At 35.5% G+C, this 57,427-nt stretch overlaps 6 protein-coding genes and 1 non-coding gene across 7 annotated transcripts; 4 read left to right on the top strand and 3 right to left on the bottom strand.

Moving 5' to 3' along the window:
* The first annotated feature begins 4,326 nt into the window (after window positions 1–4,326).
* Window positions 4,327–5,614, top strand: LOC132275141 (probable membrane-associated kinase regulator 1). Its single transcript, XM_059776550.1, has one exon. The coding sequence runs from the start codon at window positions 4,419–4,421 to the stop codon at window positions 5,355–5,357; it is 939 nt and encodes a 312-aa protein (XP_059632533.1). The 5' UTR covers window positions 4,327–4,418; the 3' UTR covers window positions 5,358–5,614.
* A 7,683-nt stretch (window positions 5,615–13,297) lies between these two features.
* Window positions 13,298–14,702, top strand: LOC132275144 (uncharacterized). The gene has a single exon (XM_059776552.1). The coding sequence runs from the start codon at window positions 13,650–13,652 to the stop codon at window positions 14,445–14,447; it is 798 nt and encodes a 265-aa protein (XP_059632535.1). The 5' UTR covers window positions 13,298–13,649; the 3' UTR covers window positions 14,448–14,702.
* Window positions 14,703–15,148: 446 nt separating this feature from the next.
* On the bottom strand, window positions 15,149–20,646 carry LOC132275142 (leucine-rich repeat receptor-like serine/threonine-protein kinase At2g14510). The gene is made up of 10 exons (XM_059776551.1): window positions 20,390–20,646; window positions 19,762–20,311; window positions 18,776–19,245; window positions 18,112–18,247; window positions 17,924–17,995; window positions 17,767–17,835; window positions 17,373–17,444; window positions 15,941–16,012; window positions 15,798–15,864; window positions 15,149–15,698 (listed from the first exon to the last, which is right to left on the bottom strand). Exons 1-9 carry the CDS (start codon window positions 20,466–20,468, stop codon window positions 15,822–15,824), a joined length of 1,563 nt encoding a protein of 520 aa, XP_059632534.1. The 5' UTR covers window positions 20,469–20,646; the 3' UTR covers window positions 15,149–15,698; window positions 15,798–15,821.
* A 2,019-nt stretch (window positions 20,647–22,665) lies between these two features.
* LOC132275145 (ARM REPEAT PROTEIN INTERACTING WITH ABF2) lies at window positions 22,666–32,110 on the top strand. Its single transcript, XM_059776553.1, has 19 exons — window positions 22,666–22,970; window positions 23,162–23,316; window positions 24,820–24,992; window positions 25,076–25,196; window positions 25,282–25,356; window positions 25,460–25,554; window positions 25,683–25,758; window positions 26,155–26,262; window positions 26,788–26,916; window positions 27,970–28,038; window positions 28,228–28,287; window positions 28,424–28,547; window positions 28,656–28,795; window positions 29,905–29,968; window positions 30,122–30,201; window positions 30,532–30,596; window positions 30,678–30,795; window positions 30,899–31,023; window positions 31,734–32,110. Exons 1-19 carry the CDS (start codon window positions 22,715–22,717, stop codon window positions 31,825–31,827), a joined length of 2,127 nt encoding a protein of 708 aa, XP_059632536.1. The 5' UTR covers window positions 22,666–22,714; the 3' UTR covers window positions 31,828–32,110.
* Window positions 31,831–36,027, top strand: LOC132275146 (2-hydroxyisoflavanone dehydratase-like). The gene is made up of 2 exons (XM_059776554.1): window positions 31,831–31,956; window positions 33,407–36,027. Exon 2 carries the CDS (start codon window positions 34,685–34,687, stop codon window positions 35,651–35,653), a length of 969 nt encoding a protein of 322 aa, XP_059632537.1. The 5' UTR covers window positions 31,831–31,956; window positions 33,407–34,684; the 3' UTR covers window positions 35,654–36,027.
* A 795-nt stretch (window positions 36,028–36,822) lies between these two features.
* Window positions 36,823–36,896, bottom strand: TRNAV-CAC (transfer RNA valine (anticodon CAC)). The gene has a single exon. It is a non-coding gene; the product is annotated as a tRNA-Val (tRNA).
* Window positions 36,897–40,267: 3,371 nt separating this feature from the next.
* On the bottom strand, window positions 40,268–54,215 carry LOC132275147 (probable ATP-dependent DNA helicase CHR12). The gene is made up of 12 exons (XM_059776556.1): window positions 53,799–54,215; window positions 52,842–52,998; window positions 52,133–52,197; window positions 51,387–51,575; window positions 50,596–50,745; window positions 49,294–49,692; window positions 46,933–47,192; window positions 46,599–46,817; window positions 43,590–43,797; window positions 43,360–43,513; window positions 41,694–42,296; window positions 40,268–41,294 (listed from the first exon to the last, which is right to left on the bottom strand). Exons 1-12 carry the CDS (start codon window positions 54,030–54,032, stop codon window positions 40,642–40,644), a joined length of 3,291 nt encoding a protein of 1,096 aa, XP_059632539.1. The 5' UTR covers window positions 54,033–54,215; the 3' UTR covers window positions 40,268–40,641.
* Window positions 54,216–57,427: the final 3,212 nt, after the last annotated feature.

The raw sequence follows: 57,427 nt of genomic DNA on the forward strand, positions 1-57,427 counted from the left end.
AAATAAATTACATCATTGAACTTTCAAACGGCTAAATCAAAGCCTTAATTACATTCATCCAAAGATAAAATTACATGTAATATTCCTATAAGCTTCATCCATGGCCCAACCACACATCATCATCCATTCACAATTATACATACATTAACATGTATTAATATATATCAACATAATAAATCATACATCAACATATATCAATAATTTTATATATGTATATATAATTTGGATCCATGAATATGATTTTTATAAACACATGTTCTCTAGTAATAAATCAAACCATGTGCTCTGATACCACTGTTGGGAAACGTGCTAGTTTTAAAAACTTTTCGAGGGATTTAAATTTATAGATCTTGATTCATCACATAGAGACAAGTTTTATGCAAAAAATAAAATAAAATATGATGTATTATTCAACTAAAAGATTGAATACTTACATCAAGGTTTGAGTAAACCTCAGATCTTTCCTCTAAAGTGAATGTTCTCACTTATTGTAGATCCCTTTTGCTAAACATCTTTTCCATGGATTTCCATCTTCTTGGTAATGGTCTTGCCTTTAGGAATCACTCATAAGCCTCCTTGAATGACTTTGGAAAACTAGGCTTGTGGGAGCCTCCATTAGATGAGAACATAAACCCTAATTTTCTAGAGAGAGAAAATTTATTCCTTTTTCCTTCTCAAAAAAATCAGCCCCTAAAATATACATAGACCATGTATATTTATAGGCAACATAAAAATAAAGAAAAGGAAACAACAAATCCTTCTCCATCTCTAATTCATATGTCTCAAATCTAATATGATTCCAATATCAAGTTGGGCTATGAGTGAGAATCCATTGGGCCTATTATTTTATTGGCTACAATGAATTAATAATTGGCCCGGTCCATGGACCCAATTCAATTAATTCATAAATTAATTTCTACTCCACTAAAAGAAATTAATTGAACTCCAATTAAATAATAAATAACCTCTAAGTCAATATTGCACTTTGACCCCTCTATGCATAATTAGTTATCAGATAAATATAGCCATCAATCCGACTACTTAATTAATATATTTATTTTGGTACCTTTGATTATTTCTGGCTCGATCACAATAAAACATTTGTTTGACAAAAATAATAATTTAAATAAATAAATATATAATAAATTATTTTGTCTAAAAACACACGAAGGCCTTCGAATTTACTTTGTGATCAACCATAATCAATACAAAATAAATACAAGTAGCAATGATGCAAATATTGAAAATATAACCCTCTAACTATTAATTACATAACTACCCAAAGTGTCGGTCTAAGGATCCCGAAGAATCCGCCGAACAAATCAAAGTAATTATTAATTAATAAAAGAGTCTATACTTTTCTCATGCTTAAGAGTCAAATGCCATGACGGTAATAGGGAGTAATTGCATACGACGGCTCTCGCAATATATCTCAACCTAACGCGGATCCAGTTCAAGTCTTAATTAATTATGAGTCCATCCATAATTACAGACTATGAACAATTTATAATTACTATTTATATATCATGCATTGATTGTCATCACATACATATATATAAATATTTCTTGTAATTAACTGGACACTATCAATTTCATAGTGAATTGAAACATAATACATTGAATTCACCAATTATATAAATCATAAATATTTCAGATATGTCAGGAACATATGTCAATACAATCCAGATAGGAATTTGTTATGCCAGGGCATATAAATCCCAACAAATGGGTGATAGCCTCTAATGCTTTGTAGATTGAAGAGTAAAAAGTGAAACTCTAAGGAGGGTTCATTACTAGTTAATGAAATCGTAGTTTACGAATACAACATTACTAACCTGTAATTGCACTAATCATATATATTTTTTCTCAATTTATGTTGAGAAGCAACCACGAGAAATATCAAAAGTTAGAGTTCTATTCGATGTATTCTCTTTGACAAGAATCACATTGAATGATGATTTCTACATAGGCTACATTAGTTGAAAAATAATTGCTCAAAGAGGTATTATCAAAACATACTACTAACAAAATTGACATTATTTGTGTGATAAAATTTGTCATATAAGAAAGATATCTTTCTAACACTGTCAAATTTTTTAATTTCGATTGTATATGATGAAAGAAATAGTACGGACAAGTCTGTCTTCTTTGCTTATACTGTAATACTACGTGGTTGCTCATTGCTTTCTCTAATTTCCATTAACAAGTTTGGAATTCCAAAACTTTTCCGTACGATGTGCCTTTAGTTCCTCGATGCGAACGTTATTCAGTTAAAATTTATACTACCTACCCATGTTATAGTTTATTGCAATATGAAACTTTCCAAGTAGCAATGAAATTTAAAACCAAATTGTTCCAAACTCCAATCATACATATACCATGACAACAAAGGTTTATTTATTTATTTATTATTATTATTATTATTATTATTACTACGACGATGATAAAAGCGTATTTTGAACAAGATTATGATAAGATTACTTATGCAGTATACTCATAATCTTTGAATAAAAAAATAAATGACCTATTGTATAAATAAAATATTCAAAATTCTGTTTTATTTAATTTTTTTAAAAAATATTTGTTTTTAGATAATAATTTTTTATTTAAAAATAATTTTCTTAATTTTTTTTTTTTTCAGAGTGACAAAATAAGCAACCCAATTTTATGGCGATGACACCAACTTTGTATAAGCCTACCTCTACATGTAATGTAGCTATTTCTTCCTAATATTTTGTGTGTGTGTGTGTGATTTTGAATAATTATAGAATCCCATCTCACTATTTATATTTTAACTTGATTACTGTGCCATACACACACACACACACACAGAGGGATAGAGAGAAGGGGAACCTTTCTTCGGGGAATGCAATTATCTTAATCCTGCTGCTCCCTTCTCACGTGATCACGTTTGAGTTTTCCGAAGCTTAAGATTGTCGATCATTATAATTATTTTAAGAAGATGGGATTTGAGAAACAATTCAAATTAATTATTCATCATGTGCTATACTGTACCATTGAGGAAGCTAGATTTGAGTGTTTGCATCTAATTAAGCATCCAATTTGTTTAATTTTCAGCCATTTAAGTATAATTTCATGTGACCATAAAAGTAGGGTATTGTTTTTATATTATAGCGTTAAAAGTTTGAATTAGAGTTAACAAGCTTACCTTTTTGTTGAGATGAAAAGGATAAATGGAGAACAAACTAAAAGCTAAATCGATCATATGATTTAGATTAGATAGATAGTTGGAGGCTAACTGTAAATTAGCTGTGTCAATCATTTATAACCATTGTCGTGCATGTGGGTGCATGGTGATAGAGTAATGATGCAGTGCATTATAAAATTCGTGTATGTATATATGTAATACAATACATTAAACCACTTATCTTTTCTAAGAGTAATGCTATTTAAACATAAATATGCTAAAGAATATATAAGAAATATGTCTAATTGATACCTTTATATATATGAATTGTGCATAATGCATTCTAATAATCTCCCCTTTTAGCTAAATGCTAATAATCCCCATTTGATTATTTATCGGATTTAAAAATTATTAATGGGGTGGGCTAGTATTTTGTTGGTGGGCTAATACTAGTAACTTTTTTTTTTTTTTTTTAATTTTATTTATAATGAGCTAAAATTGTCTATACTATTTTTTTTTTTTTGGTAGACTCAATCCCCCCATAACCCACCCCTCACCCCTACATCCGTCCAATATTGATCATTTTTCTTTGGTGGGTTTTTCAAGTTAGTTTTCCTTTTTGAAAAGAATTTACTAACAATAATAATAAATTAATCACAAGATTTTAAATAATGTAAAATGGGAAAATAAATAATAATTAACATTCTAGGGATAAGTTGTAATAATATTGTTTTTAGTACTACATTATTTAAGACATGATTCAAAATCCCTACTTGATTTTTCTATTGACTTCTCCCACACCTAAAAATAATCCAATTAATTAGGAAAAAAACGTTAATACAATGAACTAAAATTTTCACTCATTTCGTTAATTTTAATATCAATACTTCAATTTCATTCAGCAGGACATAGAATTTAAATAAGGAAAATAATTTTTTTTGAAATAAATTCAGCCATTTGATGTGTTTTCCTTATTTATTACTTTTTAAAATTTTTATAATTAAAGATAATGTGTGAATTAATAGAGATCACCTACCTAAATGATATTATCCGTAATTAAATTTTTTTATTCTTAATTAATTAAACGTAATTACATCACTCCCATTCAAGAGCATTTAATTGTAATAACATATTTATATTGAATCCAATTACTACCCTCATTCTCATTTCCTCTCTCTATCTCTAACTATCTTTGCTTCTCTCTCTCTGAGGTGTCGGTCAATTATAAGAAGCATTCACTTCTCTCAACCTCTCTTCTCCATGAACAAAAATGGGAAGGGGAGGAGAGAAAAGTCGTCACAGATCTCACACCCTCCCTTCATCCCCAGCCCACTCTCTCTCTTCTTCATCCTCCTCCTCAGACTTTGAATTCACCATCTCTCTCTCTCCTCGCAAATCCTCCACCAACCTCTGCCCGGCCGACGAGCTCTTCTACAAGGGCCAGCTCCTTCCCCTCCACCTCTCCCCCCGTCTCTCCATGGTCCGCACCCTCCTCCTCCGCACCTCCTCCACCACCTCCTCCTCCACAACAACCACCACCACCACCACCGCCTCCCGCCACTCCACCGGCAGCTCCACCGACTCCCGTTCCTCCTTCTCCGGCGACCTCATCTGCGACTCCTCTCGACCCAGCTCCGTCAGCACCGCTGAAGAAGACGAGCTCCGCCGCCTCAACCACCACCCCCACCACCACCACATCAAGAAAACTAAGTACTCATCGGCCTTCTCAAGATTCTCTTCCGTGTTCCGTAAGGAACCCAAGACCCACGACCCGGACATCCTATCCGGGTCGTCCATGAAACGAACGGCCAAGGAGGTGATATGCAAGTACTTTAAAAAAGTGAAGCCACTGTACGAAAAGTTATCTCAGAAAAACCAACAGAAGACGACAACAACAACAGATGCTTTTATAAAACATAGAGATACATCCATGCAGATCAATAGGAGGAAGGACGAAAATGGCAGCCTTTCTCACTCATTTTCCGGGAATTTGAGATACCCAAGAAGAAAAAGAAGCTGTGCTTCGAGTTGCCCGTCGTCTATGCGGTCGTCGCCGAGTCGGTCCGGCATTGCTTGCCGGAATGGGTTCCCGGCCAGGAGCATAAGCCACGTGGACACTTCTATAGAGGAGTTACAGAGTGCAATTCAAGGAGCAATAGCGCATTGCAAGAACTCAATGATTGAGAACAAGACCATGGTTGGTAATTAATTACTAATGACATTTGAGGATTAATTTTAGATGGATGATCATAAATATATATTTTTAAATTTTTTTGTCCACGATGGTGTGTATGTCCGGGCACATTCAGTTGTCCGTTCTACATGTATCGAATAATTATTGAAAAAATATTTATGTGTCCGTATTGTCTCTGGATTTGAGAGGGTGATGGTTAGTGCTGAAAACATTTAACTTTTTATTTTATGAGTTGCATGTGATGTTATAATTGAGTATTCATTTGGATTGTCTCTTAGTTTTGATGCTTTCAGATCTACTAATAAGTAGAGTGTGAGTTTGTCTTGGAATGTGAGATTGTTGTGTTTGGGTTTGGTTTTTGTTTGATCGATGATAGCAACTGGATGTTCATCTCTTCTGGTCTGAAACAGTGCATGTTAGTTAATTAATACTACTACTACTTGGAAACTTCATAAATGATTCACTTCCTGTCACGTTACAATCACTCATATGAATTTTCAAATTTTTAATAAATTTGACATTATAATATATAATTTTTTTTATAGTTTTTAAAAAACTTCAAGCTTCCGAGAATCTTCCATGTGCCCATTAATTAATTAAATTAGGTCTCGGTCGTTTTTGAGTGAATAATGTTCCATTCTAAAATATCTTCTCCCTTTTCTAAAATATCTTTTCTAAAATCTGGATTTCGTCATGAAGAACTTTTGACAGCACATTAATCTGGTTGTATTCTAAAGTCATTCCAATTTTGACTCAATCACCGTATAATTGGGAGCCTAGATATGTTATTTCGTAACGCAATATACTACTACACTAGCTGTTAAATCGAAGAACTCAAGAATTAAAGATCAACTGGAATAATGCTTGGAAAGATACTTATTGAGTAATAATATACCCTTTGAAATCATGAAAGTATGTGATAAAAAAGCTGTGTGAGTTGGTCGGACCCACACTTCACGTATGTGACACAATCGTATTCAAACTGTCCATGACCTCCCTTGATGACTCTTATTCTGACCGTAAATAATTAATTCCCAACCCAATTATAATGCAGGATGTGTGAGCAATTTTTGTGCCAAATTTTTTTTTTTTTTTTTTTATTGCGAAAGTTAAAGCAGTGTCAAAAATTTGTAAGAGAGAGATCAATTTAGTAGTAACTATGTCAGCCAATGAAATTACTTTTCAAAAAAAAAACATAAATAAAAAAAAAGAAATGAAATTACTCTTTCTCAAATTTTTGAGATAGCAAACAAAAGAGAGAAAAAAAAAAGAAGAAGAGAGAAACGGAGGAGAAAAAAAAAAGGGGGGGAAGAGAAGAGAAAACATAGTAAAAAAAAAAAAAAAAAGAAAAAAGAAAAAAAAAAAAAAAGGAGACAAAGACAAAAATGGAGGATAGAAATGAGGGTTTTGTTTGAGCGGGTTGAGATGGGCACCCACTATTCACCGCATTGTTTACCCATGAATATAATGAGTACCCATTTTTTTTACCGATTCATTTAAATTGATTACCCAAATGATTTAATTTTAGTGGGTGAGTTTGGACGGTTTAATGGGTTTGGGTATAAATTGCCACTCCTACAATAACCTCCCTTAATGTTTGACTTAATTACAAACAAACTTGAGGTTTGCCATTTTATTTCCAAGACCCCTTTTTCATAATTTGTTGTAAATTTACTTACTTACACTCATTTTTTTATTGTGAAAAGGATAAAATACAGCCACACCCTTTGAGATTTGGCAAAAGGACACTCAGATGAAATTTACCTATTTTTGGGACAAAGCCACCCCCTGAAGGTTCAAAAATGGACAAATACACCCCGGCCCTTTACATAAGAAATTGACCAAATTACCCTTTGACTGTTTAGGAGATTTTTTTAACTTTACAATTTAATAAATTTGACCAATCTACCCTCATGAACAATTTATGCATAAAAAAAAGTAACAAAAAAAAAAAAAAATTGTTATTTACTTTATAAATGTCCCAACTTCTTAAAAATGTAGATGATTTTTTGATCCAATACATATTTTCAAATAAATTATATTTTGTTATTACTTTTTTTCTTTTTCTTTTTTATTTTGAAATTAAGATGCTTAATTCTTTGATCTAAAAAAATTAAACCAATCTCTTTTCCTTAAAAATAAAAAATATGGTACCAGTATAACTTTATGCATCTTAAATTATATATCAAATATTATGCATTTCCCAACATAAAAGAGATTGGTTTAATTTTTTTAGATGAAAGAATTAAGCATCTTAATTTAAAAATAAAAAAGAAAAAGAAAAGAATTAATAATAAAGTATAATTTATTTGAAATATATGTATTGAATCAAAAAATTATTTTAGATATCTACATTTTTATGAAATTGGGACATTTATAAAGTAAATAACCAAAAAAGAAAAAAAAAAAAAAAAAAAAAAGCGAACAATATAAAGTTTTTTTTTTTTTAACTTTTTTTTTTTATGCATAAATTATTGGGTAGATTGGTCCAATTTATTAAATTGTAAAGTTAAAAAAAAATCTCATAAACGGTCAAATGGTAATTTAGACAAATTTTCATATAAAGAGGTGTCTTTGTCCATTTTTGAATCTTCAGGGAGTGTCTTTGTCCAAAAAACAGATAAGTTTTCTCTGAGTGTCCTTTTGCCAAACCTCGAGGGGTGTGATTGTACTTTATCCTTATGAAAAATAATTAAAATATATACAAATGTCAAACTACTATTTTGCCCCTATACTGTGGACCACACAATTCTTACCCAAATGGTAAAACCATAATCTCTCTCCTCTCTCTATGCTCCTTTCTTCTCCACCTCATCTATCTCTACCCATCATTACCGCCATTGCCGGAAGTACCCCTAAATCAAGCCAACCGCGACTCACTTGTCAAGGCCAACAAGTGCGACTCACTCATCGATGAAACCATCGCCGCCATCTCCAAACACATGCATGGATGTCGGAGACACCATCATTAATGGCGAGTGGTATAAACAACATCAAGGGACGGATCTGCGAAATCGCCAATAAGGGTATTCTTAATTGCGGCATGTGAGTTTTTCGTTGTGGGTTTTTGGGGTTAAACAGTGATCACTGCTATATTTGAACACCACTAGCCTTCTTCTCACGAATCAACATCATCATCATCACCACTTCTCCAAGAAAAACATTGGTGAATATATCTCAACAATATATTTAAGGTTAATTTCACTGACAGGTTTGACTAAATATCACTCTCAAATATCTTTCGAAAATAACTATCACTTAAGTCCATTTTTATTTTTTCTTTAAAATTTCCGTTAAAAATATGAGAAAAGATAACTTTGTCCTTAATTTTTTAATCCTATTTATTTCAAAATATCATATTACTTAACAATGGCCTCATATATATATATATGTCTGTGTGTGTGTATGTGTGTGTAACAATCGCAACTTGCGTACATAGGCGACGACGGCGAATGGCCGAACTAATAAATTGGCGGTGATGGGGTTGTGATGGATATTCACGATCCCGTGGAAGAAGGCAGATACAACAAACTAGGTGAATTCGCCACCGTGGAAGAAAACAATCACGGGTAGGAGGTTATCGAATGGTGATGGTTTGGTGGGAAGGAAGACGTGAACTAGAGATTACGGGTGGAGTCGATGGCGACGTCCGAGGTCTTGACGCCTTTGATGGGCTTGGAATTGGGTGAAGCTCCGATGTGGAGGAAACAGACCAAGTAAAAAACAACAGTGGCTGTGCAATTGGGGTAGGACGTCTTCTCCATTGCTTCTCTTCCCTTAATGTGTTTGGATGTTGAGCTCTTTAGTTTCACCGCTTTCTGGTAATTTCTGATTCCACTGCTTTAATCACTCCTCAATTGGGTTTAATGGTTTTTGTTTTTCTTAATCTTCAATACCCATTTCATAATTTCTATTTTTCACTTCAATTCTCTCTCTTTTGGTTGTTGTTCGATTGATTCTTAGGTGGATTGTAGAGTGATAAACTCTTGTATCTTCTACAGTATATATATGTATCAAACAAATGGGTATGTATATATATAATGTATAATATGTGTATATAGTTTTAGGGATATTTTAGTCTTTTTATTTGATTCTTTAGGCTAAAGAATTGTTTTGATAAAGTTAAAAGGTATTTAAGTCATTTTACATTGTATCATAACTGTGCAAGTAACGGTTGGGGTGTGAGTGAAAAACGGAACAGAAGTTTGTAATGTGAGTTGTAGTTATTTTCGAAAGATATTTGAGAGTGATATTTGGCTAAACCTAAAGTGATGTCAGTAAAATTAACCCATATATTTAATGATCTGCATTCTAATGGGTATGTTAATGATTTACCTCTTTGATTTTGTATTTTGTGTGTGTGTGTGTATATATATCTATATATATTGTATTTAAAAACATATTTTTCCTCAGACCTAAAATAGTTGTCTGCTTTGGCTACTTACAAAATTGTAAGTCACATTTACCAAAGCAGACAATTATATTTTGGAACAGAGAGAGTAATAAGTAAAGAGAAAAAAGAGAACAATGATAGGCTATGCATTGGACTTCGATTCGCATATGCAGTACACTAGTTAGTAAGTTTTGAGTTGCATTACCCAATCCAAAAAGAGCTTAATTGCTAGCAGCCTTCTACTTTTTTTTTTTTTAACAAAATTTTTTCTCCATTAAATTCAAAGAATTACATAGATATATATATATATTAAAATTTTGATCTACCTACCAAAAAATTTTCAGATCTATACAAATTCCATATATTTGTATAAATATATACATACACACACATATATCTATACATATGTGACAGTGGTGGTGGTGGAAAGAGAAAAATGGAGGAGAGAGAAAAGGGTATTTTCATCTCTTGAAATTTTTTTTGTTGTAATTTGATGGTACAAGGGTACGTAGTAGGGTTTTTTTGATTTAGTTAAAGGGTATTTTTGTCACTTCAAATTAAATTTATGGGGAGGTCTTTGCAAAATCGGGCAAACTTCAAGGGTACATGCTGTAACAATATGACAATTCTCAAATTTGTTTACAATTAGACTAAACTTTAGAGGAGATCAGTATTGCTTACCCTTAAAACTGTACTTATTGAGCAATGATGCACTCTTCTAATTCGAAGGATGTCAAATGAGTGGTGGATTTCACCGCATAATATCATGGTGTTGTGATGGGATTCTCGCATCCACCGTCATCCTATGCGTGGCACAATTTTATTCTAACACATCAAAAAAATCAAAAGAAAATAAATAATAATAATAGTAAGGTGGGTAACTTTGAATGACATTATTCTATTTTATTTTTTATTAATCATGATGTGTCGTACCACAATTACCTCACTTATGTGGTGAGATGGTGTAGCCGAGGACTGATTATTATCCTTAATGTATCTAACAAATTTTGAAGTGAATTAAGTGCATAAGTTCTCTGGTGTAGATTTGCGGGAGAGATGATATGCCTTGATTTTCATAGGGTTTTATTCTCCCCTGTATCCGTAGTTCATATTTCTGTGTATAAAGTAATGATAGGATCAGGATACGTTCGATTAAGACCATAAGAATATGTTCGTTTGATTAAGACCTAGTCGTACTACAGATTAGTTCTTTATCGCATTAAATAAGTGGCCCCTTGTGAGTGTCTGAATTAATCCAAATCCGATTGCAAATCAGCTTCTTTAATGCAGTACAAGGAGTTTTTGACATATTAGAGGCGAAAAAAAATTCTAAATACAACTCCTTAATTTAGTCTGGAAATAATCCTTCACTCATGTATACACATTCACGGATCTAATTAATTTAAAAAAAAATAAATAAATAAAGTTGAATAACAAGTGTCCAGTCAATCATAAGTAATGTTAGAACTTAGAACACCCTCATCTCTTATCTTAATATAACAGAAGATATTCGATGTATTCGGTGCACATAGACATTAGAGCCGTCTATGTACAATATGTCAGTGTGTACACAACACACGCGGGAACGGACGGATCAGATAGTCCGGTGCACCAGGCACACCGAATATATTCTCCTATTTCAGTTGCTTTAAATTTATAAATTTGATTCAAATAATAAATAAAAAAAATTCCCCGAGAATTTCACCTTTTTAGCGGATTCTGGTTTTTGAATTCTGAACGGATCCATATACCTATCCCAAAGATTAAAGAAGAAGAAAAGAAACTTTTTAGTATTAGTGGGTCTTGGTCTAAAAAATACTTAATTATGAAAATGTGACTAAATAAATCTGATTACCGGACTCTGAAGGGAGACCCAAATTTAGAACCATAAGGGCTCCAGTCACTACACCATAGGGATTGGTTGAACTAATGCCTAATGGTACTGCCTCATAGGCTCATAGCAAGACTCTCAGCTCACTTATTTGAGGCTGAGAGTTCGAATCTCTTCGGGACTACTTTGAAATGAAAAAATTATAGCACTAATAATAAATTATAATGTACTTTAAGAGATCCAACACCCAACACCGCGGTACTTCCACTTTCATAGGATGCCATGCACAATACTAGTTGAGAAAGAAGTATTCTGCGGCAACTCCATTGATGAGTCAAGGTCAAATCATCTGTCTGTCATATTAATAACAACAGCTATGCAGAACGAGTAATGAATTAACAACCAGGCTTTGCATGAAACCAGGCTCTCAACCCACTCTCTAATATAATGCAATATAAATAGGCTGGTCCCCTACTACCATTACAGTTTTAGCCATAATGCTTGCTTTTGAATCTTTCACGGGTCATCAATTGCTCCTCTTAAACCGTGCTCATTGCGCTCTTCTCCCTCTTCTTTCAAATTGCGAGTAACCGTCACAACATTGACATTGACAGAATCATATAGTCTCCGACTATATAATTCCAGACCATGTAATAATTTATCCTAATTCAACAGGTCACACGATTCACACCTAGGTTCAAAAATCAACCAGTCTGTTCATCACAACCATTGACATTGTTATATTCAATCAGTATTTGACTGTAAACTTTGATCTGTATAGAAAAACAATGTACAAAGCAGAAATCAGAAGAGGTAATTCTAATTTAGTTTTATTTGTATATCATTAGCAAAGTTTTGCTCATTCACTTGTTGCTTTAAGTAGTAGCCTGTAACCCTTGATTATTATGATTGATTGAACAAAAAAAACGTGTTTGTAACTTAATTTAATCACATAATCCCAAAGAGATTTACCCTAAGTTGATTAGCTGTCTGCATTAAATTAGGGTATTCAAATCTATACAAGGCTTTTCAAGAATTGGATATGATATCAACCACTTGTACAACTTTTCCAAGTTATAAAACAACCCATCCCAGGTAGGAAAAATAGCAGATAAACCAGCAAAGGATCAAACTATTCCAAGGGGTATTCTGGTCAGTATTGGTAAATATATGATTCTTAGATCTAGTTGGGGGAAAGGGTTGTAACATGGCAAGAGATTAGCCTCATGTGACCACATGCTTGGGGCTCCTCCCATGTTATAATGATCTCTATAAGCAATAGGGGTCAAACTACCAAAGCTTCTCTCTCTTTGACTAATCCATATTTAATAATCCATTTGCCCACTAAGCTAAAAGATAACTCTATTATAATATGAAATTCCTATCTTTCTCAATTCTCTCCCTTCCTGTGGAAAGCTAAATTTTCACTGGTAAAACTTTCAAGTAATGTATTTTTCTCTTTTATTTATTTATTATTATTATTTTAATCAGGTAAGTACTGACACACACTTTTGCTCATGTCTGGACTCTGGAACCCCTTCCCAGTCCTCACCTCTTTGCGGATGAGTGAGGTTGGGTTTAGTGGCCAAGTCTTTTGAGTTAAGTATCAAAAAGAGCTTGGGACCTCCATGAAATGCCATTCAAAATGATGCAACCTTCTTCACCAATTTAAAGGAAAAAGGCCACTGCTGGTCCTTAATCTTAGTAGCTAGAAGTATATACCACAACCTCAATCTATATAAAATTATATGTATAGGAACTAAGTAAGAACCTGAACTTTGCTACTTTCTTGTTTTAAATTTCATTTTTTTTAACCACAAAGCAGGCCAAGTTCAATACACAAGATTAAAACACTAGGAATCTCATCCAAAATCAGGATAGAAACCTTTTTGTCTTTTAGGTCCCAAGGTGTCCATGTGCTGTTCCCATATCCTACACAAACCTTAGCTCACTTGTTTCGGCTTCACCAGACCACTAGGTTTTAATAATCTCACCGTCCAAACATTTACTACCAATAACTAAACAAGAGATTGAAAATTCAAGGAGACAGTAAAGCATCTCCTTCACTTTATAAAGCTCATGCATGAGTTCAAACTTCAAGTACACCTCATTTGCCAACTCCACACCATCAATATTCCCCCTGCATCCAGAGACAACTATAGCCAACATGGTTTCTCTAGAAATTGTTCAGGCAACCTCTAATCCTATTGAGCCGACTGCAAGTCCCCGGATTTCTTTCTCCGCTGACTTCCTCGATGATAAAAACTTCATCTCCATAAGCCCAGACTCTAGGACCAAAAAAGATCGTGAAACAGAGCGAGAGAGAACTCGTAATGCAGATTTCGAGTTTCTCTCCAGCAGTTTGACTAGCCAAACCATGATAACTGCTGATGAGCTATTTTTTGAAGGAAAGCTACTTCCTTTCTGGGAGATACAACATTCCGAGAAACTCAACAATATCAATCTTAAAACAGAACATGCTGAGAATGGAGTGGAGGAGGAAGAGGTGAAAGAGGGGAGCAAAGTGAGTTGGTTTATGGACGAGGATCCATCTCCTAGGCCGCCTAAATGCACTGTTCTATGGAAAGAGTTACTAAGGTTGAAGAAACAACGCGCTTCTTCTTTGTCACCATCATCTTCTTCCTCTTCCTCGTCGTCTTCCTCGAGGAGCTCACTTGCCAATTTGGCTCCCATAGACGAAGGCAAGGAAGGATCAGGGAGCATAGAGAAGCATCTCAAGAGGATAAAAAAAGGGTTGGAGAGGACAAGATCAGCCGGGATAAGAATAAGGCCTGTTGTTAATGTGCCCATTTGCACACAAGCGAAGAGCAGTGCTCCGCCACCTCTGTTTTCCCTCAGGAAAGGAAGAGTGGAGAGGTGAACGGAAGTCATAACCGTTTGTTGTTTTGGTATGTAGGATTCATCAAGTTTGTCCATCTTCTTGTTTTTCTTTTAAATTTTCTTTCTTAGATTTTATGTCCAGATGAATATTGCTTGTAATGGATCTAATGAATTACAATGTAAATGTTCTTTTATATTTTTTGGATGCTATTAACAACCCTTTCATCTAGTTCTACTTGTATCATCTGCAGTGATTTTTTTCTAGCTTTTCTCAAGAGGAATTAGGAAGCAGTGACACAGGTGTGGGGCCTCTGATTCAACTGATCCGAGATAGATGATCAAAACTAATGGTGTCGTATTGTTTTTGGCACAATAATTGCCTGGCGATCACATAACCTGCTTACGTAGATATCATCAACTATGTCTGTATTACAGGGCCTATAGTGAAACTGGTCAAGCAGTTCTAGTCCTTTCAGATATCTGCCTTAGACGAGGACTATAACATCAGTCGCTAAAGATGCTTAAATTCTTAAGTTACAAGTATTAGAGAAAACTGGATCAAATTTCTAAAGTGAACACTATGAAGCAACAATATATCATAATAATCACAAAAGATGTCAGAAGGATGCTTTTTCTTTCCCTTATACATTACTTTCTCTGTCATAAGTTTAATTTTCCCTACCACTTGCTCACAAAGAGGAGGTCATGGAACCACAACATACTAATGTCACATGTTTTTTTAGCTTCCATGAAGGATGAAAAATAAGCCAAAGAAACCTTAACAATTGTTACTTAACCAAAGGAAAAAAAAAAAAAAACACTTGACAGTTGTTAATAGGAAAAGGCATGCTTTATAGAAATATGACAATCTTTGAGATAATGGTATCAAAATTCCCAATAACCAATAAAAATGAAACTTTGGATAGAAAGTTAACTGCCAATAGGAAAAGAATATACCTCATCTCTGCATTTGCTATCATATGTAAGAAAGAGTGGAACCATATTAAACAAAATCCAACCACAACATATTTCTTGTGTGTAAATTACAAATACAATATGACACACAAACAAAATCAGAAAAAGAAAAAAAATAAATAAAAATAAAATAAAATAAAAAATCTAATGGAACTAAAGAAATGATTATATGTGGACAACCACTGACATGTGATTTGAGAACATACTCCAATTTCGTTTGGCAAAGAAAGAATAAAATGTATATGGACACCAATTTCAAGTATCATGTTTTGAGTGAACCAGTAGAGCTGAAAAGGCTGTATGTACTTGTGGAGAACTGCAGAAAAACATTTGTCATCTTACACAATCTTGCAATAAATATATAAGAAATGATCGTAATCCAAGTTCTCATCAAATCAACTCATGTCACATTTACCTTTCGGTGTGTATATTAATTAACTCAAGAAGGTGGCGGTGAAAAAAATTGGTTCCCAGGAGATGTCCTAAGAATTAAAAAAATTGAATTAATTGCTTAAAATGGAAATAAATAAAATATGAATAATATATATTTCCACTTACTTAAGGTTTAGTCCAGGTTTTGTTACAAGGTTATTTGGAACTTGACCAGTCAGATTATTATTTTGCAAGAAGCTGAAAGTGAAAGGAAACTATGTCAGGTATGCAAAAAACCATTAAGTTTCTAAATTTGATATCTAATAAGAAAATACAACTGTAAAATAAAATGCAAAACATTAAGTTATTTTGTTTCAATGTTTGTGTCTTTGTGATAATAGCTGAAAGATTTCTGGTCCTTCAATAAAAATGACAAGTTGGTGTTGGTATGCAAGATTTCTGCATGAGCGCCGCACAGAGAGAGAGAGAGAGAGAGATGGCAACCCTGTGATGTTCATAGTGAATCGTAGCTCAGCAAAAATGTGTGCTTGTTTTGGTTGAGGCCATTTACAACCAGCATCAAAATACGATGACAAAATATGCATCAGAAAAGGGAATTTTGGTATGGTGAAACAATTGATATAACATATCACCATAGAAGGTATAAAACTAACAATTCAAAAGGCACACGAATGTCCTAATAGTCAAAATGCACCAAGGTGTGATGCAGAAAAGGAGCAATCAATTACTCTTTGTTACTTGTTCATTTCTCTGGTAAAATCCAAAAATACCAATGAAGTTTTTGGGTCATACTCAAACCAATTTTTAACAAACATTAGGAGTTGTTGCTTGGTGTAATGAGAAAAGCTTGGGTTGACAACCATTAAGATGCAGGTTCAAGTATGAGAGTAACCACTTTATTTTTTATTTTTGCTTAAAATAACCCAATGAATATCCTATGGAATCTTGCTAAGAATTTACATCTATGAAAAGAAGTATCTTTAATTTGCACTTAGAGATAACTAAACATGTTAATTGTCTTGAATTAGGATTGGTATAAGTTCTTGCTAGCCCAGCTCCCCAGTACAGCATGAAGTTCAAATTCACTACTAAGACAATAACAGCGGTATAAGAAAAATGCTGATGTGTGATGTGGGGGGCAGGGATGGGTGCCAGAGAAACCAGAACCAGTGCTGGGAAGCTTTTAGATAGATGCATAGGATAAAGCAAAGGTGCATGCTTGAGTTAAATATTCTAAATACAACACATCAGCTTCAGAACTTCAAACATACAACAAGTTTTTAGTGACCATCAAACTAGTGATTTTCATAATAAGAAGACTACAGTTTCAGGGCTTTCAACTATCTAAATTGGACGTATATAACATACCAAAAAATGGCCTTATATAGCTTTACACCTAGAACCATCATCTTATGGTTTCTGTAATTGTTGTCATAAAGCAGAATAAGTAAGAAGCATTTAGGACAAACTGCTGAGATGAAACATTGCAAATTGCAATATAATAGATCAAGAGTAAAAGCATAAACATCTGCATGCATTTGATGATAGAAGTCCAGGTCAAATAGTGTGTGAATTGGCTTGTGATAATAGAACTTACAGTTCATGCAAGCTGTCAATGTTTCCAAGCAATGGGGGAATCTCTCCGGTAAGCTGATTGTCTTCCATATGCCTGTGGTGTAAACCGTGTAATACAAAGCAAATCAGAGAAGAAGAACATCATATTTCATGCAAAATTTAGAAGTTCCTACAACTAGGATAATAAGATGCACACAAGGAGCAGTCATATGTAAACAACCTCCGAAAAACATAGAAGTTGCCTCATGACATTTCATGTAACAAGCATTAAATATTATAAGTTTCATGTTATTAGAGCTTATGGCCACTTTTCTCTATGGTGGTTCTTGAGCTACCCTTTCCTGTGCAATTGTGTTTCTCTTTTGAGCACAACGATAGAAGATAACAGAAAACAGAAGAGAGAACTCCTAACTTACAATATCTTTAATCTCTTTAATGGACTGAGATCAGGAATAGATCCTGACAAGCTGTTGTTTCCGAGCCAGCTGTCATTCGCATGATATTGTCAATAAACAGACTCTTATACCTTAATTTAATAAGCAATCCGAGGAAAAGAAAAAAATGAGAACATACATGTCAGTTAATGCAGTCAAATTGGCAATACTAGGCGAAAGCGATCCTGAAATACCCATACTTGTAAGGTTTCTGTTAACAACAAAAAATTAACTAATTGTTGAGTTAAAGACAGAGGAGTTAAAAAAAGAACAGTATGCAATGAAGCATAGTCAACAATTATTTTGTTATCACAAGTCTGAACTCACAAGGAAATCACACGAATACGCGGTCCTTCAGAGCATGTAACTCCAGTCCATGAGTACTCATGAGGTGAACAAGGATCACCATTCCAATCGATTGGAGGATTCTGGAAACTATTCTTTACTTTTTCCAAAGCAATTACTGAAACAGCAAATTCAAATTCCTTACAGGTTGTAGTACAGAGAAGGTGATTGATTTGCTCAAAATGAAGAAAAAGTGGAAACCCCAGAGAAAGAGGGCATGGCAGGAGACAACATAAACTTTGCACCTTTTCCTGGCTGAAAACAAGTTCCCTGTTTAACAGGATGTTGATGGCAGAACAAAAATTTGCTAACCTATGAATATTAACTTGATAGACCACTACTAGAATGAGCCATTGCCAATAATTAAGTGACGGATATACTATCCCATTCAGTGTAATGTAAAAAATAAAATTAAGCCATCATCAACCGGAAAGAACTTTACTTGGTATCATATACCACACTTCCCCCATCACTTTGTTTAAATATATATATATATATATATATTTTTTACCCCTAGATCAGACCGGCTCATCCTAGATGTGGCCCCATTCACAGTTAGAGGATCCAAGGAGAAGGCAGAGGGATTTTCTAGGAAAAGGCACAGGTTGGTTGCTTCAGTGAGAACATAGGTTGTCAGAAAACATACCATCTCGTGTAAGAGTTCCTCCTCCCAGGAGCAGCACATTGAAAACTTCCCCAGCATTGATCAAAGGACCAATGCTCGATCCAACTGCAGGACTCAAGGTTATCTTCGTATGGCCACCAAGAGGCCATGAATTTGCAAAGATGACAACACCATCTGGATTCACATTGAGATCACTATAATAAATTACATCATTTATAGTTATGTTAAACACTCTTGAGCTCGCTGAAGATGGATCATTATCATCAGCAAAGTACAGGGCAATGTAGTATGTCGAATTTGGAAGAGATGCCGGAGGCCAATGCAACTCCAAAGGTCTCGGTTCGCTGGTTGTCACTGCTGTCTGAAATATCTTCAAAGGGGGAAGATTCCAGAAACCAGAAACAGATACAGAAACATTTCTTGCCCTTGCTATGGTATGATTATCTTCTACAAATGACTCCCAGAAACGATCAAATATATCATCAGGATATCTGGTGTTTCAAAATATTTATAATTAGCCAACGTGTACATAAAAAACGACTTTGCTAACAAGATTATTAAGAGAATGAAACCCATGTAGTTACAGCCTAAAGAACATTCACTTCTCAATGTAAAGGATTTGTCACTTGCGCATACTTGCCTCCTTATAGTTGAGGTACCATTGTGTTATAATTTTGAAAGTATTTTCCTTTCTCTTGGTACCCAAAAATACAACTAGTCTGCAAAATCAAAATGTAGCCTAAATTTTCTCCTACATAACTGTGTGTATACATGTTGACTTCTTCATTACTGGCATTCACTTTGCCCGTGGTATGTTCTCATTTTCAAATTTTTATTTATTTATATTTAAACAATATAAACCAATGATTATACAATTGCAAATGTCAAATTCTAACATCAATAAATCAAATTTGGGGAAATTGCTTGATCACCGTTTCAGAAAGAAGCAAGGATAGTACAAAGCTAACAATGCTAACAAATTTATAGGCAAAGAATGAAGGACTCACTTAATAATCGGTCCATTGTAGCCAAAACTGTGTCTTGCAACCAAGCTCAAACCATATTTGCCAAAGTCCGTCGAATTGTACAGTGAACCACCCAAAAGCACAAACTCTAACGCCGATATGAAAGGGTCCGAATCAGTATAAGTATTTGCAGCAACGCATACACTCATCGTCTTCCCTCTGGCAACAAAAACCCCCTCGTAGTACGACGACATCCCCTGTAAATAATCCTCCGTGGTATTCACCACACTCCAAAATGTTCCATCGACGATTTGATCAAACACAGGAGGGGGCAAATCTTTGCCGTTTATTCCACCATAGAAGTACGTGGTCCGAATCAGGTACTTCCCGGTGCGATACACCGGAACCACGTAGCAGAATTTCCGGCGAACATTGCCTCGGAGAGGAAACGATCGAACGGTGGACAAAATCGGAACGAGAACTGAAGTTGTTAGGTTTTTGGGGGTCCCTGCGGAGACAAAACCGGCGTCGGGAAGCCATTCACGGCCTTCAATCAGCGAAGAGACGTTGGCTCCACAATCAATCAGGACACCTGAAAAATCAAGCAGATACAGAGTTAAAAAAAATTGAGATTGGGATTGAAAAGTAGAGAGAGAGTGAAGTTTGTTACCTCTGAGGGGTTGAGATTGAGAATGGGCGAGGGTGAGGATGGAGAAGAGGAAGAGAGAGAGTAGAGAGGGAAACGGCATGATGGAGGAGGATGAAAGAGCTACATATGAGAGCAGGGCAGAGATTTTAGAGAATGGAAATGGGTTTTGTGGGGTTAGAGGAAGTGGACTTCAACAGATCCTTGCAAGAAAGGAATAGATAATTGACATGTTGGAATGGACCGACCCGCAGAGGCGGGGATTTGATGGGGTTGGCGGTAGTGGAGTTGAATTAGTCGTTGATGAGACATGCAAGCAAAGCAACGAATACAATAGAGAAGTATATATATATTATTATATAATATAGAGAGAGAGGTGAAGTTAGAAAAGAGAAAAGAATCGGACGATGACGCGGGAAAACCAGGTCAGGGGCGGCAGCTTGGCTGTTATGGTTGGTGTGTTAGGACTTTTATTTGTTGGAGCCGTTAATCTGCGTTGAGTGGCTTTTTGGAAAATTCCATATTTTGGCACATTAGTTAAAACCGTGGTTGGTTTGAAATTATGGCATTGAAAAACCTATGCCATGATAAGCATTATATTCTCTCCAATGTGAGAAATGAGTTATTATATATATTTTTAATTCAATTTTTTTTTTTTTTTAACACACATTCACCATTTAAGAAATTGTTTGCACGAAGTTTACATCTCATACTTTCAGAGCCATCAGAGTCAAATTATTATCCACTTGAATCAATCCCTTGAAATTAAACTTTTTTTTTTTTTCCTTTCTAAAATTGACTTCATTAGATCTAATAATCGGTCAACTTTGGTTACCCTATTCACGTCCATATACAACTTGACTCATTTTTTAACAAAGATAGGCTAGTCAGAAATTGAATTCAAACAACTCCTAAAAATATTTGAAAAGTTGATATTAACCTTCTTGATTTAAAACGTAAAATATCATAATTCTTAAAAGAAGTTCTTGTTAGGTTTTGTAGTAAATTTTGCCAGTAGCCCCATGAAGAACTCATTATCTGTTGTCTATTATGCGTATTCTGACCATAGTAAGATACGTGCATTTATAATTAATAAACATAAAAATTGAATTTATTTTTTGAGAGCAGATTTGTTTCTTTGGGCCTTTCTAGGTTCCTACGGGAGAGCAATGTATTTCCCTTTGTACTAAGTACTGTCGTACTGACAAGTTATTGTGAAAATTTGTGGTCTCATTTCAACTTCAAGCAAGCTTAAAATTGGTTTGAAAACCCTACTTTACTATTTAGAAAAATGAAACCCAGTACAGAGCACTTGAAATACTGTTTAGCTGTTACTTACTTGGGATCAAAAGTTTAAAAGGCTATCAAAGGAAGCACCAACAAAAAAAATAAATCAATGAATAAATTGAGGAAAACCAAATTAGATAAAATTTCCAAAAGATCTAAAATTATGACAAAATCGATAGGCCACGCAACTGAGGATTGAATCCAATTTAGATTTTTTGTTCAACTGGCAAAAATTACAGGCCAACCCCGAATGTAAAAATGATGTTGATAATCAAATATCAATCATATTTGATACAGATAATGAGAGGTTCAATTGGCTCCCCCTAATAATTTTATTACAAAGGTTAAAAAGGTAATTCTATAATATAAATAGATCAATTCAAAGTCAAGGAGCAATAATATCATTTCACTGTGCATCATATGTGGGATGTCATTGATAAAAAATGGGGCAAACAGTGTCACTATAATTTACCCTTCTGTTTTTTTTCACACACCCAACCCCCCTTACACCAGATAGTCCAGGTACGAGGGTCAAGTTTTTAAACATTTTACCTCATGTGAGGGTAAAACTGTCATTATATCAGAAATACAAAGCATGTGAGTCCTACATGAAGAGAAAATCGTCAATTATTTACTTAATTTTTAATTCATAAAATTACATTGAGCTGAGCTATCCTTGTGTAATCCATGTGGGCCTGGAAAATTGCATGTGTAAAAAAAAAAGCCCCCTAGTGTAACCGGGCCATACCAACCCGGAATCGAGCATAGTCGCAAGCACGATGTTCACATAATAGTGGACCCATTCTCCCACCCACTCACCAGGCACGCGTACGTTAGCCTATTTATTTCATTTTTCATATTCCATTCCGCGGGAGCGCATGTTAGCAGATTTATCGTACAACTAGCATTAACTACAGTAGAAAAGAAAAGTAAAAGAAAAAAGAAAAAAGAAAAAAGGCAAACTTTTTTATTTTCCACAAATACCCCTCGATCTGGATTCTACTCAAAACCCAATCCTCCATCCCTGATTAAGGACTCTCTCTCTGTCCCCCTTTGTCTTCCATGGAGTTTCAGAAACGACGGGACAAGGAAAATTTACCGGAAAGAAAGGGGCAAAAGAGGAAACTGGAGGAGGAGTTCGACGACGAGCGAGAGATCTCTGTTCTATCGTCGTCCTCCTCCGGCGACGCCCGCCAGGCGCTACTCTGCGAGGTCAGTGTGCAGGTTAACGTCCTCAATACCACCTTCTCTTGGAAGGAAGCCGATCGAGCCGCTGCCAAGCGAGCCACTCACGTTCTCGCCGAGCTCTCAAAGAACGGTATTTCCAGAGCAAATCTCATTCGTTCTAGCAATTGATACGATTTTAAAGGTTTACTGTATATGCATGTGTATAATTGCAATTGATAGGTTTTTTACATTTTTACTGTATATGCATGTGTATGACTGTGTATATATATGTGTTTGTGTTTGAAATTAGAGATTATACTACTTGATTTGTGATGTTGGCAGAGGAAGTTGTGAATGTTATTGTGGATGGTGGTGCCGTACCAGCACTGGTAAAGCATCTTCAGGCACCGCCGAGCGAAGGAGATGGTGTTCCAAAGCCATTCGAGCATGAGGTTGAGAAAGGGAGTGCTTTCACTCTGGGCCTTCTTGCTGTAAAGGTAATTTAATTATGTTAATACCTAATATATCTATATCTATATATATATTAATTTATATCGTCATGTATAATTAAGCCTTGACTGTATTTGTGTTGGGTTGAAAGCATAGAAAATTGGATATAGATATAATATGAAATGTAGCATTAATGTAATTCTTGTGTAGTCTATAGATATTCATATGAAAATTTAGTCATTTTATTGATTACATACAAAGAAATACTATTAAAACCATATTTAATGTGAATACTTGAAGCTCTTTGAGTTGCACTGTGTTCTTAAACAGGTAGGAAGTTTCACGATACATTATTTTATTGGCCGCCAAAGGGAAAAGAAAAGTCACGCGGTTGTATCAGTAATTCATGATCCAGTTCATTAGCAGGATTGGCTTACTGGAGTTTGAAGGATGTATTATATTAACAATCAATAAATCTAGGACTTAACCGCCCGCCCCCCCCAAAAAAAAAAAAAAATCTCACAGTTCTTTTTTCAAGAACTTGTGAAGTACCAACCAGTATGCAAAGAGAAGTTATTATGAACATGTTAGAACTTGTTTGGCTTAATTTTCAAATCTGCAACTGATTTCAATTTTGTTTGACAGTCCTCAGAAGGAAATAGGAGAACATATGGTCATGTTTAGAGTAAAAACTGGAGAAGAGTTGAAACTACCTATTTTACACAAGAGTAAGATATATAGTTGTAATCAATTGAAGAAGATATATTGGAAATAAAAGGAAAAGGAATATTCTAATGTTTAGTAGTATAAGTACAATTCTGATAAACTGATCTCATAAATAGAAAGTAGGCGTTAGAGCAGTGCTGCCATTTATTTCATGTACTTGTTCGGAACCTAGAATTCAAGGACTTTGCTATTGTAGTTTTGTGCCAATTGTGAAAGTTACAGAAGGATGAAGGTTTTTTTCATGTACTGGCCCATGATATGGAGGATTCATGCGAGCTTGCCATTTGTGACGTGCTAACAGTGGCAGAAGTGAATAAAGTAAAGGTTTAACTATGGGTGTGTTTCTATTTTTTCACTTTGAATGTGAGAATTTGATAAATCATGCCCTATCTGAAGCCTTATTAATATCGTTGATGGATGATATGTGAAAAGGCTTATCATGATTGGTTTTCTACCCTCCTCTATGTTGGCCGTTTGGATGCACTTAACCTTCTTGTGTTTGGCACTTGTGTACGGGTAAGGGTACTTTGAGACTCATTAAATTGAGTCCAATTTGGCAGGAGCTGGATGGCTTCTGTGCACTTCCTTCTAATTGTCTACTGTCGACTAAGTTGTGCATGCAGAAGAACTTGCAACTATTGTAACCAATCTATTTAAATTTTATTTATTCTGCCCTTGTTTGACTTCTCTTGTTATGGTTGCATGACTATGAAGCACTAGATTCGAATCTCGCCCCCTCTCTCCCCTCTTCCTCCACCCCCTCTCATGGACCAATTATACTCTACAAATAGTTGCTGATCTTTTGGTGTTGTTTCTGTTTATAGCCAGAGCATCAAGAACTCATAGTCGACTCTGGTGCCTTGCCTCATCTCGTGGATCTATTAAAGAGGCACAGGGATGGTTCCAGTTCTCGGGCTATCAGCAGTGTCATTCGGAGGGCAGCTGATGCAATTACTAACCTTGCACATGAGAATAGCAGCATTAAAACCCGTGTCCGGTAAGCTTAGCTTTTCAGTATTTAACGACATGTTGCACCTTTAGTACCATTTTATTTTCTAATTGTCTGGACTGCATATTCAGATTGGAAGGTGGGATTCCTCCTCTTGTTGAGTTACTTGAATTCCTTGATCCAAAAGTACAAAGAGCAGCTGCTGGAGCGCTGCGAACTCTGGCATTCAAGAATGATGAAAATAAGAACCAGGTGATCTGCCTTCTGTGGAAAGATGATCTTATATCTAAAACTATTTTCAGCTTCAGTTTTTGATAGAGCTGTTACGACTTTTCAGATCGTGGAATGCAATGCTCTTCCTACCCTGATTCTTATGCTCCGATCCGAGGATGCAGCTATACATTACGAAGCGGTAGATTTTCTTTTCTATTTACATGCTTTTACTTTGAATGTGTGGAATCTGAGATTTATACTTCATGTTAGTAAGCTTCATATAATATTTTTATGGGTTTCAGGTTGGAGTAATTGGAAATTTGGTACACTCATCTCCAAACATCAAGAAGGAAGTTCTCCTTGCTGGGGCTTTGCAACCTGTTATTGGATTGCTCAGGTATTACTGATCATCGAAAGTTTTCATCCTTGCGAGTTTTTCTATTAGCATGATAGAGTCTTCTCTTTACTTGTTCCATGTTGCTTTATAAGGTTGCAATTGCTCAAGTTTATTGTTTTGGATGACAGTTCTTGCTGTTCTGAGAGCCAAAGGGAGGCAGCTTTGTTACTTGGACAATTTGCTGCTACTGATTCAGATTGCAAGGTAGATTAAGACACTTTATCTAATTTTATTTTATTTATTATTATTATTATTATTTTTGTTGTCACTGATTGGTAAATGGATCTTCTCCCCTTTGCTAATGTCACTTGTGGTTTCCTAAAAGATGGAGGGAACAAAGAGATAGCATTGCCTGTTAGAACTTTTTGGAAACTTTTTTCTAATTTTAGTTTTCTTCACTCTTTCGCTCCATCCTTTTGGCAGCTAAATTGAACTGGTGTATTTTTATGTTAACTTGTTAAGGACGAGTATGTCGCAGGCTCTGCTTCTTTGCTTCTGTCCTCTCGACTTTTTTGAACAATATTTTAATTGCCTCCGTCTATTTTTAGTTGTCTTTTCTGTTTTCTGGTTTCTTTTTTTTGAAAGGAGAGATTATTGCAGGTGCATATTGTTCAAAGAGGTGCTGTCCTGCCTTTAATCGAGATGCTTCAATCCCCAGATGTACAACTTAGAGAAATGTCAGCCTTTGCACTTGGGAGGTTGGCACAGGTTAGTGTTTCTTTTTTCTTTGCGTCCCTTATTAAAATAACAATCAGACCGGCAGATGTATTCTATTCTCGTACTTATAATTGCTACTTTGCTAGATGTCCACTGATAATTTGCTATATTGAATGTATTTCCATACTCACTTGGAGTATGAGTATTAGCTTATATAATTGAGGAGATGATGAAGTTTTAAAATTTAGTAATGGGCTAATCAAATTCCCAATGTATATAATTCCTGTCAGGTAGCAACCAAAGCAGAATAGAGAACGGGATTTGATTGAACGTATCAATATACATTTCCTTTCCGTCAACTATGTGTATTGTTTCTTTAGAATTACTATACCAAAGAGATCCAAATATATACACATACATAAATATTTTATTATTTCTATGTAATAAATTCCTATATAATTTTGATTCATTTTATCTTATCTTGCCAATTACTCATATTTCAGCGCAAATGTTCTGCATGTTGATTAGATTGTTATAGTTGTTTTCTTTGGCTTGAAAAGATTTTCTGTTGTTCAGGACACACATAACCAAGCTGGTATTGCTCATAATGGTGGTTTGGTGCCATTGTTAAAGCTTCTTGATTCCAAAAATGGGTCTCTGCAACATAATGCTGCATTTGCTCTTTATGGCCTTGCGGATAATGAGGTATAGTTTGATGAATCTACAAGGAGCTTTAATCAGGTTCAGGTTCAGGTTCTTGCTTTTATTTAATTGAATTTTATTTAACATATTTTTTTAATCTAAAATTAAGCAACCCAAGTAAATGGTATTAGTGATTAAGCTTCCACTTGGGCTCTTTTAAGGTTCCAATTGGTGGGTTGGGTTCCATGTTTTACTTGGACTCTTCTAAATTTGTGAAGTACCTGTGTCGGACACACTAAGTAATTGATGTGTCCAACACATTTGGTTGGGTAGGCATAGCAAGCATATATGATTCTTCAAAATTATTATGTAATTGTTGATAAATTTATCCTTTTATGTTCCTTTTGTTACATTTTACTTCAAAATGAATGAAACAGTTTCATGCTGAATACTCTATGCTACATTAATACATCTTTCTGGCAGAAAATTAAAGAAAAATATTGAAGATATGAATTTTTGTCATGTCACTGTGTCCTTGTTTTTGGGGATTCGGTAAAAAAGAGGAATCTTTCAAGTGGGAGATAAGAGAGAATGAGAAGAGGGGAGAGGTTCATCATATCTTACAAGCCTCCCCTTCACAAGTGAGTAATAGGGGGATTAAGAGAAGATAAGAATAAAGGGATGCATAACGGAGACTTTCATGCCTCTCAAATACAAAAATGTATGGATGGAGTTGAGACGAGGATAAGCGGGAGACTGGAGAGTAAAAGAAGGGGCTCAAAGCTCTTCTGATATTTTTATCCTTCAAATTTGTTCATCTCTAAGGAAAATCCGTTTCTATACAAATAGGGTATATTTGCAGGCTTCATAAAAACTTGAAAAAACTTAAGAAACCTTCTAAAATAATGCTACCCAGCAATTATAACTTAAAAATCAAAATACAATAATAGTACCTAAAAGGCTTCAGAAATTATTATCATAAAAAGTAAAACATATATTCTAATAGGTCGGGCATCAACTTAGGTGAATCAACTAAATCTTCAATCAGTTGGATTCATTTTTATCTTTTTGGTTAAAAATATTTATAATCACTGAATTTATTTTTCTCCTTTATAGGATAATGTGTCCGATTTTATCAAGGTGGGAGGTATTCTAAAGCTGCAGGATGGAGAATTTATTGTTCAAGTATGTTTGTTTTCATTTATTTCAAACAGTACTTATTACTTTGTGATTTTCTTGCACTGTTGAAGATAATTTCATATCACATATGCTTGAGCATATACTGTGGTTGTTTTAGCCTTCAAGAGTTTCCTGGTCAGAATTGTTTTGTGCACCTGCAGTTTACCCATATAGAAATAATAATTGTACTTGCAGGCAACGAAAGATTGTGTAGCCAAAACATTGAAAAGATTAGAGGAGAAGATTCATGGACGAGTGCGTATTTACTTTCTATAATTTTCTCCTTTTGATGCTGGCAGCATGCCAAGTACCCGTTATGTGGATACCATTTTGTTCTCCTGTTTTTTATATTTATTCTGGAAGTTACAATTCTTTATCTTCCGTCTTGTAGGTTTTGAACCATTTGTTATATTTGATGCGTGTATCAGAGAAGGCTGATCAAAGACGAGTTGGCTTGGCTCTTGCCCATCTTTGTTCCCCAGAAGATCAGAGAACTATATTCATTGATAACAATGGCATGCCATTTTCACCATATGACATCATTTGCTTACTTCTTTATCTTGCTTACTTCTTCATCTGGCCTGAATTTGATTATTAAGCTATTATATACAATATTTGTGTAGGATTGGAGTTACTCCTTGGCCTTCTCAGTTCTACGAGCCTGAAGCAGCAACTTGATGGTTCTTTAGCTCTTTTCAAATTGGCTAACAAAGCCATGACTCTGTCTCCTATCGACGCGGCTCCTCCATCTCCAACACCACAGGTGGGCATTCGTCTTGTATATATATATATATATATATTTTCTATGGTTAGTGTGGAAGTATATTATGGAACAAAGATTACAAGAAAGGAGTCAAACCACCCAACAGCAAGCAACAAGTCTTTTAGGAAATCCCCAGAGAGAACTGAAGTTGTGACAACATTAAAAGAATAAGCCCAAACCCCCAAAAGAAAATGCAGGAACCAGTACCAGAGCATGGAATATGTCTAGGTATGCTGGACAGGAACCAAATGGCATGAAACCAGCAATTAGGCTCTTTCTAGGCCTGAGAGTATCCCAGATGGATTGAATACCCTTTTTTTTAAAAAAAATTTAATTTCATGTTTTTTGCAAGTGGATTGAACACTCAAATTGCCTCTGAAAGAAAGGAAAACAATTCTGTCACTACTATCCCCATTTAATTTAAGTTTGGAGGCATTTCCTTCTCTAAATCAATCAATGCGTAACATGTCATTGCCAATTACCATTAGTTTAAAGGATCTTCATCTTTTCTTCCTGGTTGAAACCTGAGAAAAACAAGAACTTTTGAAATTTTTTATATTGTATATTTTTTAAAATTTAATGTATTCTAGCATGATTTGGAGTTGATTCAACTGTTTAACATGCATAAAGTTAAGCTAACTTTAGGGGCCACTGCTTGATGCAGTTGTAGATGTTTGGACTGTCAAGTGTGAGAAAACATGCTGTCGGTTTGAGGACAGCTGTTTTTTTTTTTATTTTTACGAACCATGCCAATTGTTATGCCTTTTGCCTAGTCTACTCTTTATAGTGACTCCCTGTAGCTGAGTGTTTGGAATTTCATAGCATCATTCACTTTTAATAGGTGAACCAAAAAGCTAAATACTTGATGGAAGCATTGTTTTATCATTAGGTGTTGTTTATAGGATGTCTAGTCCAATGCTCCCCTGAATGGTTGATGTTTTACACAGCTTACTTGAATCAAAATATATTTTCTTAAAATGACTACTTTTTGTTTCCTACCGTTATATTGTCTCTCCTGAATTGTACTTATATGTGAATAAATTATTATCTAAATGTGACATGTAGTACAATAATTAGGTGCCTATCATGACAGACATTTTTTACTGCAGGTGTATTTGGGGGAACAATTCGTAAACAATGCTACGTTGTCCGATGTTATCTTTCTAGTTGAAGGTTGTGAATCATAATTTCTCCTTTTCAATTTTTGGTTGTGTAAATCTGTTATATATGTACTTCAAAATATGTATATTATTTAACAGTCATGTACAAGTTATCTATCATTTTTCCTCTTTGGTCACTGAATTGCCTTCATGTTCCTCATATTAGGTAAACGTTTCTATGCCCATCGAATTTGCCTACTTGCTTCTTCAGATGCATTCCGTGCAATGTTTGATGGTGGTTATCGGGTGAGTCTGCATCTGAAGGTTTTTAGTAGCAACCTCTCTCTCTCTCACTGAGGCACGCTACCGTATGATTGAGTTATCCCTTTGTTCACAGTTGAGATCAGAATTATTTTTTGTTTTTGTTTTTTTTACGTCTAATGAATTGGAGTTTCTGTTATCTGTTTTTATTTTTCTTGTTAACTCCCAATTAAAAACATGACTGTTAATACACAGAGTATTGAAACTATTTGTTGAATATGTTTGAAAAACTATTAAGTACAGATACTAGTAGGAAAAGATGTAAATTTTTTATGTAGACATTCATTTTCTGTTTTCTGGTTACATGAATTGCAGGAGAAGGATGCAAGAGACATAGAGATTCCAAACATAAGATGGGAAGTCTTTGAACTGATGATGAGGTTGAAAAGCCTTTACAATTTCAGTTTAACTAAAATATGTCCAATGAGCTTGGTATTTTACTAGCCATTTGTTTATTGCAGATTCATATACACAGGATCCGTAGATGTTACATTGGATGTTGCACAAGATCTCCTCAGAGCTGCTGATCAGTATCTCTTGGAGGGACTCAAGCGTCTTTGTGAGTATACCATTGCACAGGTGAGCTAAGAAGTGGTGCGCGTGCACACTTATATGTTTCAAGTACCTTTATAGGTTTTTTGAATCTATGGATTTCTGATTATGCTTTTACTTTTCTATTCAGGATATATCGTTGGAAAATGTTTCAAGCATGTACGAGCTATCAGAAGCCTTCCACGCTATTTCATTGAGACACACATGCATCCTGTATATTTTGGAGCAGTTTGATAACCTAAGTGCTAGGCCCGGGTGTGTGCTCCCTCTCTAACTTGCCTGTATTGGAGCTTATCTCACTCTCTCTGTTTCTTCCATTTGAAAAAAAGAGAAGATTGAAAGTGTTATTAGTGACCGCATTGTCCCTATTTCATAGATATTATGACTGTAGGTCCGTAGCTCCCCTATTTTGTAGATGTTGTGACCATATTTCCCTATACTCATATTGCCTCCACATTGGACTGACTTGTCTTGTCAAAACACTTGATATGGACATGATATTGCTTCATGGTCAAGTGATGAACTTGTATCATCTATTATTGTTTTAGTTATATTATATGTATGAAATATGATCTGACAATATATGAAAATGGTTCTTGGAAAAAGCAAAGAAAATACTTTTTGAGTTTCTTTCATGACAATCAGATTGAGTAAGTACCAAATAAGTAATCATCTATAGTTTGGATTTTGTGTTCCATAATTTGCTTTAAATCTCATGAGCAGTGATAAAGCAAGCTTAATATTGTTAAAAATTAAAATGAATCAACAAAGGGACCTCTCTTGACTTTTGTTATGTCAAACACCATGAGAATCACCATCTTGCATTATTACCATCAATTTTGGAATCATTTTTAATAGTCTTAGATTTTATAATATAAAACTTAATATTGATAGTGACATGGACTATGGATTAGAATATTGTTTACTTTGCTTGCTAAAATTTTATCCACGTTAAAATTTTGCAGGTACTTTCAACTGGTCCAGCGCATAATACCAGAGATCCGCAATTACTTTATTAAAGCACTTACTAGGTCTAACCCATATAACTTGCGGCTGTAGATTGCTGCTCTTTGATTCTTGATTTCTAACGGAGTACGATGTACATAAAGTGGTAGATCTCGCTGTTGTCAAGCAAGTGAAGGATCTAAATTTTCTTCTTAAGCTAGAGTTCTGTTGCTTGTAAACACTGTGAGTTCCTCCTGTAGTTTCATATTTTTAGATATTGCTGGCTGCTAGGACCATCCATTGTAATTTTTACTCATTGTGACTATTATAGTGATCAAATGTATTATGGGTTCAAAATAAATGTTGATAACTGAAAACACATCTTTTTGTTGTTTTGCGTTGACATGTCTTCATATTGATTGTTTTGCAGCGATTTATTCTTTGGTATGGAAAAACATGGTTTCAAAAAGAAATTACGCTTTAAGCAAAACACATAATTATTATCTGGGCCACCTTTTCCTTTTCTTTTTCTTTTTCTTTTTTGCAACTTATTTGTTTAATCCACCCCCCCCCCCCCCCCCCCCCCCCCCCCCACCAATATATATATAAATAAAAAGAAAGAAAATAAAAGGCAAAAAGAAAAACTTAGTGTGTGTCAAAATTTATACCTAAAATATATACTCGTAAGGCTTACTCTCCATTCCTTTTTTTATACCTTAGTTTTCATTGCTAAAGACATGTTTATTACAAAGAGAACAATTACGAAGCCTTTTATTAGCAGGTTTTGTGGCTTGTTTATAAAATAAATAAATAAAAAGAAATTCTATTGCTAAGGGTATAAGTTAGTGTATAACTCTAATTTATCCATTCAATCTTGACCAATGACATTCATGGAGTTGGAGAATCATATGACTTGGATCAGTCAAATTTCAATGCTATTTTTCTTGGCTGGGCAGGTGTATCTCCTATCACATATGTTGATTTAATCTCGTGTTAATAGTTTACTGCTTTATGGATTGGGTGCTCGTTGCATCGATTGAGTATTAAAGGTTTATAAATTGCCTTAATTATGTCTTTGTTGATATCCAAGTAAAAGTAGTAAAGTCCATTTTCATTGTTGTTACTTTTGTGGATTTTTAGATTAGTGGATAAGGTTTCAATGGTGTCAGAACATCCCGTCCTGAGCCCTAGAAGGTGGTTGTAAGTTGCAAGTTGTGCTAGTATTATGCAGTGTACAGCGTGCTGAGGGGTGGAGACCTATTCCTGGTAGAGAATGTGAGACAACTTGTCATGATATGTACTTTGATGATTGCATGATGCTTAGTTTTGTCAGAAGGTGATGCAAGAGTCATCCTGGATGTCTGAAACTGGTAGGTGGAACTTCATATAGGATGAAATATAAAGTTGCAACTTTTTTGCTATGTAAAGTATGAAGAGTCCTGGATGGCTTGTTATGACATGATTTCGGAGACGAACCTTTTGAATGCTATTAGTGATTTAAATAAACCTGGAATGTGTATTGCTAAGGTGTGGGCTGTAGTTTCCTAACATGTTAAGATGACTGTTACTGAAGTAGTTGCTAATTGCTATTTGTCTAGTTATCATAGTACTTAATTTGTAATTGGGTTGGAAATTTGCGAGGCAGCTCTTCGATATAGATTTTTCATAATTTTGCTGCATTTTCCATGTACAGATATGTGAGAGTTCGTAAGTAGGCCTTTATGAGAGTCCTCAAGTAGGCCTCACTAGCAGGTTATTTGTTGGTCTATCTCGGTGGATCTCAGGTATTCACGCGCAAGGTCAGGTAGGATTGTTGTTGCTGTTGTCATATGTTCCTCATAGTTGAGTACTTGCAGTAGAGCCATTCATTTTAAATTTTGTCTTAAGTACCACAGGGAGTCATTGTAGTGAGTTCCATTATAATTATTTTTGAAAACCCTATTAGGATAGAAGACTCATTCATCACCATTAAACTGAATTGTAGTACAAGGTTAATACAGGACCATTATTATGTTTATTGCTTTATTCATAGGGTCATATTGTCTTGGGTGGGGGATGTCCAGGGCATGAACACCATTACCCCTTGGTGCTGTGATTGAGCTACATGTATCAGATTTTCGATATTTCTACCCCATCCAGTATGCGGTTTTCTCTAGATGTCTTCTAAAACAGTAGTCGCAGTTGAGCTTGTCATATTATGAGTCTGCAGAGATACTCAGTAGAACATCTTAAGCTCACGTCCCCATAATGTTCGATGACCCAAACATTATGCTGGATAACTCAAACTTTCATATCTGGAAGCTCTGTGAGAAGTTTGCGGTGTAGGTTTACTATCGTGGTGGTTCAATATTTGCGTTAGTCTGCCTTTTCCTCGTTCACCTTTGCATTTAGCTCATAAATTCTGCTGGTCCGGTCTTCCAAGGTTTCCATTTCACTTGGTTTGAGATGACATATACAAAGATCTATTGTTGATTGGCCATGATTTTAATCAACACCTTAGAAGAGATACATGTGCATATATATTATATTCCACCAATGTATATCACATTGCTTAGGAATGTCTGACTGTTATAATATGGTAAATAATAAAAGGATATCTAACAATGACGCTGCCTATTAAAATATTTGATGATGATGATAAGGAATTTTGTTGCATCTGAGGTTGATTATTTTTTTATAAGGAGTGGTTCAATAATGTTCTTGTAAGGTGATTATGTTGTGCAACTTGTGAATGGGGCTTGTCTGAAGCTGTTGTCACAAGGTGAAGAGCTGATGCAACAGCAATAGAAGACAAGCTCAAAGAAAATTGTATGTTTGGAATCTTTGATGAGGAATAATCCTAGCAAGCTTCATACCCATTCTTTTGCTTTGGTTGAGAGTATTCGGATCGCTCTCTCTCTCTCTCTCTCTCTCTCTCTCTCTCTCTCTCTCTATATATATATATATATATATATATGTCCGTGTGTGTGTAATGGCTTCAAACACTAAGGAGGTGGTCACTGAGTTTCTTCCGTTCTTCCGAGTCTACACAGATGGCACCGTTGAGCGACTTGTAGGTTCTCCATATGTCCCACCAACACTTGATGACCCAGGCACCGGTGTCTCATCCAAAGACATCTCCATCTCCCCGGATGTCTCAGCTCGGCTTTTCCTCCCAAAGCTTACAGACAGCCACCACGAAAAACTTCCCATATTGGTCTACTTCCATGGCGGTGGCTTTTTGGTTGAATCTGCCTTCTCTTTCCTTCACCACCGTTACATTAACCTTTTAGTCTCCCAAGCCAAAGTTCTTGCAGTATCAGTTGAATTTAGGTCAGCCCCAGAACACCTTCTCCCCGCAGCTTATGAAGACTCCTGGGCTACTCTCAAATGGGTCTCCTCACACAAGTGTGGAGAGAACATAGGTAAAGAGCAATGGCTAGTTAACCATGGCGATTTTGATCGAATCTTCATAGGCGGCGATGCTACAGGGGCTAACATTGCACATAATATAACCATGCGTGCAGGTGTTGAACGCTTGCACGGTGATGTGAAAGTTTTGGGCACTTTTATTTCTCTTCCTTTCTTCTGGGGATCAAAACCTATAGGGTCAGAGTCGAGCACGGGGCATCAGCAGAATATGATTTGCCGTGTTTGGAAATTTGTGTATCCATCAGCTCTTGATGGTATAGACAATCCGATGATTAATCCGTTTGCTCCTGGAGCACCGAGCTTGTCGGGGCTTGGGTGTTCTCGGCTTCTCGTGTGTGTAGGTGATAAAGACATTTCGAAAGACAGAGGAATTCATTATTATGATAGAGTGAGAGAGAGCGGATGGGGAGGAGAAGTGGAGCTGTATGAAGTGGAAGGAGGAGACCATGGGTTTCATATCCGCAATCCAGAAACTGAGATTGCAAAAAATATGATAAAGCGCTTGGCCTCTTTTCTCCACTTAAATTAGTGTGCGCGCTCTTCAGAATATCTTACATGTGCGTGTTCTATTTTCAATTTGTGTATTTGGCTTTTTTTTCCTTTCTTCCTTATCTTTTTTAATCAGGAGAACTTTAATTAAGAAGCAGCAGAAGTACGATCAGAGCACAAGACTTCACTAAACCAGGAAGGCCAAGCTAGTATCTGCAAAAGACGGAAGCCATGATCATTGTTGATCATTAAAATATTATTAAAAAAAAAAAAAACTGAAAATTAAAAGAAAAAAAAAAAGTGAGTGACAAAGTTGACATTTTACAGGTTAACTTTGGGGTGTTGGCACATTAATATAGTTTTCTTCGGTAACAAAATAAAAACTTCATTGAGTGTGTGTGCTTTTATCCTAATACTTTTCATATATGCACGTCATGAAATATATGTATATATATATATATATATTTCATGACGTGCATCTTGAAATATTTTATCAATTCAACCTGATTGCATCAAAGGCAGCTTGTTGGATGATGGTGGACTACAATCTCACAAGTTTTTAACTTTTAGCATATGCTTTGTGCATTAGAATTTTAGTTTTGATATTAAAATCGAAAACCTTTTCATTATAAAAGTTACGAGTTCTCTGAATTGATAGTTGATTGGCAGATTTAGCCTTTTCATTACTTTTCACAAATTTTAAAAATTATTTTAATATATTGATTAATAAATAAAGAGCTCATATTTATATCCATTGACAAATGGGCTGCTTGAAAAAAAAAAAAAACCTTGATTCCTAAAACCTTAATCTTCGAACCCTTCATTCAAGAATCAAGATGCAAAATCTTGTGGATATTTTCACCAATCATGATTATATTTCTATTTCCTTATTGTTTGTTCTATTTGGTAGATGTTTTAGGAGAGAATAAATACAGTCTAATCTAATTACCCCCCAACAAAAAAAAAATTAGTCTGCTCCAGTCAATTTGTGTATTTGGTTTGATTCGTATACGTGTTCGTATATTATGTATACATATTCTTTCCTAAGCAAAAACGCTACGATATGCTAATAATATACGTACATTCTTTCCTAAGCAAAAACACTTCCATCTGCTTCCAATTCTTTGAATATAATATTGGAGAAAAAGATTAAAAAAAAAAGTATTTCACGATTCATAATATATATATGAAAAATAAAGATACAAAAAATGTCTGAGCCCGGGTTCGAACCGGGGACCTCTAGTGTGTGAGACTAGCGTGATAACCGACTACACCACCCAGACAGTTGTTTGTTTTAATTGATGTTTATAGTCTAGTACTCATCTTCTCTTCCTGTCTACGCTAAGAAATTAGTAAAACATTTTTCCGATATATACACACATGTGCATCAACATTGCAATTATATTTAAACCTGATAGAATTAGAATAACAATCGCAAGTAAATTGAAGATTCTTTGGCATAGTACTGAATGATAGTAAAGTGTAATAATATCATCTTATGTGTATTTGAAGCAATAAAATATGATGGAATGATCTCTATAATTTGAAAGAGAATTTGAGAGTTTAAGTCCCGCTAAACCAATATATGATTGTGTACATTTGCTTTAATTTAAAAAATAAATAAAAAATTATAATAATCAACTGTGATTTTTTTTTTTTTAATATGATAGATTCTTTACCATAGACAAAAATTACAATCATTATTCATAGTATCTCTCGATGTTTGTGTACCTAACAATACCTAATTATTTATCAGATGATCAATCCATATAAGTTTGGACTCAACTGTTTGGTGAGATTGAAGAAGATAAGATTAGAAAAAAGGGAAAAATTATACATGTCTACATGATATTATCTCGTGTATGTTTATTAATGATTTTCTTTTAACATTGATTATTCTTCTTTGTTTTTCTGTGTTGAAAACATTATTTTTTATAATAAAAAAAAGAAGAGAAAAAAAAAAAAAGAAAAAGCTGTTTGAAGAAGAAAACCATCGCTCCAATTTTGCTAAAGTATTTACCAATTACGTACGGCTCTCTCCATGTGGACCATGTGTGTGTATTGCTCTCTCCATGTGTGTTTATTATGTGTAAGATGTATATATGAAAAGTGAGAAGGAAAATATCATGAATGAAGTCTTCAGGTTTCAAGTTTGATTTTCTTCAAGTATAAGTAATTTCTTGGGACAACGATCGCGGACATAGTTTGAATTTTACTCAATCCGTGTGGGATCGCCTTACACGAATCCCGTGAATTAATCAAGACAAAGTCTTAAACACCCGGTTATCAAAAAAAATATATATATATATATATATCATGCATGAAGCAAAACCATATACTAAGAAATAAATCATTTTATTTCATTGCAACATATATATATTATTCCAATTATACCATAGAGAAAAGGAACTCATGGGAGCTCCTAATACCAAAAAATGGTAATTACATAAAACATTAATTCACTCCCCATCTGTTGGAATCTGTTGCTGCAATGGTGACTTCTGTATGATCTGCAGCTAATTTAGTGCAGGAAGAAGGCAATGTAGGATAAAAGGGAGGCGGCAACAAGACCGAGAACCGGCAAGGCGGTGGTGGCATCGCTCTTCTTCTTCTTGTCCTTGTCGCCGGCCATGGCCTCGCTCATGCACAAGGCAACGACGAGGACTACCCAGTAGATCATCATCTTCATGTCCATGATGAATATGAGTTGATCAAGGTGTGACTTCGTATATACGATAACAATTATCACAAATCACACCTAGGATCAATTGATTACAGTGTTGTCTTGTGGAGATACAATGGTGGTTGAGGGGTGGATTTATAGGGTTCATTTGACCTATTTTTGGTATAAAGCAGTTACATCTCTTCCCTATTGTTAGTGTTTTCTCTTTTCTTTTTTCAGGTAAATATATGTATTATTAGTATATATTGCATGTATTTATTTAATTTTGCATGGTAATGAAGTGGTCAATGCAATGGCTTGTTTGAGAATCAAAAGGGTGATTGGTCAGGCAATGGTTCACGAACAAGACATGTGTATCATGTTTTTGACCTAAAAGATTTGTGGATGAGGTGAGATCAGAGTTTATTATGATGGTTCAACATTTCATGTGATTAGGTATAAAACCATCTTAAGCGGGAAAAGAAATCAACATTTCATATGGTCATGCGCCAGCGTATATATATTATATATTAGCAAAAAAACACACCTACAATGCAGGTGATTAAATTCGTATAATTATCATAAAAAAAAAAAAATTATAATTAATATCATAAGAAATTATTAGCAGGTCAGTGACCTAGCGGTATCAATCTTTTATTTCCCAATGGGAGATCAGGAGTTCAAGTCTTAAAAGAAACATGTGTATGTGAGTATCAACTAAAAAAGAAAATTCATAAGAAATTTTAATTTAAGTCATGCATATATATATATATATATATATATATATATATATATATATTAGCAAAAAAGACGCGTGCAGTACTCAACGTAATTAAAATCTTATAATATTATAAGAAATTCTAAATTTAAACAAACTATATGACACTAATCACGCTATACATGTATACATATATAAATAAATTACACACTATTATAGACAATAAACATCAACAAAATAACATTGTCGTTAAGTATGTGATTTTCCTTTGAACTAAGAAGTTCCATGCGCCTGGGCACGTCTTATAATTCGTCTTCAAGTAAACATAAAGCTTAATGCACAGACTTCACTTGCTTATTCATATAAAATTATAATTTTGTTTTAAATAGAAAAATATATATGTTCATTATCTATCGAAGAAAAAGTTAATATTGTGAATTGTATTTTTAATCCAAAAAAATAAAATGGTTATTGATTTATATTAAATATTAATACTTAATGTGATTTACGTACCTAAATATATTCAAGTTCTTTCTTCTGTTTTTTTTCCTTTTCGAAAGTCAAATAATTTTATAAATTTTGGATAAATATGTACAAGGAGGCCGAAGCCAAACAAGAAAATAAAATACAGCCCAGGCCCAATGGCAGACCCAAACCATATACCAGAAGCAATATTTTATTATATAGTATTTTAAATTATAATTGAAAGTATGTTTGGTACGAGAGAGGTTTTAAACATTAATAATTTAACCTGCACAATTCATTATAGCATCATCAAACAAACAAATGTGAGGCTTCACCATTGGTAAGTTGCAGCATTTTTATGAGGCATTTCATCAAATACTTTTCCATGTTTAACCCAATTACACCCAACTCGAAAGAAACAAATCAAATTTTTAGGTTTGCATTAGAAGCAACCTGTTCACCTTGACCATTTCTATGTATGTAATTTTAGAGGTTGGCCATGGTAATATAGCAAAGAAAAGGTCTCCCAACAACATTATTGAGGTTAAACCCTATAAAGTATAATCTCACCAGGTCTCTCTCTAGCATATGTCAAAAACACAGTTAACAATTATTACAGCTACCAACTCTCAATGGTTGCAATTGAGTCTGGAAAATCTTTTAAGGTTGAGATCACCTTAAAGCATGTTCTGTTTATGCAACCATTGCAAGCTGTTTAACCATGATCCATGTTCTCTTGTTCTAGGGTTAGTCGCCACTTTCCCGTGTGGCTTGAAACCAGAACACAAGATTCCGGTTCACGCAATCCATGAAAAAAGGGAAAATGAAAAAATATATATATCAATTTATAATTGGATAATTTTACATGGCCACTGATGTGCGAAAGACATTTTACAACTTCTAAGTTAATCTGAGCTAATGGAAATAGTTGAGGATGGTAAGGCACGGCCGCACTTTTACGCGAGAGGGTCACTTCATGATTTGCCACACCAAAGAGGAGCAGGTTAATAGGCCACCACAACCAAACGCAGAGCTCCACATACAAGCAATGAGCATCTAAAGTTTCAATCTGAAGGCGCTCCAAGGGGATCAGATAATCAAATCCCTTCACCGCTACAGTATTTTGACTGTTCAATCCCGTCCGATCCGATGTTAGTATTCTAACCTCTACTTTTTTATGAACTCAGGATGCTAAGCTTGATCTCTTCCTTTTATGGGGCTTCCACGTCAAGATGTGTCCATTCCAACTGCCCTCTCCAACATCCTTATCTTCACTTTTTTGGGAATTTACTGCCTCGGACTTGAATCTTTCTGGGGTCAAACCAAAGGTATCTTCACTTGTTCCCTCACTCACAATCGATATATTTTCACTCTTCAACTCCATTACTTTCTTCTCTCCAGTATTATTATTAGTCAATTCACTTCCCGTGACAGGAAGATGTTCCCTCCTCTTTCCTTTAACCAAATGCCTTGAGAAATCTTCTCCATTTTCCACGGCCTTCATCCACTGTAAATCGCTAAGCGTATCAGCATAAACAACCCTGTTTCTTCGTCGTTTTCCACTGATGTTGGCACTCTCATAGTCAAATCCTTTGCCCTTACTCTCCTTGCTATCAGGTGCAGGATATGCCCAATCTGGTACCTCATGTTCTTCCATGAGACGAGATCTATAATTCTCCTTTCGCCTCCTCTCCTCATCCATTTTCTCAAACTGCCAGAACTCCTCATCTGATCGGGCTGCAAGACGGTTGATCTCTCTCTCGCTTGGCACATCCGTTCCAAGTGAACTCGTACCTCTACGCATTATCTCCTCCAGCATCTCTCTTCTGTCCTGTGCTGCATTAACAAAGATGAACTACTTAACTCTGTTGTCGATTAATCCGAAAGGAGGACGGGTAGAAGAGAAATTGTTCAATATCAGCTTGTCATGTTGGAAGAGACAAAAGTTGCCTTAACGCAGGCAAAGACCCAATAAAGGTTAGATATATGTATGATGAAAAAATAGTCTCTAAAAGGGAATCCTAAAGGGCAAAAAGAGAGAAAACCACAGTACAAGCAATCTAAAGTCTATCCTATTATATGTTGGCAACAAGGTCCAGAGAATCACGGCAGGTGTTTGCCATAACATTCTTTCTACTTCATCTACTACTTAAATGTCCTCGCTGTGTAAAAAAGTTTAATATGCAACAAACATAACTAAGTAATAGCAAAAAAAAATCGTCTGTAAGGACAAACCTGTGGAAGTTGTATTGAATAGTCCTGCCTGGATGACCTTGGCATCAATGCCCATCTTCTGTTTTGCACGCTCCAAGATTACCTCCTCAATTGATCCAACACTAACCAACACAAAAACCCTGACTTCCTTCTTTTGCCCGATACGATGTGCCCGATCCTCTGCCTGTTGGTCCATTTGGGGGTTCCAGTCACTGTCAAAAATTATCACCGTGTCTGCTGTTTGTAAGTTCAGGCCAAGGCCTCCAGCACGGGTGCTCAGAAGAAACATGAAGAAAGGAGAGTCCGGAGCATTAAATTGCTTCAATAACGTCCCTCTTTCCTCAGTTTTTGTCGAGCCATCAAGTCTAAGATATTTAAAATCATGAAGTTGCAAATAAATTTCAAGAATGTCCATGAGTCGGGTCATTTGCGAGAAAAGGAGGACTCTGTGGCCCGCTCTCTGAAGTTTGGGGAGTAAACGATCAAGTAGCTCAAATTTCCCTGATGCCCTGATAATCTCCTCCTTGCGCCACATATTATATTCACCAACGAACAGGTATGGGTGGTTACAACACTTCCTGAGCTGCATTGACAAGTTTTGAAGAGATTTTGACTTCCCAGATCCTGAATTGATGAATAGAAGTTATTAGCATTTTTTTCAGCAAACTATAAATTCCAAATTGATGAATAGAAGTTAATAAGCATGAGAAAAATCATCAGTACGTAATAACAATCAGAATGATAGTTTTACCAAAGCTAAAATACAGTGATGAGGTTAATGACATCTTCAAAAAATGGAAATGACAACCCAGTAATCACTACCTGATGAGCTTTGACAATGAACTTTATTCTACCATTGTACAAACTGTGAACAAAATGAACGGAGCTCCCACTTTACAACAAATTTATGAACACTGTTATACATTTAGTCTAACAGTCATTTATCAACTGGAAGTGTAGACTCTGAAATTTCTAAGCAATATCCAATCTCTAAAATGCTGCCACAAGCCCACAACCCTTGGAATGAATCATGGAACTTTGTTTAGAATGTATCATGGAACTTTGTTTAGAATGTATCATGGAACTTTGTGAGTGTGTTGTGCGATAGAGAGATGTTACGACAAACGCAGCGAACCAAGCAACAATTACGAAACACGACATAAAAATAAACACACCACACAAAGATTTATACGTGGTTCGGCAAAGCCTATGTCCATGGTGGAGATCCAGCGAAAGTCTTCACTATGTGTAAAATTGGAAATTACAAGTTTCAGCCCCTTACTCTCTCTCTGTACAATTTTGAGAGTCTCTTGATCATACACTCCAAACCCTAAGTGCCCTTATATATCGGGCTACAAGAGTACTAATTAGGGTCCACGACCCACAAGCCAAAAACGGGTCAAAATTTTCCTCGGGCCTTGCCCCCAAATCTTTGGTGGGCTTGGGCCCACACAAAGCTCATCCAACAGGTCGCAATGCAACCCGGCATAAAATTCAGTCCACAACATCACAAGAGAGATAGAGAGAGAGAGAGAGATGCCATGTTAGAAATATATTTAGGCACTTGACTGAAGATGAATAATTTAAGATTTTTATCATCACTTACACAAACAATTAGTTTCTTTGTATGTTGGATTTATAATAATCACCAAACAGAGAACATAGTTTAAGGGCAGAAACTACTTACCCGTATCCAGTCCAACTCTCCCTACATCTGTGACTTGCTGGTAATACACTTTCTGCCATGATGACATGTCACATTTCAGTATGACTTGCGTTTTCCCAGGAAGGAACTTCTCCACCTCATCTTTCTTCCTCCTTAATATAAATGGCCTTATAACCTGAGAATAAATAAAATGGATTCAAAAGGAAGTGCAGGAGAAGAACAAGAAAGATGCATTAGGAGTGAACACATACATGATGCAAACGACGAATGATCAATAACTCTTCCTCATCTGTCAGAGAAACATCACATCGATCTGCAAAGGGTGCATTAAACCACTCCTCGAAGTTCTCAACGGAATTAAAAATGTTAGGAAGGAGAAAATTAAGCAGGGACCATAATTCCTGTAAACTATTCTGTATCGGGGTACCAGTTAACAGAAGTCTACGTCGAATCCGATAGCTGCATACAGAGTAAATTGAGTTAGAGAGCCCCTCTTATTTTCTTATAAAAACATATCCAACTTAGATTAGAATGCCTGAGGAAATTAATCTGAAAGAACATGCAGGATTGTAGACATGACAATCAATATTGCAAGAATATTATATAATATAGGTGACAGAAATTAGATAATAGGACACAATAAAAAACAACGAATTTCTTTTTTCTTACTTTTTTGGTTTTGGGAAAAGAATAAAAAAACGAACTCCATCTACATTTAATATACAGGCTTTGCAGCATCTACAGAACTTTTATAAGTCCTACAAAAGCCAATACAGAAGATCAAAAATTAAAAAAATAATCATCTATGTTTCCTCTAGGCGTGATTGCAGAAATTGCATGATCCATAATATATTAGAGTTGAAGCCAATGTTTCTGTATCTCTCAAATCAGGTTTGCATCTATTTCCTATCTCCTATTCACTTATGGAAGCCACTTCCACCACATTATTACCATATTGTCTTAACAGTTGCATATTACACTTGAAACTAAAAAGAATTGCATTAGTCTATCCAGTCCACAAAATGTCAACTAAGCTTAACATTCTTCTATAGTGATATATATTTCATTTTAACCAGTCGTCCTCAAAAGGATGGACCAATGCACATTGAATAGGGCATTTTCTTCATCAAAAGGAGGTTCAGTAGGCTATACAAGCACGCTTCTCGTTGCTGCTTCCTTTGATTAGAATCAATGAGGGATTGTACCAGAAAGTCATTGTAATAGTAGAGACTTGAGGCTCTTCTTCTTGTTCTGTAGAGGTCTTATTCTAATTCAGACTGAAAGGGCGCGTCATTGACTCAACTGTACAGTATTTTCTTTTCTTTTTTTCTTTCTTGTTTTTAGTTTTTTAGGAAAGATACGAACACACCCATGCCCATGGGAACTTGAACCCTTAAACTACCAGGTGAGAGGAAGAGGAGATACCGCTTGAGCTAGAGGCTTGGTGGTTACTAACTTCCAAGAACTGAAGATATGCAGAATTCTGCTTCTAATATGGTATAGAAATTTTATTTAGGGAAGGTCTTGAGTTCAAATCTTTCCGTCGACACTTGTTCTCCTATTCTATTTGTTGCCTACCTCTCCATGTTCAGGAAACGGGTCGCACGCGAAAGAGTTCTCCTATTCTGTCTGTTGCCTACCTGTCCATGTTCAGGAAACGGGTCGCATGCGAAAGAGGGTGTCAAACCTTGATATACATTGTCCGACTCATTCCCCAACAACTCAAGCTTTTTGGGCAAGTGGCTATCTACCATGGTAAAATTTGAATGGAAGTTCAATTGCAACTTTATTCTGTTTTAAATTGATGAAATGGTCATTTCTGTCATGATTTTCACTTTGAATTACTTAAGTCTTTCTTTCAACTTTGTTTTTTTGCCTTTTGAGGCAATTGATTGTCAAAAACTGTAACTAATTAGTACTTCTATGAAAAATCAAAAGGCAAAAGCAAAGGTAGATCAACATGAAAAACAGGAATAAAGAAAGCACAAAATAGAATATAAAACCTACAAAGGATCCCTAAATCAACTCTAGATTTCTCATTCACAGTCTCCAGCTTTCCAGATTCCCCATTGTGGTTGCTTCATTGTTAGAGTTATGCTATTATATTCCCTTGCTCCATTGCATTTTTATACTGGTCCAGAATATCTTAATCCAATTGCAGATAAAATTTTCTAATCTTAGATAGTTGAAAGATAACAAAGTGAAAAATTAAAGCTCAATACCATCACAGTTCTTTTATGATTGTGACATCCACGTAAGCTTAAATTTCTCAAGCCAATGACATAATGATGGTGATAGTCATGTTCATACATGATATGACCTTATATCGTCTTACATCGACTCTCCTATTCCCTACAACATACCCATGTCGAGATGAGATGATATGGTTGGGTACAGGACAACTGTTTGCCACACAAACCCAAAATGGAGAATTTCTCCATGTGATGCAAGAAGGAGAATCTCAAATTTGATCACATCCCATTTGATTTATGTTAAACAAATTCTAAGATTTGGGACTCAGGGAGAGATCTGACAATTATACACACACCGACACCTGATACAAATACCTGAGACCATGGAACATAAACTCTATCTACCAAAATGCAATTAGTTATAATAAAGGAAATGGCTTCAAATGCTAGGAATTCATATTCAGTTTGGACCACTTCACGTATATAGGAATAGAATTACAACTCTATATATAAGCTCCATCAAAGATATAAGAACCCTGTCAAATTAGGCTTCAGAAACTGCACTAGAAAGAATTACAAAAGATACTGCCATAATTTTAAAATAATAATAATAATAAACAGAAATAGATATGAGAGGTTTCATAGATTAAACATCACTGTCACCTGATCAATGCTCAGGATGCCAGTATTGACTGGAGTATTAAGTGTCCTAATGTATTCTGAAAGGCAAAGGCTACAAACTAAAAACCTTGGAAATTTTATATACTATATGCCCCCACAAACTAGTCCATAATATAGTGTTGAAAAGAAATTGATAACTGTGATGGAATTTCACAACCCAAAGATTAGTAAAGGCCAAGCCAGGTCAAGCCTGTGATATAAATGGGTTCAAAATATACGGCAATGAAACTACTAAACATGGCCTTTTCCCCCTACCACAATGGGTATTTCAGGAATAAGATGAAAAAATGGATTGTAGAGAGGACAAGTTTCAAGTTAAAAAAATGCATTCACCGGGAAGAGAGAGAGAGAGAGAAATAGGAAATGTAAAATATGCATGTGGCTTACCCTGTGACAAGAGTCCGTGCAAGAGCACATTCATGATTTTTTAACCGATGTCCCTCGTCAACAATCATGTAGTACCAGTGAATTTTCTTCAAAAACGCTTTGTCTCTCATAATAAGATCATAGTGGGTGATCAGCACATTGAATTTCCCCTCTCCTGCATACTCTTCCCTCATCGCTTTTCTCTCATCTAAACGCCCGTCATAAAGGACAGCCACAATACTGGAACAAGAAGAAAATCCATACATAATTTCAACGTGAACTTTGAGTGCTGTTGCATAACCAGGCATACAGAGCAAGCAAAAGGAACAGGTTTCAATGAAATTTCTATGCGTACCTAGGGGCCCACGCTGAGAATTCAGTAACCCAATTCGGAAGTACAGCCTTCGGGGCCACTATCAAGTGGGGCCCAGTCACACCCTTGTTTTCCATGAGATATGCAATCAAGGAAATGGTTTGGATTGTCTTCCCCAACCCCATCTCATCTGCTAAAATTCCATTTAGATTGTTATTGAACAAAGATAGCATCCATTGAAGCCCTTCTAACTGGTATGTCCTTAGTTCTCCACCTTGAAGCATGGTTGGTTGCTCAGTTACCTGTAGAGCTTACAACTTGATTAGATCCAACGCTTTAAATAGAACGAAGGCTTTCAGAATGAACAATTAAAAATTGCATAATATATAAAACGGAAAGTATAAAAATCATCCCTATGGATCACATTTTGTGACGGAACACCCATATAGTCTATATTGTGTATATAAATCCATATTGTATATGTTGCAAACAAGGTCTTGTCGTCTGTGAGTCGTTAACAGATGACAGCTAAACAACAGTGTGTTGCACATGATATTTTTAACATCTGAAAACTCGAGAATTCGAAAATGCCCTCAAGCATATTCTCCCTCCCTCCCTCCCTCCCTCCCTCCCTCCGTGTTCCTTCAATCTTAAGTCTCAGCTCTCTCTCCATCCATCCCCTCTCTGCAATCTCTCTCTCTCTCTGCCCATTCTCAATCTCTCTCACACAAAGAAATTTTCCAATCAATCTGAATTCAATACAACTATTTTCTCTCATTGATGTGAGGTTTTATTTTTTTAAAACCAAAACAACTAAAGGCAATTCAAAACTTCACAGGCAATCTTTTTCCTTTTTCAACAAATTTCAATTATACCCAACTTCTATCTCTTCTCTCCTCATGCTCTTTCTATATCTTCTCTCTCCACTCCCTGTCAAACCCGTCTGCCATCGCCACTTCTGACACCATCTCTAGGACGAATTACAGCTTCCAAATTGAAGATACTGTTGTGATTGAACTTGGTGTTGGATTCAATTGCATGCATGGTATGTAATCAAATACTCACAGAAGGTTGCATCGGCAAGTGATATACATACGTATATATACAACAAATAGCAGAGGAAAGGACATACATATATACATTTACAGAGAAACTTTATATACTGAATGCATACTTCATTACAAAGTTGAAGCTATATACCGAATCAGTTGATCAAGAAAACCTATTGATTTTGCCAAGACCCATGTGCATTCCAGCCTTCCTTTTTCTATTCTGGCAAAGTAGTGAATGGTGGTGGTATTTTCAAGTCTTCATACTCTTCAATCTTTAAATTCTTTGTCAATGATTTTGAAATTCAATCTTCAAGCAATGTGATAATTTTGAGTGAATAATTGGTAATCCATGGAATTTTATAGTAAATTGGACAGATTTCCCCAGTTATTTACTATCTTTCTCATCATTTCTCTCTCTCTCATGTACAGAGGGTGCTACTGCGAGGACATCAATTTCTCTTTGCTTTGTAACCTTAACAATGGAGAAGGAGGAGGAGGCGTGGTTCATTTTCTCTCCTCTGTAACCCTAATGTTCATCTTATATATATATATATATATGTATGTATATATTGTACCTCTTATTTATCAGGGTTTGGGGTTTTTAGGGCAAGTCAGATCACAACTTTTGAGTTGTCCGTTTTTTGTCATTTTGCAATTTCTATTTTTTGTTTATTTCTTTTTTCATTTGTGAGTGGAGTATTTAAGTCTTTTCAAATCTTTGTTGACAGTAAACTGACGTTAGGCCCTCAAGTGCAATATGCACTATATGCATACCACGAGGGTGTTTTTCAAACTTCACCCAAATATAAATTCACTACAATATTAAATACAGGCATGATACTACGAGTACAAATGCTAAATTGTTGAGCAGCTGAGAGACTGCCTCTTGCGCTTGACTTTTAAGGAATTACAATGTGACAACATACAAGGGCATGCAGGCATAGAAGCCACATTTTGTGTGGCACAACCCCAAGACTGCATGATCCTTATCATAGAAAATAGCTAAGTTAGAATGACCAGCCATCAAATCTATAACATCTTTGCATGGTAAAGAAAAAAGTTCAAAATAGATTCAAACGAACTACACAAGTTAGGATCAATATTCAGGCCATTATTTTGATGGGATTCCTCTCAAAAGGGGCCCAATTTCTACCAAGGAATGTTCCACAGTCTAAATGTTAAACTTCTGCATTAACCCATTTGTTAAAGCGAATGAAACCCATTTAGAGATAAATCTCATAGAGGTAACTACGAATTCGACTGCATAATAAGAGCCAACTAAACTGAAACACTAAAAAGTAAGATGAAGGTATGGGGGAGGTAACTAAGCATTTAAGATCTCATTATGTACCTTTTCCTGAATTGAATGAATAACTGAATTATACTGCCGCTGGCCAGCAAGTAGATCACCCGTCTTACTACCAGGATCAGATTCGGTATCCACTACATCCGCATCTTCCTCATGAAGTGAATCCCCAGGGGTTCCACTCTTTGAAGTAGACAAATCAGGCAACTCAGCTTCTGCCCCTTTCAATGGTTCAATGCCATCGTGTTCAGCATCTTTTTGACGTTGAACAGCAGCTCCCAAACGAACAAGGAGGTCATTAGTTTTTCCTAGAAGCATTGTTAATCGTTCATTTTTGCTCTCCTCTACCATTCTCATGTAAGCTTCCTGATCATCAGCTTTCAGAGCTTGGAACCTTAACTTCTCTGCCCGTGTAGCCCGTTGTCTTTGCCGTCCATGCCAAGCCTGTTTAATATAAATTATTAAAATGGATCCAAGCAACATAAGCAGCACTTTTTTTTTGGAGAGAGAGAGAGGGAGGGAGGAGAGAGAGGAAGAAGAAAAAGAAGAAGTCTGCCTCATATTCCTTCATTCTCCCTCCCCTCCTCTTTCTCCTTTCTTCTGCCAGATGTAGACACAACCAACTATGAATAGCCATAAAATTCTCTCTGAAACTACATAAAAGAAAATCTCAAGCTATTTGCAAAACTTGTCTGCTCTTAAGATTCTTGCATAAGGAAGACAAACACTGAGAAACAGAATGAGTTCAAATCCATAAAATAAAGGATCTTGCAAGAAAATACCGGTAATTTTCCAAGACAGGAAAAGGTTTGAGGGAGAAATAGGTAAACTCTTTTTTCGTAGCTTGACGTTAACTATTCGACAACTGAGAGGATTTATGCATGTCCTCAGATGGCATTGAGAAATTTTTTAATATGAAAATACAGAATTTCTTTTTCTAGGAAAGATGAAACAACGGGTTAGAAAACCTGATCCCAGGTAAGAATTGCATTTCATTATAATTACCTTTCCCTGGCAACAACATAACTTTAAGCAATATTTTATCAAAATGTTTGGTTTCCCATAAGGGGATTTTCCAAATTTTCTGCCGATCGTTGTATCCACCATCACAAACACCCCCCCCCCCCCCCCCCTCTCTCCTTAAACTAAAAAAAAAAAAATGAGAGAGAGGAAAAATCAAATTGACGTGCATATTTTCACTGCTCCATAATTCCCATATAATATTGTAGTGTGATTCCACCTTTCCTCTAGCTAATTTTGATTTTCAATTGCCATGTTATTACCATGCATCGAACAAAACAAAAGAGAAAAAAAAATTAACAAAACAGAAAGAAACAAATAGCATACTTGAACACCATCATTCCTTTGCTTCCGGCGTTTCTGAGCAGCCTGCACTTGCAACTGGAGTTCACGGGCTGCATTTAGTATTTCCGCAAAGAATTTCCTTTTCCTAGTTTCAATACGGTTCTTTTCCTCCTCCTCCAACCTCGAGAGCCTCTGCATAAAGATAGTTCACAACATCACTAATGAACTGGAAATTAAAGGTCTATTTGCAACTTAAGAATGCAAAACGTCTTAGCCAAGATGGTCAATAATCTGAATTCCAAAAACTAAAGGTGTCATCTATAAACTTCCAAAGCTTGGTATCAATAATCAATGACCCTTCCTAGGAGTCCCTCGGGGCAAATATTGACCCCATTGAATATGTCTGAAGCCATCATTTTCTCTTCCATCCATTAAGAACATATTACAGATGTTGCATGGCTACAATTATCTATGATCAAATTTCATCCCCATTGACTGCATATTTCAAATCAAAATTACGTAAAGCACTAGTTAGAAGGTAAAGCACTATGTTCTGTAGTTATCGTACAAAGAGTAAGACAGGTTCAAGTCTGTGGACAGCAACTTCATAAAAAATAACGCCAAAGATTAGGTTTCTTTACCCACTAGGCCAACACATCCATCCGGCATCCTCACTTAACGAGGAGTACACTAGGTAACAGCCTTCTATGAAAGTCATCACTAGTTAGAAGGCCAATACTGCAAAGATTCCCCTACCAGTAAATGAAGACTATGGAGCTATAAATAAATAAATTAAAAACAAAAAAGGGTAAAACAAGAAACTACAAAATAACCTCAGCATCACGTTTCTTTTTCATGTGATCATCAGCTTCAATGGCAAAAGCATCTCCAACACCATATAGAGGACGACGCAATCGCATCATGCCCCAATCAAACAGTTGCTTGTCAGGATATGCACAAGCCATACGAAGCCAGTATTCTGAACTCACAGCAGACCGAACCTTGCTCTGCAACTCCACGAGCTGAAAAAATATATATATATCACAAGGACGGAAGTGTGTCATCCCTCTGTACCAAAAAATATATATAAAAAGTGCATGCACCGTTCGTGCATATGCACGCATGCAGCAAACAACATTTCTAAATATTTAGTATAACTATACAAAAGTGAAATATTTTATTTATAACCATCAGTAAACATTACTTCTTTAACTGCATATCACATGTATAGGAAACACAAGATACATCGGTAAAATCATTGATTCATTATATATGCTGCATTTGGTTTTCTTTCACATGCAAATCTTTATAAATTCTCAAGAAGCAACCTAGAAATATGAAACCAAGTTTGTCTTCTCTGTTAACCAACTGTTTCTGAACACTAATTTTCTCTCATCCACCTAAAAGAGGATTTTGGCAAGACTCATTTCCAATTTCACAAAGTGCAACAAGATCTGTCATTTTATTAATTCAGATGACAGTTGTAACCTTGTGTCTGATACTCGGATCAATAATCTAAACTTCATGCGCAAATAAGCAATAGAAGAAATTCATGAAAATACTTCAAAATCAAATCTACCTTTAGCCCATAGAGTTCAAGCAAGCACTTTGACTGCAGGTCCTCACCTCTGCTTGAAGGCAATTCTGGTTCAAAAATATACATAAGAAATCTCTTAAAAGAATATATAAATTAAAACTTAAACTCGCAGCTCAATTAGGAATGTACACCATAAGTTATCAAATCAAGAGTTAAAAAAACATTTTGTGCTTTCAACAAAATGGGCTCCACAAAAATCTTAAGGGTAAATATATTTGGAAATTACGATATGCTCCCTAACAAAGATCACTGATTTGGTGTTTTTTTTTTTTTTTTTTTTTTTTTTTGTTGGGGGGGGGGGGGGGGGGGGGGGGTTAATGAATTAATGATAGTACTTAATATCCAAATAAAAAGGAAAAAATCATTATTAGTATCATTACAAAACTACAGGCACCATATAATGGCTAAATCATTACTGGTATTGTGTATTTTAACATATTCACATGTCCATCTGATGCAAATAAGGGCACAGAATAATATCAAGCTAAAAAAACTTGGGAACCATGACTACAAAGTATTCTATAATGTCAACTGGTATATTGCTGACATAGTTAAAAACTCAAAAACTGTGATCCAATCATGTTCAATCATATTGACCTGACGAAATATCAAAACGATTTCTTTTATTCCATCAATGGGCTTGACAAAACAATTATGTACAAGGTAAATGTTTTTTGCAAATAATAGTAACCTTCAAGTTCAGTTAAGCGATGCAGGATGTGGCTCTGAAAGCGATTTTCTCTTGACTCTGTCAACCTAGAACTTGACATGCAATATTGTCGTTGCTTCACCAATGCATCCTCAAGGTCCACCAACAAATCTACTTCATTTAAAATCCCAGTACCATTCTGCATTACAAACATTAACACGGATTTTAAAAGATAAATCATAGGCAAAAAATTGGAATCACGGAATAACAACTTTTATCTATAATCAGCTCAACACCAGCAATATGTTTCCGGATCAAAACCACATAAAAAGAACAAAATTATTAAATTTGGCCTGCATAGGTTTGTTATGCAGAGCAAATCGAATATCTGATATTACATAGCAACTTAACAATAACTAAATTAAGCAAAACTCGTTGTACCAGATCCTCAACGGCACTAAGCCGTCAATTTGTATAAATTATCTCCTAAGTGCAGTAAGAACTGAACACAACGTGAACGAGGCAATGATCTAAAGCCTAAATAATACCAATCATATATTAATATCACAAATAAACACTGTACAACAGTAAACTGAAACAATGAAAAATTCAAGAAGTGTCTTTCACAACACAAAGTTTCTTTTTATATGAAAAGAAAAAAAAAAAAAAAAATTCCCCTGCAAACTGAAACAATGAAAAATTCCAGAAGTGTCTTTCACATCACTATGTTCTTTTATATGAAAAAAATTCTCCTACAAACTGAAACAATGAAAAATTCAATAAGTGTCTTTCACATCATAAAGTTTTTCTTTTTATAGGGGAAAACGGAGTAACTCAACGAACACAACATATTCACATACAAAGAACCAAAAACAAAACCGCATAACTAGGGAAATTAAACATCCCTAAAGAACCCTAAAGCTGCGAATTACATCAACACAAGTGAAACCCAGTTCCAAGAAAAGAACAAAATTGGATTAGAAGAAGTCGAACCCAAACCTTGTCGACGCCACCGCCATCGGATCCGGCGACAGCGACACCGCTGACGGCGTTGTGGGCATTGTCGTCGTCGGCATCGGCGCTATAGATGGAGGAGACGGCATCGAAGACATCTGGGGGAAGAGGGAGGTTGCGAGAGAGGAGGTTGAGGGCACAAATCAAGGTCTTGGTCTTCTCCAAATGGTCTTGGTCGAGGTCACCGAGAGAACCTTGTCTCTCCACCTGAGCCACCATGGCGGGAAGGTCCCGAACGAGACCGTTTTATTTGAGATTTTGAAAAAAAGGAAAATTTAGGAACCTCTAACGGTATGGTATATATCTAAATCTGTTCTGTGCTTAGTGCTTACATACATAAAACTTAAAAACTTTCTCTTCTCTCACTTCGCGAAAACCCTCTCTATTCGACTCCCTCTCTCTCGTTTGTATATCTAGCAGAATATTGTCAAAATTACAAGGAAAGTCCTTTCTTATGTCTATATTGACGGCACGCACCTCTGTCACGTTGAGTGTCTTTATTACCCCTATGAATATCTGAAATACCATTTATATATCCCTGTTTTTTCGTTTTAATCACTTGTTACAAAACCTTTATTTTTATTTTATTTATTTTATTTTTATTTTTGGCTAAGAGGAATGCTAAGTCGTTTAAGCGATTGTCAAAGGAAAGTCATTGTTAGAATTTGTTAAATTTTAAATGCATTAGTTATTTGTTTTTTATTTTTATGAGACTCTACAAATATTATATTTTTTTAGATAAAAATATCCTTTTAAATTATATAATCCTTATGTAATTTCTTCTATTTCCTCTTTTAATCAATTCATATGAGAATGTGTGTGTGTATATATAAAACAACTAATGTTGTGTGAATGGATTTTGAAGAAAAAAAAAATCATTCACAAGAGATGGATGGATGGATTCTGAAAAAAATAAAAGGAAGGAAAAATAAAATAAAAACGAGAAAAGAATATGAAAAAAAAAAAAAAAAAAAAAGAGAGCGAGAAAAGAATTCATACACGTACAAAATAGATTCTGAGATTTTAAAAAAATAAAATAAATAAAAACCAAAATTAGTTGTTATATATATATTTCTTCTTACAACTATTTTGGGTGAATGAATTCTTTCCTCTTTTTTTCTTTCCTTTTTTGTTTTTGTCATATATATGTTTCTTTTTGTTTTTATTTTTTTTATTTTTACAGCTACCCTTCTATAAATGGATTGTAAAAATAAAATAAAAAAAGAAAGAAAGAAAGAAAACAAAAGAAAAGGAAAGAATTCATTCACTGTAAAAATAAATATATACGCATGTATCTATGTATGTATGTATATAACAACTAATTTTGCATATATACTTTTTTAAAATCTTAGAATCCATCTTGTGTATGGATTTTATTTATTTATTTTTTTTTTTTTTTTTTTTTTTTTTTTCAGAATCTAGTCACACAACATTAGTTATTGTATATGTATGTGTGTCTATATATATATACACACCACATCTCCATATGGATTGATTAAAAGAGTATAGAGAATAAAGGCTAGATAATTTAAAAGGGTATTTTTGTCTAAAAAAATAATGCTTGTAGAGTTCTATCGAAAGGTTGGGAAATATCGATCGGTCTGAGCCGGGTCGGATACAACCCAATATATCCGACCGACTAGGCTCCTCACCAACCGAAAGGTCCAAATGTTAGCCCAGTGCAAGAAGAGTCCAAAACAGTAAAAACGGGCCTCCATATGAGCCATTATGTATAAGTGGATCGCCCCGCGAAGGAAGAAGGCCCATCAACCTTCAACTTAGAGAAAAAAATATAGGAAAATAAGGTAAATGTAAACTTCTATAAATAAAAGTGAGAATAGCCGCACTCAGCTAATTGTTTGGAGTGTAAGAAAAATCTTTTCCTAATATAGAACAACATTTTCTTGCATCTTCATTTGGCGTCGTCTGCTGGAAAGAACAGAAGGATTCATTGATTTTAGCGACGAATGACACAGCTCCGATCGGAAACTATGATCAGAGAAGAAGGCTCCCACTAGCAGGAAGAAGACCAATGGGTGAGGCATGATGAATTGATGTAAATAGTTGAAACTTTACAGATGGAGAATGCCTAGCTTATATCCAGGATGGAACGAAGAGAAACTCCACCGCTCCCCCGCCCACCGGTAGCTGATGAGCAAGTAGAGTTAACGAACATTAACCGGCGGGCAAAAATAGCAGGATCCGTCCATATGGACCAGCAGCACTAGATGCCTAGACCAGAAGAAGAGGTGGAGCACGCTGAAGCTATTCCTTCATGGCATAAAGAATCAACTGTAGACAAGGCATTCGACGATTTGCACCAATAAAAGTTGAGCACTCATGACCAGAAGGCCACCGGGAAGCAGCAGCAGGACCAAGAAACACCCCCGATGATCAATGAGGCTGTCCGGATGTCAACCCGGGCCATCGATTCACCCTTCACAGAAGAGATCCTGAGATCTCCAAAACCCATAAAGTTTCAATGCCAACATTACCCCTTTAACGGAACTAAAGATCCAACTGAGCACGTGTATCAGATAAAGCTGAAGATGGTTCTAGACACATAAGATGATGCTTTGATGTGTAAGGTCTTCCCAGTAAGCCTCACTGGCCTGCACTTAATTGGTTCAAGCACCTGCCGAAGGGATTGGTCGGTAGTTTTCGGGCACTCTGCGACTTATTCATAGGTCGGTATTTCGGTAATCGATGGATTGAAAAAGATACATCATGTCTGTTCACTATGAGGCAACAGGAAGGGGAGCGCCTCCAAGCCTTTCTCACTAGATTTAATTTGGAAATGAGCATAGTGGTTAATTGCCATCTATCGTCAGCAGTACAGGTATTCAAGCTCACCATGATTAGGGGGACTCAATTTCACACATCCCTGGTGGTGGCACCGCCTAAAACGATAGACGAACTCAATTCAAGAGCATAAGGCTACATACGACTCGAGGAAGACGAAGCAGTCAATACATGGAAGACAATGATGGTCACGATGAAGAATAAGTCGAGAGCAAAGATGATCACCTAGAGACCCCCAGTATCACAGTCCCGAATGACGCCTTGGAATACCGAAAGGAGATAGCGAGATGATAAGATAGTCACCCCCTTCAAGGTCACTTTGCCACAACTATATCAAAAGAATAAAGGGATGTTCCGACCGCCTCAACCAACCAAATAACCGATTGAGCAAAGAAACCAATCCAAGCACTGCGCGTTCCACAGCGACTTTGGACACCAAACAAACGAGTGTAGAAACCTGAGGAGACAGGTCGAGATGCTGATTGCAAAAGGAGACATGGCCAGCTATGTCCAAGATAAGGATCAGAATCGCCCAGATGACCATTCAAGGCGAATTACAAGGGCTAACCCGCACGAGGGGTAACCGATCCAAGTAATTAACATAATTCACGGACGACCTGAAGCCAAGGATGTTACAACTAAGATGGAGAGCGTTAAGGTCAAAAACCATGATTTCAAAAGAGAAATATGCAAACACAGAGGCTCAAAAAGGAAAGAAGAGAAGAAATGCAAGACTAATCTCGAAGAATGAAGGAAAAAAGGGCACGAAATAGAGAATCACAGCAAAATGATATAGATTGTTGCAGGAGGAG

Source organism: Cornus florida, unplaced genomic scaffold, assembly GCF_030987335.1.
Source record: "Cornus florida cultivar Cherokee Brave unplaced genomic scaffold, ASM3098733v1 CherokeeBrave_3.0.0_Hap2_Chr09, whole genome shotgun sequence".
Lineage (NCBI taxonomy): Eukaryota > Viridiplantae > Streptophyta > Magnoliopsida > Cornales > Cornaceae > Cornus > Cornus florida.

Coding starts and splice junctions, on each gene's coding strand:
- LOC132275147 (XM_059776556.1), bottom strand. CDS start 54,032: ATGGTGGCTCAGGTGGAGAGACAAGGTTCTCTCGGTGACCTCGACCAA. Junction 52,198..52,841: donor TCGCTTAACTGAACTTGAAG/GTTACTATTATT, acceptor TTTTTGAACCAG/AATTGCCTTCAAGCAGAGGT. Junction 47,193..49,293: donor TTCATTCAATTCAGGAAAAG/GTACATAATGAG, acceptor TAAGCTCTACAG/GTAACTGAGCAACCAACCAT.
- LOC132275141 (XM_059776550.1), top strand. CDS start 4,419: ATGGGAAGGGGAGGAGAGAAAAGTCGTCACAGATCTCACACCCTCCCT.
- LOC132275144 (XM_059776552.1), top strand. CDS start 13,650: ATGAGTTCAAACTTCAAGTACACCTCATTTGCCAACTCCACACCATCA.
- LOC132275145 (XM_059776553.1), top strand. CDS start 22,715: ATGGAGTTTCAGAAACGACGGGACAAGGAAAATTTACCGGAAAGAAAG. Junction 25,197..25,281: donor ATGATGAAAATAAGAACCAG/GTGATCTGCCTT, acceptor ACGACTTTTCAG/ATCGTGGAATGCAATGCTCT. Junction 25,759..26,154: donor CTACTGATTCAGATTGCAAG/GTAGATTAAGAC, acceptor AGATTATTGCAG/GTGCATATTGTTCAAAGAGG.
- LOC132275142 (XM_059776551.1), bottom strand. CDS start 20,468: ATGCCGTTTCCCTCTCTACTCTCTCTCTTCCTCTTCTCCATCCTCACC. Junction 19,246..19,761: donor TACAATGGACCGATTATTAA/GTGAGTCCTTCA, acceptor TTGAAACACCAG/ATATCCTGATGATATATTTG. Junction 16,013..17,372: donor ATTGACAGCTTGCATGAACT/GTAAGTTCTATT, acceptor TTTCACTTTCAG/CTTCTTGCAAAATAATAATC.
- LOC132275146 (XM_059776554.1), top strand. CDS start 34,685: ATGGCTTCAAACACTAAGGAGGTGGTCACTGAGTTTCTTCCGTTCTTC.